We start from the raw sequence: 72,089 nt of genomic DNA, 5'->3' as shown, positions 1-72,089 counted from the left end.
TTTACATAACATCACCTCTCAGGTGCCCCTGCTCAGGGTTGAAAAACCTGTCATTGGATTTTAGGTTGTGGTCATTTTGGGGCAGTAATGGCTGCTTTTCCTGGCGGTCGCGCTACGGTGCGCTACGGAGTGCAAGAGGGTCAGCGTCCAGCAAAAATCGATGCGCTGTCAAAACCGGCGACGTTCCACGCCGGCTCGATGCTCCCGGGCGGTGCTGCTCGGTGCCCCGGTAAAACCGTCAACTAATTTCCCGGCGGGTTGTTGGGAGCTGGCCGCCCGCCCAGAAACCATTCCTGCCGCCATTACTGCCCCTCCAGGCCACGAACAGAGGCGGCAACATAGCAAAAATCCAGCCCCAAATCTCTTAGGTCGTTCAACCCTCGACACTGAGGCTCAGCCTCGTGGCTTTTCTCTGCACGGCATCCATAGGTTGAATGTCATCGTGTCTTGGTGACCAGAACGGTGACCCTGTGCTCAAGCTACGATCTGACTGGAGCACCATCCGGTTTTAACGTAACTTCCCCTGTGCTCGCTGACCTATATTGGCTCCCGGTTAAGCAACACCTCGATTTCAAAATTCACATCCTCATTTTCAAACCCCTCCATGGACTCGCCCCTCCCTATCTTTGTAATCTCCTTCAGTACCACAACCGCCCAAGATGTCTGCGCTACTCTAATTCTGCCCTCCTGAGCATCCCTGATTATAATCGCTCAACCATCGGTGGCCGTGCCTTCAGCTGCCTGGGCCCCAAGCTCTGGAACTCCCTCCCTAAACCTCTCCGCCTCTCTACCTCTCTTTCCTCCTTCAAGACGTTCCTTAAAACCTACCTCTTTAACCAGGCTTTTTGGTTATCTGCCGTAATCTCTTCTTACCTGGCTTAGCGTCAAATTTTTTTTTCTCTTGTAACACTCCTGCAGAGCACCTTGGGATATTTTACTGCGTTAAAGACGCCATATAAATGCAATTTGTTGTTGTTGTACTGCAATGTTCTGGCAATGTGGCTCAACATTCTATTGGCTGTCGGTGCTGTTCGGCATTGATTGGACTTGTTGAGTGTTGAGACCACTCAGACTCCGAGGGCTCCATCAACTTCATCCTTAGCTACTGACGTAATAAACCTACCTGGTTCACTAATGTCCTTTAGGGAAGGAAATCTGCCGCCCTTACCCAGTCTGGCCTATATGTGACTCCAGACCCACAGCAATGTGGTTGACTCTTAACTGCCCTCTGAAATAGCCCAGCGAGACACTCAGTTGTATCAAAAAACCACTACCAAAAATTATAATAAGTATAAAACCAGACAGGCCACCTGGCGTCAACCTAACAGCACTGTGGGAGCACCTTCACCACACGGACTGCAGCTGTTCAAGGCGGCGGCTCACCACCACCTTCTCGAGGGGCAATTAGGGATGGGCAATAAATGCTGGACTTGCCAGCGATGCCCACATCCCAGGAACGAATAAAACATTTTAAAATGGCAGCAGTGAGAGGTTATCCTCCAGTGTATTGGTACCAATATACCAACACATCTTTTTATTGATGTTTGGCTGCCAGGTCCTGTAGCCCAAGACTGCTGGAGCCGGCAGTCTTCATCCTTCTCTTCTTCGAAATAGTGCCATGGGATCTTTTACATCCACCTGAGAGAGCAGGCAGGGCCTCGGTTTAACGTCTCATCCGAAAGACGGCACCTCCAACAGTGCAGCACTGCACTGGGAGTGTCAACCTAGATTTTTGCGTTCATGTCTCTGGAGTGGGACTTGAACCCACAACCTGCTGACTCAGAGGTGAAAGTGCTACCCATCGAGCCACGGCGGACACTTGGATGTAGTCCTTTATGCAGTTTTTGCCTGACCCAGCCTTGATCTAGTGACTGCTTTTAGGGGACCGAATGCATTGGTTTTGTGTTGACAAGGTTCTTCTTCTGGAATTTTTCTCAACTGTTCTTTCCATCAGAGTCCTCCCATGCAATCTGACTTTCGTTCGTACACTGCTGCATCCTTGCCACTAACCACACCCTGGAAATGACTGTAGGTGATGTGATAAGTGTAATCTTGGCTTAGTCGGTAGTACTCTTACCCTCTGAGTCAGACAGTTGTAGCCTTCAACCCAATTCTGGATTTGAGCATATAATCTAGGCAGACGTTCCAATGCAGTACTGAGGTGGTGTTGCAGTATCATAGGTGCTGTCTTTTGGATGAGACATTAAACCAGAGTCCTTTATGCCTGCTCAGGTCAGTGTAAAAGGTCCCATGACACTGTTCAAGGAAGATCAGAAAGTGTTCATACCGACATGCCTTTCTCAACCAACACCAAAAACACATCAATTGGTTAATTATCTCAATTGCTGTTTGTGGGACCTTGTGTGCAAATTGTCGGCTGTTTTATTGTTTACATAACAACAGTGACTGTGCTCCAAACGTAATCCACTGATTGCAGAGAAAGAACACAACTTGCATTTATATAGCACCTTTCACAATGTCAGGCAGTCCCAAAGTGCTTCACTGCCAATGAATTGCTGTTTGAAGTGCAGTCAGTGTTGTAACGTGGTCATCTACACACAATGAGATAAATGACCATGTAATCTGTTCCAGTGATATTGGTTGAGGGTTAAATGTTGGTTAGGACGCTAGGGATAACTCCCCTGCTCTTCTTCGAAATAGCGCCATGGGATGTTTTACGTCCTCCTGAGAGGGCAGATGGGGCCTCGGTTTAACAAAAGACGACACCTCTGACAGTGCAGCACTCCCTCAGCACTGCACTGAAGTATCAGTAAAGCATTTTGGAATGCCCTGAGAATATGAAAGGTGTTAAATAAATGCAATTTCTTTCTTTCAATGTAATATAAATGCATGACCCACTCATATCACATTCTTCTCTCTGCTATTTTAACTGAGCGAATTCACTAATTTGTTTTAAATATGTTATTCTCTCCATTACATTGGTGGGCAGAGGAAGTTGTTCTGACAGCATTGAGCATTCGTGCAGTAACATCACTGAGAACCATCTCCCATCATCATCATAGGTGGTCCCTCAAACGAGGATGACTTGCTTCCATGAGTTGACAGATGTTTCAATGAAGGACCCGATGTTCCAGTCCTGAACTCGAAGGATGGAAGATGCCTGTGCGTGGATTTTTTTAATGTAAGGTGACCGTTGCACACCAGCCACCACACGACCTTGACAGAGCGAGGTCTTCATCCAGTGGCAAGGGTTAACCAAAATGACTGGAGACCAGCTCTGCTGCACGGACCTAGTGCGCGCACATATCGCAGTGTGGGCTGGGCCCGTGCTGCCCCTGGGCCCTTGGCTTTTCTGGGCCTCGTACCCTCATTCGCCGCACCTCCGCCACGATCTCTTGATCTCTAGTGAGTGGGTAGTTGCAGGTTCCGGTTTTGAACATGGGCACCAACGTTCTGTTTAAGCTGCGCAGCCGCACAGCGCTCCGCAGATCTCGCACAACCGGCAAATCGGCTTTTCAAGAGAAAAACCGCGCATTACTCTAACCTCAAAGGAAAGGAAGGGAAGGGAAGAGACAGAACATCACAGAGAACGCTGGAAGATAAACGGAGGGGAGAGTCGGAAGAGAAAGGAAACAGATTAAAAATATGCTCGTTTCATTTTGTTTAAGAAAGCGAGGTGAGCGCCCAAGGGCCACAGTGCCGCACACCACCAAGATCGAAAGAGTCGGCAAGAATGTGAGCTAAATGAAGTAGTGGTGGCAAGGTGACACCATGTTTGGGTTTCGATGCCTCTGGATTGTAGGAGGAAGTGAAGACTGAGAGAGGCAAGTTCTAATTCTGAGAAATCAAAAACTTGCATTTTGTATGACACCTAACCGCATCGAAAGCACCTCAAAGTGCAAACCACTGAGGTGCTGAGAAAGAATGAGCTTCAGATGGTGCGATGAGTTCTAATTTCAACACTCTGATTAATCGGCCCCCCATCCACCACCTTCAACACTCACTCCCTCCACCACCGGCGCACCGTGGCTGCAGTGTGTACCATCGACAAGATGCACTGCAGCAACTCGCCAAGGCTTCTTCGGCAGCACCTCCCAAACCCGCGACCTCTACCACCTAGAAGGACAAGGGCAGCAGGCGCATGGGAACACCACCACCTCCACGTTCCCCTCCAAGTCACACACCATCCTGACTTGGAAATATATCGGCCGTTCCTTCATCGTCGCTGGGGTCAAAATCCTGGAACTCCCTCCCTAACAGCACTGTGGGAGCACCTTCACCACACGGACTGCAGCGGTTCAAGAAGGCGGCTCACCACCACCTTCTCACCTTCCAGGAGTGTGCTTCCTGCATCTTGCATCCTCACTGTGCATTTTAAAAATGTGTTCCTGGCATGTGGGCATCGCTGGCAAGACCGGCATTTATTGCCCATCCCTAATTGCCCTCAAGAAGGTGCTGGTAAACTGCCGCCTTGAACCGCTGCAGTCCCTGTGGTGAAGGTGCTCCCACAGTGTTGACTTTGTTGTAGTGGTTTGGTACAACTGAGTGTCTCGCTGGGCCATTTCAGAGGACAGTTAAGAGTCAACTACATTTCTGTGGGTCTGGAGTCACATATAGGCCCAGACCGGGTAAGGACGGCAGATTTCCGTCCCTGAAGGACATTAGTGAACCAGTTGGGTTTTTCGGACAATCTGGTAGTTTCATGGTCACTATTACTGATACTAGCTTTTTATTAAATTCCAGATTTATTTAATTAACTGAATTTACATTTCCCCAGTTGCCGCGGTGGGTTTGAATGCGTGTCTCCGGATTATTAGTCCAGGCCTCTGCATTTCTTGTCCGGTAAGACAACCACTGTGCTATCAACTGCTCTTTCAGGAGGATGTAAAGGATCTCGTGGCACTAAAGGGCTATGGGGAGCGGGCAGGGAAGTGGAGCTGAGTCCATGTCAGATCAGCCATGATCGTATTAAATGGTGGAGCAGGCTCGAGGGGCCGTATGGCCCACTCCTGCTCCTATTTCTTATGTTCTTATCCTTACTTCGATGAAGAGCAGGGGAGTTATCCCCGGTGTCCTGGCCAATATTTATCCTTCAATCAACACAACAAAAACACATTATCTGATAAAATAAACTTTTATTTATATATCGCCTTTAATGCAGTAAAATGTCCCAAGGCGCTTCACAGCGGTGTTATAAGACAAAACAGACAAGTTTAACACCGAGCCACAAAAGAAGAAATTAAGGCAGATGACCAAAAGCTGGGTCAAAGAGGTAGGTTTAAGGAGCGTCTTGAAGGAGGAAAGAGAGTTAGAGAGGTGGAGAGGTTTAGGGAGGGAGTTCCAGAGCTTGGGGCCCAAATATTATCACATTGCTGTGTGTGGGAGCTTACTGTTCATAAATCGGTTGCCGCGTTTCCCACATTATAACAGTGACCACACTCCAACAAGTACTTCATTGGCTGTAAAGCGCTTGGAGACGTCCTGGTGGTCGTGAAAGGCGCTATATAAATCCATGTCTTTCTTTCATTACAAATCTTTTTGTAAATGCGCGTTAATATTAGAAGACAAGACAGATTAACTGGAATCCGTCTGGCTGTCAGCTCCTTTTTGGCCTTGGTAATCGCAGTGTCAAATAAAATTTCACAGAAGAAACGCTTCAAATAAACCTGACCCGCAGTTCAACCAAAGGCAATTGCGATGAAAATGCTTAATCTCGTGAGGATCAGATGCCCGCTCTGGCATGGAAAGTTATGGTTATTTGTGTCTGGTTTGGTTTCCAAACGACATTTCTGTCTGGGGCAGAGCAGTGATGTCCCACAAAGCTGTCTGGCACATCATTCAGAAACTGAAAGGACACGGCGGCAGGTGAGGCTGACCATATGGTTCCCCCCCATCGGAACTATTACCCAAATATTGCAGCTATGCAGCAGCCCGCGAACTTTGCTGTGAATTAATAATCCCTTTGATCGGCAGATTCTCTTGGTACTTTGCAGCACCCAAACCTGTTTCACATTAACAAACTTCCAAACAAAAAGCGCCTTTCAACAAACGAACATCAACTGTCTTCAACAAAGAATGTGACTATTCGTAATATTAATTAGAAAGACTTGCATTTCTCCAGTGCATGTCACGAACACCGGACATCCCAAAGCGCTTTACAGCCAATGAAGTACTTTTGGAGCGCAGTCACTGTTGTAATATGGGAAACGTGGCAGCCAATTTGCGCACAGCAAGCTCCCACAAACAGCAATGTGATAATGACCAGATAATCTGTGTTGTGTATGGAGAAAGAGTCAGACTGAACACTGTGAGCTCAAAGTAAAGTGTGACCTTAGTCTTTTGATTGCAAGTCTCCAGAATGTGTCTCCAACCTGTGAGGCCTCCTTAAATACCTATGCTCCCCAGGGATTATGGGATCCCTTGCGACTCCGGGGAATGAGCCATCTAGTGGCTGTAGAGAGTAAATACAAGTCCACATGTATAACAATCTGTTATGTTGATTGAGGGATAAATATTAGCTCCAGGACACCAGGGAGAACTCCCCTGCTCGTCTTCAAAATGGTGCCGTGGGATCTTTTACATCCACCTGAGAGAGCAGACGGGGCCTCAGTTTAAGGTCGCATCCAAAAGATGGCACCTCCGACAGTGCGGCGCTCCCTCAGCACTGCCCTGGGAGTGTTAGCCTAGATTTTTTGTGCTCAATTCCCTGGAAACATAGAAACATAGAAACATAGAAAATAGGTGCAGGAGTAGGCCATTCAGCCCTTCGAGCCTGGAGTGGGGCTTGAACCCACAACCTTCTGACTCAGAGGCAAGGATGCTGCTGACTGAGCCACAGCTGACACTAGAGGCCAAGGGCTCTGAAACATCTGTGGTGAAGTTGGCCAATTTTCAATTCGCTCCCTTTCTCAATGTGTGAAGTACCTCGCGCCGTGATTCGAGCTGGTGCTTTTTGCTCTTGAGCGACCCGACACACACCCTCAAGAGATATTGGCCAGTGTCATGGATTAACACAATATTCTTTTTTCTCCCTCACTCAGGTTTCTAAATTCAGACAGATGGAGATGAAGGAGTTGGCATTCCTCGCTGGCTCTGAGATCCCACACGGACTCAGCTCGCTCAGCTCCAGTGCTGTCGGTAGCCTAGCACCAAACTATGGGCATTTCTGCAGGAATCAATCGGTTGTCTTACTCTGAGAGGGGGAAAGAAAGTCAGGAGTAGGCCATTGAAAAATTCTCGCTGGTGTCGTCGTGTTGCCCTGCTGAGGCTGGAGATTTGTTGTGGGGGAAAAAAAAAACAGGAGCTTTATCCCCCATCGAACTTTTCAGGGATTGTTTGATTTTGACAATCGGGGGCAGGGGCAGTGCTGCAAGCAGCGAGGACTGATTTTCTGATTACAAGCTGCCAATGGGGAGGTCTGTCAGCCATGGCACCTCCAACAGTGCAGCACTCCACTGGGAGTGTCAGCTTAGATTTTTGTGCTCAAGTCCCTGGAGTGGGACTTGAACCAACAACCTTCTGACTCAGAAGGCAAGAGTGCTGCCCACTGAGCCACGGCTGACACTGTAGGCTGAGAGGCTACTGTAAGGCCACGGTGATGCAAGGTATTGTTGGCAAGCCTTGTACAACCTCCTTTTGTGGTGAAAGCTGACGGTGTCACTCGTTCATTGCGAGGCAGTGTCTGCAATAGGCAATTAGGGGGACCCATGTCCCTACTCGCTGTAAAACCATGCAGTCAGGTGGGTGTAAATAAGAGGAAATGGTGGACATAAATCAAGACATACATCACTAAAATTAGGCCACCCGTCTCTTGCTCTCAGCCTTAGAACATAAGAAATAGGAATAGGAGTCAGCCATTCGGCCCCTCGAGCCTGCTCCGCCATTCAATGAGATCATGGCTGATCATCGACCTCAACTCCACTTTCCCGCCTAATCTCCATATCCCTTGATTCTCCTGGAGTCCAAACATCTATCGATCTCAGCCTTGAATATATTCAGAGGCTCAGCATCCACAGCCCTCCGGGAATTCCAAAGATTCATAACTCTGAGTAAAGAAATTCCTCTTCATCTCAGTCTTAAATGACCGACCCGTTATCCTGAGACTATGACCCCTGGTTCTCGGCTCTCCTGTCAGGAGAAACAACCTCTCAGCACCTACCCTGTCAATCCCCTTCAGTATCTTGTGTTTCAATGAGATCACCTCATTCTTCTAAACTCCAGAGGGTATAGGCCCAATCTACTCAATCTCTCCTCATAGGACAATTTCTCATCCCAGGGGTCAATCTAGTGAACCTTCATTGCACTGCCTCTAAGGCAAGTATGTTCTTCCTCAGATAAAGAGACCAAAACTGTACACAGTAGTCCAGGTGTGATCTCACCAAAGCCCTGTACAACCCTGTCAATCCCCTTCAGAATCCTGCATGCTTCAATGAGATCACCTCTCATTCTTCTCAACTCCAGAGAGTACAGGCCCATTCTACACAATCTCTCATTATAAGACAGCTCTCTCATCCCTTCTTCCTCAGCCTCAAATATGCCAGCAGATACACTCTTCCATTCGACCTCCTGCTGTGTTGCCGCGGTATCTGACTCTAACGCGATCTTCTGCAGGACCTCATGGAACTAGTTGCCTTCCCTTTCTCTCACAACATACAAGTGTTTCACGCCCAATCTTATGGCCCAAGGACCTGGTAGCTAGGATTTTTTTTGCAAGCCACTGAGCTTAAATGTTACTTTTACAAGAACAACTTGCATTTATATTGAGCCTTTAACATTGGCTCCCGGTTAAGCAATGCCTCGATTTCAAAATGCTCATCCTGGTTTTCAAATCCCTCTGTGGCCCTCGCCCCTCCCTATCTCTGTAATCTCCTCCAGCCTCCCCACAACGCCCCAAGATGTCTGCACTCCTCTAATTCTGCCCTCTTGAGCATCCCTGATTATAATCGCTCAACCATCGGTGGCCGTGCCTTCTGCTGCCTGGGCTCCAAGCTCTGGAACGCCCTCCCTAAACCTCTCCGCCTCTCTTTCCTACTTCAAGAAGCTCCTTAAAATCTACCTCTTTGACCAAGCCTGCCCTAATTTCTCCTTATGCGGCTCGGTGTCAAATTTGTAAACTCCTGTGAAGCGCCTTGGGATATTCCACGATGTTAGACTCAAGAGGGGCCGAAATTGATGGCCTTACCGGCCACTGCCCTCGACAGTCCTCTGCTCAAACCGCCCAGTGCCACTTTCGTTGTGGTCTGGAGCGGGCGGAGAGAGCCGCCCGGAAGCACCCGCTGGTGTCAGCGGATGGCCGATGCGCACAAATGACCTCCTGTCCGCCGAGATGCCAGATTGGTGCAGGCGGGCGTTGGCGGTGGATCACTGAGTGCAGGCAGCTCTGTCCTCAATGGAAGTGTGAAGATGCTGTAAAAAAAAAAAGGTTTGTGAAGTTTATTTAAATTATTTCTGTACAGGTACTAACCTGGACGGAGTCCCCTGAAGGTCGTCAGATATTTTTTTTTTTGTTTTGTTTTTGATGCTTTTCATTTTCAGGCCTTCCACCCTCCGTGGGCCCGGCTCCATCCTCGGCAGCACTTGGGCGCCAAGCGCCTTTGCCGCCGAGAATGAGACCTCCCGCCCGCTGCTGCCCAGATTGGCGACGAACGTCATCCATTTGCCACCCGCCAACCTTCGAGGGACCCTGCTGGTGAAAACCCCGCCCAAAGAACCGTCAGGGACCTCGGTGGCCATCAGTGGTCCTTTGGACGGCACTTGGGCGGGCGGGGGCCTTCATCTAATTCGGGCCCTATATAAATACAAGTTGTTGTAGTAGAAAGAGCCCTCGGCGCTTCACAGGAGCGTTATCAAACACAATTTAACATCGAGCCACGTAAGGAGATATTAGGGCAGATGAAAGAGGTATGTTTTAAGGAGCATCTTAAAGGAGGAAAGAGAAGTAGAGAGGCGGAGAGGTTTAGGGAGGGAGTTCCAGAGCTTGGGGCCCAGGCAGCTGAAGGCACGGCCACCGATGGTTGAGCGATTATAATCAGGGATGCTCAAGGTGGCAGAATTGGAAGGGCACAGACATGTCGGGAGGGGGTGCGGGGAGGGGGATGGAGGAGGTTACAGAGATAGGGAGGGGGCGAGGGCCATGGAGAAATTTGAAAACAAGGATGAGAATTTTGAAATCGAGGCATTGCTTAACCGGGAGCCAATATAGGTCAGCGAGCACAGGGGTGATGGGTGGATGAATGGGATACAGGCAGCTGAGTTTCTGAAGAGCTCAAGTTTATGGAAGGTGGAAGAAGGGAGGCCGGCCAGGAGTACCTTGGAATAGTCAAGTCTAGAGGTAATAAAGGCACAGACGAGGGTTTCAGCAGCAGAGGAGCTGAGGCAGGGGCAGAATCAGGCAATGTTACAGAAGTGGAAATAGATGGTCTTAGCGATGGCACCGATATGTGGCCGGAAGCTCCTCTCAGGGTCAAATACGACACCAAAGTTTTAAGGAACGTCTGACAGGAGGAGAGAGAGGTTTAGGAAGGGAATTCCAGAGCTTAGGGCCTAGGCAGCTGAAAGTAAATACCAGACTACTCCAGGGGAAAAAAAATCATCATTAACGTCTTTTTCACTGCACAACCTGTGTAACGGTTTCAAATAATGGGGAAATTCTGCATTTCTGAAATCTGGTGCTAATATAGATGAACCACAGGAATTTCACACTTTGTTCGCTCTTCTTATTTTGCTTTCATTTTTTTTGTTCACTAATTCGACATGCAAATCTGCCAAATGGCAAAAAGACCGATGAATCAAGCTTGTAGAGTAACACGATTTAAACAGAATCAACAGGGCTCGGGATCAAACAACTGCACTGCCAACGCTGACTAGGCACAAGCAGATGCACGGTCTCGGTTGTCCTGCCAACAAAAGATTGTGGGCTAGATTTTCCACTAGGTGGCCATCACCCCCAAAAAATGGGCTTTGTTCCAGCGATGTACAACGTTTCAGCTTTACTGATCGCTGGAACATTGCCCATTTTTTTTTTTGAGCGAGTTTCCTCTCAGCGATAGGCCAGCAATGTGAAATGGGCGATCCGAAAGTTCGGCGACGTGACGTTCGCCCACCGAACGCCCAGCGATGCGGAAGGCAAAAGCTTCCCTAACAACGGGCTTCTGCGCATGTGTGGGGGGTTTTTCTTTTTGGCCGACTGGCTTTCCCGTGTTTCTGGACATGCGCAGAAGGCACAGGGAGGAGGATAGAGAGAGAGAGAGAGAGAGAGAGAGGAGAGATAGTAGAAAGTCAGTGGAGGAGCTGGGGAAAGCAATATCGATATAAATTGTGACGAAGAGAGCTATCAATCTAAATAATATCTGAATTGCATAAATTGCATGAATTTGAGGAGTTGGAGACAGACAGGAAAAGGGCAAAGCACTTCAGCGATGAGACGACGAGGCACTTGTCAATGAGGTGCATTCGCGGTGGGGGACTTAACTCGGGATGCGCATGGGAAGCCCCCACCGTGTGCCTATCGCAAAATTTGGGCCGAGATTGCTGCCGTGGTGACCTCAGCATCCCATGAGGCGAGGGGGTTGGACCAGTGCCGTAAACGTTGGAACAGTCTGGTAGCTGCAGCAAGAGTAAGTAGCATTTTATTTTACTTATGAAAATTTTAAGTATAACATTGAATCTCCTGGATGGAATTGAAGTTTATGATTCATACATGTATTACATAAACTTCATGTTAAGATCCGGACAGGGCTCTGAACCTGGGACTATGTAGAGGGAGCTTTACTCTGTAAATCACCCCATGCTGTAGCTATCCTGGGAGTGTTTGATGGGACATTGTAGAGGGGGAGTCAATCTGTATTGGACCCGTGTTGTAACTATCCTGGGTGTGTTTGATGGGATTGAAGTCTCTCTGGCTGCTGCAGCAAAGAGAGATGTATATGTGTCAAGCTGTAGCATGTAACGTTTTAACTGTTGTGACTCCATGATACTACCTAGTTAATTAGTTTATGCCATGCTCTTTTCTCGTTTGCAGAAGAAGATATCTAATAACCGGGCAGAGCAAAGGCATACCGGGGGGGTGGGGGGGGGTGGGCTCGACTCAGTTGACTCCACTGATGGACCTGGAGGAGCATGTGACCACGCTTGTAGGTTCGGAAACTCGTTCGGCCACCACACGCGGTCTGGCGGAGCCCAGCGATGCGTCTCGTGAGTAATGTGGCAAATAGTATTAAAAAGTAACGTACTGTGATGTCCTGTAAATATAATGCCACACGGAATATACAAATTATGTCGTGTCATGTCACGCATGTAACCTTTGTGCATAAGAAGCAGTCGCTGCAGGTTTCTGGGGAAGTGAAATGTATTGATATATAAAGTCTCTCGTTAATATGCATCGTTATGTTCTAAGCTCTTCAATAATCTCAAATTTGATTTTAAGGTCACTCTGAAACCATGGTCGAGGTGCAACCCACACATGCACCAGAGGATGACGGAGAGGAAGAGGAAGAGGAAGAGGAAGAGGAGGAAGAGGATGAGGATGAAGAGGAAGAGGATGAGGAAGAGGAAGAGGAAGAGGATGAGGAAGAGGAAGAGGACGAGGAAGAGGAAGAGGATGAGGAAGAGGATGAGGAAAAGGAAGAGGAGGAAGAGGAAGAGGATGAGGATGAAGAGGATGAGGATGAAGAGGATGAGGAAGAGGATGAGGAAGAGGATGAGGAAGATGAGGAAGAGGAAGCGGATGAGGAAGAGGATGAGGAAGAGGATGAGGAAGAGGATGGGATGCAAACTGAGCCTGAGGAAGAGGAGGACGACATTGTTGGGGGTGATGAACCTGCGGTCATCTCACTTGAGACAGAAGAGGCACCGGGACCAAGCGGCGTGCAGCCGGCAATGCCGAGGCGCACCATATTGCGCACGCCAACCCCACAGAGGCCAGGTCAGCGAGGTCAGCAATCGCCTCTGGAGGATCAGTTGGAGGGCTTGATCTCTCTGTGCTCGGAGACGGTCGCGATAGGCCAGGATCTTCTCCAGGGGTCCACGCAGTTCGCGCGTGACTTTTCACAGGTGTCTGCCGTGCTACCCGAGCTACTGGAGGTAGCATGACAGACCCTGGAAGGGGTATGCAAACTGATCACCACAACAAATGCTCTCCGGCTTGCGTTGCTGGCTGGACACGGCACTGCACCCCAAGGTGTCGTGTTACGTTCCAGTGACACCCCGAGCACTCAAGCAAGTACGGAGGATACAGTTCCTCTGGACTCAGAAGGCGAGCCACTACCTTAATCTTCCACTCCCACACCCTCCATCATGGCAGGAAGTCTTAGCTTTGCCCGTTGTAGGCCAGCAACGTCTCGGTCTGCGGGGACCAAAATGGGCTAAGATGTGGGGGGGAAAAGGATCTGGAGGGAAATGTGGCCGCAGGTAGTGGGGTGGGGGGCTGGGGGGGTGGTGTTGAATAAAAATCATTTTGTTACAATTACATTTTTATTGAATCTAACAATTGTTGTGCATTGTCTTACAATAACTTAACTTTAATGCAAATGTTGTACAACAATGGACAGGCAAGGCTAAAACGTAACTCAACGCAAATGCAACTTTTGTTTAACCGTAACTATATCTGTAAATTTCACTGTCCCCAATGTAAGTTCATGCAAAGCGTTAATTTATGAGCTGTTGAGGCAACAGCTTTGCAGCCGCGTAACTCCCACAGGGAGTTGGCATATCTCATCGATGACCTCCTTCTGGAAGCGCAGCCTCCTAAGACACACGTTTTCAGACAAGTTGAGGTAAGATTGCTTTTCCTTGTACCCTCGTTGGCTGTACGCTCACCTCCTCTGTTTCCGCATTACTCTGCCACCTCTTCGATTGACCCTTTCAGAAACCAGCGTGTCAGCAGTTACGAGTAATGGCATCGAAGCCATAGGCCGCATCACTAAATAAATTTCACTTGCTCTAAATGCACTTTTTAGTAGAAAAAAGCCTAATCTACTAAGCTAATATTATTATAATTAAATATAAGTATAAATGTGAGTGGATCTATCTGTAAAAGACCCTTAAATAACTCACAATATATAATCTCGAGTTGTTTTACCTGCCTCTTCCCTTCCTCCGAAACACAAAATGGCGTCCGTAGTGCCCAGTTCTGTGAGGAAGGCCTGGGAAAAGCAACTATTATCCAGCGATGCTCTCGGCGAGCGATCAACCCCGGCGATGTGCCGGCGATGTGCTGAAAGTTCCACCCAGCGATGTGTGGGCCGATCACCTCAGCGATCAACCCCGGCGATGTGAGCTGAAACTTGGGGGCTTAATTTTCCCGGTGATGTCGCAGCCCGAGTTTCCACATTTTGGTCAAAATAGGTGATTGCAAGCCATTTTGGGCAATATATGGGTGATGTGAAGTGGAAAGTCTATCCCACTAAGACTTGAACATTAACGCGAGAAGTATTTTCATTTTACCGCAGGTGATGAGTTCACAACTCGAGAGCGAACTTCCCAACAGCTTTGAGTAACACTTTGATTCCCTGACATGTACTACAACAACAACTTGTATTGATATAGTGCCTTTAACATAGTGAAGCGTTCCAAGGCGCTTCACGGGAGTGTTAGAAGGCAAAGAATTTGACACCGAGCCACATAAGGAGAAATTAGGGCAGATGACCAAAGCCTTGGTCAAAAAGATAGGTTTTAAGGAGCGTCTTGAAGGAGTAAAGAGAAGCAGAATGGCAGAGAGGTTTAGGCAGGGAATTCCAGAGCTTGGGGCCTAGGCAACTGAAGGCCACCGATGGTTGAGCGATTATAATCAGGGATGGTCAAGAGGGCAGAATTAGAGGAGCGCAGACATCGCGGGGGGTTGTGGGGCTGGAGGAGATTACAGAGATAGGGAGGGGCGAGGCCATGGAGGGATTTGAAAACAAGGATGAGAATTTTGAAATCGAGGTGTTGCTTAACCGGGACCAATGTAGGTCAGTGAGGACAGGGGGTGATGGGTGATGGGTGATGGGTGAGTGGGACTTGGTGTGAGAAAGGACATGAGCACCTGCTCCAGCCCTACAACCCTCGGAGATCTCTGCGCTCTTCCAATTCTGCCTCGTTACAGTGAACAGAATGGTGCTGGTGACTACACTAAGACCACTTATCATTTTCTTGCTTTCAAATCTCTCCATGGCCTCACCCCGCCCTATCTCTGTCGCCTCCTCCAGCCCTAAAACCAATGTTCCCTTTAAGCTGCAAGGCCCTCTTTAGCTCCCACGCAGCCATCTCACAGGCTTTGAAATAGAAAAACTGCGCAAGAGCGGAATTTTGAACAGGCCGCGCAGCCTTTTAAAGGGGCCGTGTGGCCCCCCCCCAAAATTGAAAGGAATATTGCCTACAACCCTTCAAGATTTCAGCGCGCCTCTAATTCTGGCTCCTGACATGGCTTTATGAAAGGAAAATCATGTTTGACAAATTTGCTAGAGTTCTTTGAGGATGTAACGAGCAGGGTGGATAAGGGGGAACCAGTAGATGTGATGTATTTGGATTTCCAGAAGGCATTTGATAAGGTGCCACATAAAAGGTTACTGCACAAGACAAAAGTTTACGGGGTTGGGGGTGAGATATTAACATGGATAGAGGATTGGCTAACTAACAGAAAACAGAGAGTCGAGATAAATGGGTCATTTTCCGGTTGGCAAATAGTAACTAGTGGGGTGCCGCAGGGATCGGTGTTGGGGCCTGAACTATTTACAATCTACATTAATGACTTGGATGAAGGGACCGAGTGTAATGTAGCCAAGTTTGCTGATGATACAAAGATGGGTGGGAAAGCAAATTGTGAGGAGGTCACAAAAAATCTGCAACGGGATATAGACAGACTAAGTGAGTGGGCAAAAAGTTGGCAGATGGAGTATAATGTTGGAAAGTGTGAGGTTATCTACTTTGGCAGAAAAAATAGAAAAGCAAATTATTTTTTAAATGGAGAAAAATTGCAAAGTGCTACAGTACAGAGGGACCTGGGGGCCCTTGTGCATGAAACACAAAAAGTTAGTATGCAGGTACAGCAAGTAATCAAGAAGGCAAATGGAATCTTGGCCTTTATTGCAAGGGGGCTAGAGTATAAAAGCAGAGAAGTCCTGCTACAATTGTTACAGGGTATTGGTGAAGCCACACCTGGAGTACTGCGTACAGTTTTAGTCTCCGTACTTAAGAAAGGATATACTTGCATTGGAGGCAGTTCAGAGAAGGTTCACTAGGTTGATTCCGGAGATGAGGGGCTTGACTTATGAAGATAGTTTGAGTAGGTTGGGCCTCTACTCATTGGAATTCAGAAGAATGAGAAGTGATCTTATTGAAACAAGTAAGATAATGAGGGGGCTCGACAAGGTGGATGCAGTGAGGATGCTTCCACTCATAGGGGAAACTAGAATTAGGGGGCATAGTCTCAAAATAAGGGGCCACCCATTTAAAATTGAGTTGAGGAGGAAATTCTTTTCTCAGGGGGTTGTAAGTTTGGAATTCTCTGCCCCAGAGAGCCTTGGAGGCTGGGTCATTGAATATATTTAAGGCGGAGGTAGACAGATTTTTAAGCGATAAGGGAGTCGAGGGTTATGGGGACCGGGCAGGGAAGTGGAGCTGAGTCCATGATCAGATCAGCCACGATCTTATTAAATGGCGGAGCAGGCTCGAGGGGCCAAATGGCCGACTCCCGCTCCTATTTCTTATGCTCTTACGTTCTCGCACATCCCAGATTTCCTTCACTCCACCATTGGTAGCCGTGCCTTCAGCTGCCAAGGCCCAAAGCTCTAGAATTCTCTCCCTATAACCTCTCCGCCTCTCTCTCTTCCTTTACATCGTTCCTTAAAACCTACCTCTTTCACCAAGCTTTTGGTCAGCTGTCCTAGGAAGACTTACCCCCCTTCTCCCCAGCATTAAATGAAGCAGGCGAATATAAAACATGTCATGGACTCCTCTACTTATCACGTTATAAATGTCAAATTCCTGGACCTAACCAAGCCTCCTTGCTCTCTCCAGTGCGGTTCAGGGTCATGTCTTCTGTCAGTCTGGTTTGATTCAGGGAGGTGGGGGTCTGGAACTTACTGCCTGAAAGGGTGGTAGAGGCAGAAACCCTCATCGCATTTAAAAAGTGCTTGGATGTGCACTTGAAGTGCCGTGACATAGAGGGCTACAGACCTGGAGCTGGAAAGTGGGATTAGGCTGGATAGCTCTGTCAGCCGGCGCGGACACGATGGGCCAAATGGCCTCCTTCCGTGCTGTAAACCTCTGATTCCATCAGGTTTTTGCACACCCTTCATCTCATTTCTCAGTAACGTTGAAATGTCTTATTGCAATGAACCATTTCACCAGCGATGTTTTAATTAGTATTGATTTTATGCTGTGATACATGGAAAGAAGTAATCATGAAGGAATATTCCTCCCTTGTGCTTATGGTCCTGAATTTCCTGGGGCCAGCTCCTGAGGAACATCTTAAATAGGCTGGAATAGGTTGGATAGGAATGATTGGACAGGCTGGGGTTGTTTTCTTTGGAACAGAGGAGGCTGAGGGGAGACCTTGTTGAGATGTATAAAATTAGGAGGGACCTAGTTAGAGTGGATAGGAAGGACCGATTTCCCTTAGCAGCGGGGTCAACAACCAGAGGGCATAGATTTAAAGTAATTGGTAGGAGATTTAGAGGGGATTTGAGGGGAAATGTCTTCACCCAGGAGGGCAGTGGGGGTCTGGAACTCACTGCCTGAAAGGGCGGTAGAGTCAGAAACCCTCGCCACATTTAAAAAATGCTTGGATGTGCACTTGAAGTGCCATAACCTACAGGGCTAAGGAACCAAGAGTTGGAAAGTGGGATTAAGCTGGATAGTTCTTGGTCGGCCAGCATGGGCACGATGGACCAAAATGGCCTCCTTCCGTGCTGTAAATTTCTATGGTTCTATGATTCTATTCCCCAGGCACAAAAGTCAGGAATGCAAATTAATGTGCATTAAATCAATGCCAGCAGTGACCTCTCCAGATTGATTGCCGGGGGAATTACCCAATCATCTCCACTCTGGCTGGGCCTTGTGGCATCACAATATGCAGCCATAAATCCCCAGGTCTATCACAGGGACAAATCTGTGTCCCATTAACACCAGCTGCTCTGCAGGTCACTTTTAAACTTTCATTATTAAATGACTTTTTATCAAACAAATAAACTTTTAAGCCTGAGACTTGTCAAGCTTCTGATGGTAATTTATTTTGTGTCGAGTGAAAGTACTTTAATACAAAATGCTTATCTTGCATCAGTCAATCCATTCGTGTGCACTGTGTCACGACCTGAATTAAATTTTCTACTAATGTGATCTCCTACACTGAATGATGGACTGCCTCTTATCCCTACAGGGCGAAAACAAGGAATGAGAATCATAGAACCATGTAGCGCAGGAGGAAGTTATTTGGCCCATCGTGCCTATGCCAGCTCTTTAGTAGAACTTATCCAATTAATTCCGCTACCCCACTCTTTCCTCACAATTTGTATTCTCTTCAAGTATTTATCCATCCCCTTTGGAAAGTCACTATTGAATCTGCTTTCACCGCCCTTTCAGGCAACGCGTTCCCGATCACAACAACTCGCTGCGTAAACAAATGTTTCCTCACATTGCCTCTGTTTCTTTTGCCAATCACCTTAAATCTCTGCCCTCTGGTTACCGGCTCTTTTTCCAACTGGAAACGTTTCCTCTTTATTTACGATGTGTCAAAAACATTCATGATTTTGAACAAATCTTCTCTCAATCTTCTCTGCTCCAAGGAGAACAGCCCCAGCTCCTCCAGTCTCTCCACATAACTGCTGCCAACGAGAAATATTTAAGGGCTAGAAATTCGGTGTCGCCCGCCTTGAGGCGGTGGCTGTGCCGGGGTGCTACAGTTAGTGCCAGGCGATGTTCACCGCCTCGAAGTGGGATATTCAGTTGTGTCGCCCACTCGGGCACTAACGGGGGGGGGCGTTCGAGCGGGAGGCTGACTCCATTTTTTGGCGCGGGGATGCCGGCATCCCAGCGGCAAAAGATGAAATAAAAAAATCAATCCTCTGGAAAAATTCAATAAACTTTCCCACGACTGCAACAAATAAATAAAACTTGAACAAGTGAAACTTCATCACTGACCTTGCACTCCGGACGATATCGCCCCGGGATCGTTGCTGGACCGACTGTTTGCTTTCCCCTCCCCCCCCCCCCCCCCCCCCGGCGGTCTCAGCGCCGGGCGTTACGGCAGGCCAAAGAGCGAATTTTTGCAAAAAGCGGCGCTAGTGGGGTTGTTGCATGTTCGGTGATGTCACCCAGTGGGCGGGACTAGCGAGCGCAGCGCAAACTGTCGGCGCCGCCGCTAAACCCTGACTGAAGTTCGCGGCAGGCACCAACAGCGTGGCGCTTGGGCGGGAGGGAGGGGCTTAGTGCCAGGTGGGACACTAACCAAATTTCTAGCCCGTAAGAATTTAGAGCACGGGTACAGTAGTGTAGTATATATACATGGTTAATCCTTGCCACTGGACCAAGACCTAGCTCTGTCAAGCCCGTGTGGTGTGGTGTGCAACGGTCACCCCACGTTAAAAAAATCCACGCACAGGCATCTTCCACCCTTCAACATGTAGTTTGGGATCTGGAATATTAGGTCCTTCATTGAAACACCTGCGAACTCATCCCTTTTTGGTGTGAAAGCAAATCATCCTCGATACAAGGGACCGCCTATAATGATGATGATGATGGACTATATAAGAACCTAAGAATTAGGAGCAGGAGTCGGCCATTCAGCCCCTTCAGCCTGCTCCGCCCTTCAATGAGATCATGGCTGATCTTTGACCCCAACTCCACTTTCCTGCACTGTCCCCATATCTGGTCATTTGTTTAATACACCAAAATCTATCGATCTCTGTCTTGAATATACTCAAAGACTGAGCCTCCACAGCCCTCTGGGGCAGAGAATTCAAAAGATTCACCACCCTCTGAGTGAAGAAATTTCTCCTCATCTCAGTCCTAAATGGCCGACCCCTTATTCTGAGACTGTGGCCCCTGGTTCTAACTTCCCAGCCCGGGGGGAAACATCCTCCCTGCATCGACCCTGGACGAATAATCAAGATAATGTGAGTTCAACTCTCATCGTGGCAGCTTGAGAATTTTAATTCAGTTTTTTTTTTACATCTGGAAATAAAATGAGCTGGTAAAAATGACCATGAAGCTGTCGGATTATGGTCAAAAGCCAACATTTCACAGATATCCTTAAGGTCAGGTCAGGTCTACATGCGACTCCTGTACAAAACCAAGATGGTTGAAACTTAACTCTCCTGTAAAGTGGTTTAGCAAAGTGCTTTCAAGAAGGCGGCCTGCCCACCACCTTCTATGGGCAACGAGGGATGAGCTTTGCCAGCAACACCCACACAAAAAATGAAATGAAACTAAAAATGAATGAAAGGAAGAAAGCTGACGCAAAATTTCCTCTATTCAGCACGAGTATCACCTTGGGGTAAACAGGCGGCTTGGTAAACAGGAGCCCTACTGCTGGCCAGGAGGATGTATTGGACAAGTCTGTGGTGGTAACTGTACAAACCTATTATCCAGCTGCACATCCAGCAAAATCTCATAGGATGGTACTTGAAATTACGATTTCTCCTCTGTGGGCAAAGACAAGGGCAGAAAATGGCACCGATGTGTTTTTTTGGGGTGTTTTTGGGGATGTGTGCGATGTTGGTAAGGCTACACGTATTGCCCGTCCATAGCTGCCGAGAAGGCACGATGCCTGCCTGTGTCGGTCGTGCTGTGAAGCAGGGCAATGCATCAACAGGCAACGCCCGGCTGTCATTCACAGAAAACACTTTGGAAATTCGCCACCTTAGCGCCTCCAGGGGGCGGTAACGGGGCGCTATCGGCTCTGCGAGCGGGCGCAGCGAGAGAACCGACGCCCGCCAACTTGCCTTGCAGGTAACGCCCAACGTCACGAACTCCTGCGCCCCGGGGAGATCGTGGCGTCATCTGGGCCTCAGTTCAACAACTCATCCGAAACACGGGACCTCCGACGGTGCAGGGATAAATATTGGCCAGGACACCGGGGATAACTCCCCTGTTCTCCTTCCAAATAGTGCCGTGGGACTACTTCAGCGGGCAGACGGGGCCTCGGTTTAACGTCTCATCCGAAAGCCGGCACCTCCGACAGTGCGGCGCTCCCTCAGCACGGCACTGGGAGTGTCAGCCTGGACTTATGTGCTCAAGTCCCAGACTTGAACCCACAACCTTCTGACTCCGAGGCAAGGGTACTACCCACTGAGCTAAGTAGGGTGGGGTGTCGGGGAGGGGGGGGGGTTGGGGTGCGTGGGGAGACTCATGGAGCATAAGTACTGACGTGGACCAGTTGAGGCAAATGGCCTGTTTCTGTGCTGTACATTCTATATAATTCTATGTAACCGGTATCTGACAGTATTTCCATTAGCAACAGGTTCCAGGCAGAACTGCTGAAGATGGCATTCTGTCAGCAGAGGATGAGTTGCTGTGTATAACGGTTTCATTTTATTCAATTTGGAATTACAAACAAGTGCAAAATAACAATATCACTTTTTGGAGCATGCTATTCCTCAGTAATGAAGGTGAAACATTTTGAATACATTCATGACCTTTGAGAGCAATGCATGCCCCTTCCTTAGCCTCATCTCCTGCAACTGGAAATTGGGGTTAGTTGGAACTGCACCATCCACAAAGCTCTGACTCCCATCTCCAACAACATTCAGTGATGTATCAATTGGAAATGTGTAACGTGACACTGCACTGAGTCAGAAGGCTGTGGGTTTGAGTCCCACTCCAGAGACTTGAGCACATCATCATAGTTAGCCCCTCGTATCGAGGATGACTTGCTTCCACGCCAAAAAGCAATGAGTTCACAGGTGTTTCAATGAAGGACCTAATATTACAGATCCCGAACGACATCGTGAAGGGTGGAAGATGCCTGTGCGTGGATTTTTTTTAACGTGGGGTGGCCGTTGCACACCAGCCACCACACGGGCTTGACAGAGCTAGGTCTTGGTCCAGTGGCAAGGGTTAACCAAGACAACTGGAGACCAGCTCTGCTGCACGGGCCTAGTGCGCACACATATCGCAGTGTGGGCTGACCCATGTTGCCCCTGGGCCCTCGCCTCTTCTGGGTCGCGAACTCGCGCCTCTCCTGGGCCTCGATCACGTCGTTCCATGGATCGCTCGCCGCTCCTTCGCCCCGACCTCGCCGCTCCTGCTGAATCTGCCCACGCTCCAATCAGCGACCTGGGTTATGGTGATATCCAATCCAGTCGCCTCTTTACAGCCGACGCTCTCCTGCACGTGCTGTACCCTGAAGTGATATGCTCCATGCTGCTCCTTTGAAGGCCCCGACCTGCTGATGGTCCTTGCAGATCGGGGCTGCTGCGCTGAAATATAAATCTAGGCCGACACGCCAGTGCAGTGCTGAGGGAGCGCTGCACTGTCGGAGGTTCCGTATTTCGGAGGGGATGTTAAACCGAGGCCCCCTCTACCCTCAGGTGAACATAAAAGATCCCGTGGCACTATATCGAAGAGCAGGGGAGTTATCCCCATGTGTCCTGGCCAATATTTATCCCTCAATCAACACAATAAAAGCATATTATCTGGTCATTATCACATTGCTGTTTGTGGGAGCTTGCTGTGCGCAAGCTGGCTGCTGCGTTTCCCGCGTTACAACAGAGACGACACTTTAAAAAGTACTTCAATGGCTGTAAAGCGTTCTGGGATGTCCGGTGCCCATGAAAGGCGCTATATAAATCAAAGTCTTTCTTTCTATCTACAGCCCACTCCAAACATTGATGGAAAGCTCCGGGGAAATGGAATAAGTTACCATTGATGCCATTTCCCTTTGGTTTCCTGCATGAGTGACAGTGCGGGACTGGGAGAACCCCCACAGAATGTCAGGGCGATAGCTTTTGAAAGAGAAGATGGTAAGCATTTGGTCTGTTGGCCACTCCACTGCCACCAACTCTTAGAACAGGAGGACAGATCAGTGTGAGTGAATAGTGAGGAAATTTGCTCCATGCCCACTGCTAACATTCGAGAAAAATATCCCCTGATGTCTCATGAAACTGAAACGTATCTGAAAACAGAAATCAACCAGTTTTCATTCCCACAGTTTTGGAATAAAAGGTGTTGGTGAGATGAATTAAATGACTATAGGGCTGAATCATCAGAAACTGACATTTCAGTAGGGTATTTTTCAGAAATCAAATACTATTACAGAGAACAGGTACAGTATATGGGAGTGTGCTTTCATCTACAACTAAAGTTCTCACAGCTCATGCGGTGTACCTGAATCCCAACACTGTTATGCCCTTGAGCACACTCTCAGATGACTGTGTTTCAAATAATAATAACATTTTTACATCGGATTACACAGGATAAACGGCACAGAAACAGGCCATTCGGCCCAACCAGTCCATGCCGGCATTTATGCTCCACTCAAGCCTCCTCCCGTCTTTCCTCATCTAACTCTATCAGTATAACTCTCTATTCCCTTCTCCCCCATATGCTTGTCTAGCCTCCCCTTAAATGCATCGATACTATTCGCTTCAACCACTCCCTGTGGCAGCGAGTTCCACATTCTCACCGCTCTCTGGGTAAAGTAGTATGTTCTGAATTCCCCATTGGATTTCTTGGTGACTATCTTATATCGATGGCCTCTAGTTATGCTCTTCCCCACAAGTGGAAACATTCTCTCTGTATCCACTCTATCAAAACCTTTCATAGTTTTAAAGATCTCTATTAGGTCACCCCTTTTTCTTTTTTCTTCCAAGAGAAAAGAGACCCAGCCTTTCCATTTTACAGTACAGGAGGAGGAGATTGGCTCCATGGGGCCTGTGCCTGCTCCCTGAAAGAGCTATCCACTTGGTCCTATACCCTTTATACTTTTCTTTTCCAAATATTTATCGTACTCCCTTTTAAAGGAGATTATGTATTCTGCGATCATCATTGTTTCTGATCGGGCAATCAATGCCCGAACAATCCTTTATGTGAGGGAAAAAGAAGAGTTTCTTAACTTTTTCTTCCATGTTTTTGATGATCTCAAGATTATGCCCTCTTGTTACCAACACACTGACCAGTGGAATGGGATTTATTTTTTTCAAAACCCTTCATCATTTTCAACCCCTCTATCAGATCTCCTGTTCTCGTGAAAGAGGCGCAGTTGCTATAGCTTGCCATCATGACATATGTGCTCGATATCAATGAGCAAGGCTGACAAGATCCAGTCCCCTTTTCCATTACACGAGACTGTGCCTTTATGACAACACAGGGCCCAGGAGAGGTGACAGGTGCAGCACGGGCCAGCCCACACTGCGATATGTGTGCGCACCAGGTCCATGCAGCAGAGCTTGGTCTCCAGTCATCCTGGGTAATCCTAGACCTAGCTCTGTCAAGGTTGTGTGGTGGCTGGTGTGCAACGGCCACCCCACGTTAAAAGAGTCCACACACAGGCATCTTCCACCATTCAGTATGTAGTTCGGGATCTGGAATGTCAGGTCCCTCATTGAAACACCTATGAACTCATCCCTTTTTGGTGTGGAAGCAAGTCATCCTCGATATGAGGGACTGCCTAATACTACACTACTATCTCATCCCTGGTATCTATGGGCTGAATTTTCGGTCTTCTGCCGCCCTGTTAGTGCTCCGGAGGCAAATGGTTCTCCAATGAAGGGAATCTGCCGCCCTTGCCGGGTCTGGCCTATATGTGACAGCAATGTGGTTGACTCTAACTGCTCCAGCGAGCCACTCAGTTTACCAAACCGCTACAACAAAGTCAGCACTGTGGGAGCACCTTCACCACACGGACTGCAGCGGTTCAAGGCAGCAGTTCACCACCACCTTCTCGAGGGCATATTAGGGATGGGCAATAAATGCCGGCCTTGCCAGCGACGCCCACATCCTGTGAACGAAAAAAAAAGAAAATCAGCCACGGTTCTTTCTCCCGATTACTATTGGAAGGTTGGTTGAGGAGAGCCTCAGCTGTGATTCCTCAGCCTCTGCCCAGTGATTAAATACTCCTGATGGCCCTCACTGTACTTGTTCACACATTGATAATGTCCACTTGGGTGTGGGTACAAGAGGTGGAACCTTTCATTAAATGTGAAGAAACACCGACATGAAAATCGCAATCTCTGGCGCGCATAAATTAAATTACCACAATTCATCAAAAGCTGGCTCAATAGAATCCTGCCACATAGCTCTCCTGGGGCTCCCACAGGGCTCTCATATTTGCCCTCCCCTCTAACATTGCCGCTCTCTCAAAGCACTTCCACCAATGTCCAAACTCTGCCCACTTTGGAGTTAGCTGTGACTCAGTGGGTAGCACCCTCACCTCTGAGTCAGAAGGTTGTGGGTTCAAGTCCCACTCCCGGGACTTGAGCACAAAATCCAGGCTGACACTCCCAGTGCAGTGCTGAGGGAGCGCTGCACTGTCGGAGGTGCCGTCTTTCGGAAGAGACGTTAAACCGAGGCCCCGTCTGCTCTCTCAAGTGGACGTAGCAGATCCTATGGCACTATTTCAAAGAAGAGCAGGGGAGTTATCCCCGCTGTCCTGGGCCAATATTCATCCCCCAATCAACATAACAAAAACAGATTATCTGGTCATTATCACAATGCTGTTGTGGGAGCTTGTTGTGTGCAAATTGCCTGCCTTGCAAGAGATTTAATTTAACATCTTTCTTTTGAATAATTCTACAACAGACAATCCTTCACCTGTTTCTCTTCTAATCCTCAAAATGGATGACAGCCATGATCTTATTGAATGGCGGAGCAGGCTCGAGGGGCCAAGGGGCCTATTCCTGCTCCTATTTCTTATGTTATGTTCCAGCGATGACGTCCATTTTAGTCTCATTTTCGTAACCACGTAGATGGCAGCAATTTCAACATGACATCATCACAAAGATGTTGGCACCTCTGTGGAGCTGGTGATCGCTCATCGCGTAGTCTGGTGACCAGCAAAGGCCATAATCGGAAAACTAAAATCACTCGGTGGCAGAGGATGAATAAACACAACGGGGCAGCAAATGACTTAATACTGCAATGGGCTGGAACATGAAAGTTCCTTGGCCACACAGAAGTTAAAGAAAACAAACAGGCGCATACCTGACTGAGTTCAACTGGCGTCGTTCAACGTATTAGTCAATCCTCACTGCAGGGTTATGCTGCGTAAACTGCCCAAGGACAGCGAAAGCTGTGTTGTAGTGGATCGTGGGTGAGCAAAATGCTCTCTCCTCCTTGTTCAGGTAATATCACCAGCTGAATTGTGTGTTGGCATCACATGGTTTCTATTGTTTTTGCAAGCACTCTTTAGTGATGACTCCATGAGGTAAGGTTGCAGTACTTGAACTGTAGTGACCTTAGTCCTTTATTGCAGCTCCTAGAGTGAGGACACCAAGAGGTGAGCTCCCTTTTATACTGGGTTACCTGCAGTGTACAGGTGACCCTTTGGTCTCCAGCAGCAGCACCCTCTGGTGTACAGGGTGAAGGTACATTCAGTGGTCTAGTGTTACAGTACAAATATTAACATGCGGACATAACAGTTTCCATCTGTGTTTCCTCCTCCCTGTCTCTGGCTCATCCTGTTGCTCCTAGTTGGCAAACACGATTCTGCAGCCAAGAGGGAAGCTGGGTGGTCTGGTCTCGGCCTCATCTGCTCTGAAAGAAATCGCCTTTTCACCAGGGTGCGAGTCTCAGACCCGACAGGTCTCAAGTCAGGAGAAAGAAATGTTTGTATTTCGACAGCATCTTATGGCACCATTGAAACGTTTCAAAGAATCACAATGAACTTCCCCCGGAGTACAGTGAGTTTCGTTATGTGGGCAAGCCCTCCATCAACGTCCCTCAAACAGAACAAGATTAATGACCAGCTCGTCTGTTTTGGTGGTATTTGTTGAGGGAGGAACATAAAAACATAAGAATTAGGAGCAGGAGTATGCCCCTTGAGCCTGCTGTAGTGTATGGAATGATACAATCCACTCCGTACTATGAGCCAGCGACCAAGTTTAACCTGGTCAGTCTTTGATGGCTTCCAGAAGTGAAGCTACAAAGGAGAAGTTCAGGTTATATACCGGGCCCAGCACCAGTGTATCTATGACCCTAGGACCTCCGAAGGTAGTGCCCCCTATTGGTGGGCAGACCTTATGTACATACATTACACCTGCTCAGCCATTCAATGAGATCATGGCTGATCTTCTATCTCAACTCCATTTCCTTGCACTGTCCCCATATCCCTTGATTCCCTTAATATCCAAAACTCTATTGATCTCAGTCTTGAATATACTCAAAGACTGAGCCTCCAAAGCCCTCTAGGGTAGAGAATTCCAAAGGTTCACCACTCATTAAAGGGTTGTTGAGTATATTTAAGGCTGAGATCGATAGGTCTTTGTACTCTAGGTTAATCAATGAAAATGGGGAATGGGCGGAAAAGTGGAGTTGAGGTAGAAGATCAGCCATGATCTTATTGAATGGCCGATCAGGCTTGAGGGGCCATATAGCCTCCTCCTGCTCCTAATTCTTATGCTCTTAAGAACCTCGGTCACCTGTCTTGGGCCTCCAAGTTCAGGCTGCAAGCCTGTGCGATATACGGCTGAGCCTTCGGACTAGAAAACACAGAATCATAGAAATTTACAGCACGGAAAAAGGCCATTTCAGCCCATCGTGTTTGCGCCAGCTGACAAAGAGCTATCCAGCCTCATCCCACTTTCCAGCTCTTGGTCCGTAGCCCTGTAGGTGCACATCCAAGTACTTTTTAAATGCGATGAGGGTTTCTGCCTCTACCACCCTTTCAGGCAGTGTGTTAAATGTCCCCATTTCCCCCGTTCCCAGCTTGGTCTGCTTCAAGCCAACTCTCCCATATCTTGAGTTCAACCCTCCTCCCCACCTCCAGCTCGCCAAGCCCAGCTCTGCCCCAGCCCTTCTGTCTGGTTGGACTTCTACAAGCAAGAGTTGTAGTAACTGGCGAACCAGTCTCTTGTGCTGAAGCTGTTAACACTCAACCCAAAGCTGTGGGACAGTTGCAGCAACAAGACTTTGAGGGAGTGACAACCCTGTTTTACCGGCAAACCGAGGAATTATTGTTTTTATTCCCTGCAGTTAACAATTTGTGGGAATGTGTGGCTAAGAACATGTGCTGCCTCTGAATGCAATCTCACCGCCTGGTTGTAAAATAGGGACGATAAAGAGGCGTTCGCTCACTTTGCATTAAAAGAGGGACTTAACCTCCACCCACCCCTCAGTCTTTCACGGAAGTATTTTTTTTGAGAAGACCCTCTCTTGTGTTCGATTATATCGTGTCTTCTGCAGACCCTGCAAGCTCCCAGTTCACTCCCTTCATAGAATCATAGAAATTTACAGCACGGAAGGAGGCCATTTCGGCCCATCGTGTCCGCACCGGCTGACCAAGAGCTATCCAGCCTAATCCCACTTTCCATCTCTTGGTCCGTAGCCCTGCAGGTTACAGCACTTCAAGTGCACATCCAAGTACTTTTTAAATGTGGTGAGGGTTTCTGCCTCTACCACCCTTTCAGGCAGTGAGTTCCAGACCCCCACCACCCTCTGGGTGAATAAATTTCCCCTCAAATCCCCTCTAAATCTCCCTCCAATTACTGTGCCCCTTTGTTGTGTAGTGCTGCAGTGCAGCATGACCTGGGGGGGGGGGGGGGGTCAGGTGCATGAAACACAAAAGGTTAGTATGCAGGCACAGCAAGTGATCAGGAAGGCCAATGGAATTTTGGCCTTTATTGCAAAGGGGATGGAGTATAAAAGCAGGGAAGTCTTGCTACAGCTGTTTAAGGTACTGGTGAGGCCACACCTGGAGTACTGCGTGCAGTTTTGGTTTCCATATTTATGAAAGGATATATTTGCTTTGGAGGCAGTTCAGAGAAGGTTCACTCAGTTGATTCCAGAGATGAGGGGGTTGACTTATGAAGATAGGTTGAGTAGCCTGGGCCTGTACTCATTGGAATTCAGAAGAATGAGAGGTGATCTTATCGAAACATATAAGATTATGAGGGAGCTTGACAAGGTGGATGCAGAGAGGATGTTTCCACTGATGGGGAAGACTAGAACGAGGGGGCATAATCTTAGAATAAGAGGCCGCCCATTTAAAACTGAGAGGAGGAGGAATTTCTTCTCTCAGAGGGTTGTAAATCTGTGGAATTCGCTGCATCAGAGAGCTGTGGAAGCTGGGTCACTGAATAAATTTAAGACAGATTTAAGTCAGAGATAGACAGTTTCTTAACTGATAAGGGAATAAGGGGTTTTGGGGAGCGGACGGGGAAGTGGACCTGAGTCCATGATCGGATCAGCCATGATCGTATTGAATGGCGGAGCAGGCTCGAGGGGCCGTATGGCCGACTCCTGCTCCTATTTCTTATGTTATGTTGTTGACCCCTCTGCTAAGGGAAACAGGTCTGACCTATCCACTCTATCCAGACCCCTCCTAATTTTACACACCTCCATCAGGTCTCCCCTCGCCTCCTCTGTTCCAAAGAAAACATGTCGCCCGTTATTACCAGTCCCGCTCTGCCAGAGCAAGCAGCTTCACCCCTCAATTTTACAATCGTAGATGAAAGACACACACTAAAGTACAACCATGGCCAGATCTTTCTTGTAAACGCTCCGATTTTCCGTTATAAGCTGTTGGACTTACATTACTGGCAGGAGCAATTGGCAATGTCAGCCCAATTAGCATTCAACAAAATGGATCACCACTGCACCGCTTTATTAGCCATTGCCGGGAAATGTTTTCTGTTACGAACTAGGAGTTGCGAATTCGATGTCAGGTTTTATAAGTAAACTGCAGCATGCAATAAAAACAATCAAAATGGCTTTAGACTTTCTTGTGGTGTCTGCGTCTGTCCTGTGATGTCTTGCCAAGAGGCCAACTAAACCACGATGACTGTGAATAATTTCTCTTCAGGAAACGGTGATGCGGACATGTGACCCATTTCTTTTGTTGCCGAGATCCCAGCCAAAGGATATTGTGGTTACTGTGCACAGCCAACCAGTTGTTAAACCCATTGCAGCTCCCCTCCTCCCTCCCCCCCCCCCCCCCCACCCCCCTGGTTCTTCAGTAGCATTGATTGCAAGGCAGGAACCTGGAGTCCCTTTCCCCAGACAGCTCAGTCTGGGTAACTGTAGTCCCCAGGGTCATGCAAAGTCAGGAAGGCACAAGGTTCAATCGCCTGGCTGTGCTCAGAGAGCTTAACCCAGCTGGTGTGCATCAAGTTGGGTGGGCATGTTACAATTCGTGTCAGCATCTTCTGGGTTTGGGTGGCGGAAAGATCAGCCAATTGATATGCAGTGATTAGCAAATTGTGGGGAATGCACGGCCAAGGAATATGTGGAGTCTGAGACAAAAGCAAAACACTGTATTCTGGAAATCTGAAATCTGCTTCTCAGTGGGTCAGCGGTTTACTTGCAATTCTTCCAGCTTGGTACACGATACGGTCTCCTCTACACTGAGGGGACCAAATGCAGATTGGGCGATCGCTTTGCTGAACACCTCCGTTCAGTCTGCAAGCGTGACCCCCAAGCTTCCGGTTGCGTGTTACTTTAATTCTCTTTCCCCACTCACACTTTAATCGCTCTGTCCTCGGCCTCCTACACGTTTCCAGTTGTCAGCTCCCATCATGGCGTGGGTGATGCGCACATCCTTGTGATCCCTGGCTCGGACGATGATATGATCGAGCAGGTGCCAGTGTTTGGAGCGAGGGTGTAGCCTTGTACTTGTCCCTCTGGCGGAACAAGGTATTGCCGATGACAAGGTCATGTTCTAGGCATTTTGTCAGGAGCAGGGTACCGCTGGAGTTGGTTTTCCTTACCCCCTCTCTGCCGATCACGCCTCCCCAGAGGAACTCCTACACGGCAAGCGAGCCCCAGGTGGGCAGAGGAAACACTTCAAGGACACCCTCAGAGCCTCCTTGATAAAATGCAACATCCCCACTGACACCTGGGAGTCCCTGGCCAAAGATTGCCCTAAGTGGAGGAAGAGCATCCGGGAGGGCGCTGAGCACCGAGAATCGTTGCCGAGAGCATGCAGAAAACAAATGCAAGCAGCGGAATGAGCGTGTGGCAAACCAGTCCCACCCACCCTTTCCTCCAACCTGTGACAGAGACTGTAATTCCCGTATTGGACTGTTCAGTCACCTAAGAACACATTTTGAGAGTGGAAGTGTCATGTATCTCACACTATTGTACATAACTGTATCTTACCATGCTATACATGACTGTAACTAGATATGACCTGAAACCACAAGCATACCTTACCACCAGGGGTGCACTTGCAGGAGACACTGCATGCCTGTTCCACACAGGTATACAAAGACAGGTCTCAGGCAAGTATGGCATTTGAGAGCTGTGTAATAAAGGTGCAGGTCCTGAGTGACCTTGACTTCAGCATGTGCCTCGTGTGAGTCTATACTGCAGGGTCAGGACTTTACAGGATTTCGAGGGACTGCCTATGATGATGACACTGTTCCAATGCAAGGTCGAGGAACAGCATCTCATCTTCTGATTGGACACTTCACAGCCTTTCGGCCTCAAGTTTAGATCATTACCACTGCTCACATTTTATCGGACAGCAAGTGCTGGTAATGGTTCTACTATAGCCATTTACACCCCCTCTAGACCCATCTTTTGTTTCTTAACTTGTCCCATTACCATCTCCTTTTGCCTCGCACCATCATCCCTTTTGTCTCTCTAATCTCTCCTGCCTTCCATCCTATCACAGACTTTCCCCTTTGTTCTTTCCTCCCTTCCTTCCCCTGCATCTGCACTTGCTTAAAAACAGTTAAATCTCGAACTTCTTCTGGTTCTGGCGAAGGGTCATCGACCTGAAACGTTAACTCTGTTTCTCTCTCCACAGATGCTGCCTCACCCGCTGAGTGTTTCCAGCATTTTCTGTTTTATATTTCAAATTTCCAGCATCCGCAGTATTTTACTTTTGTCTTTAATTGGCCAATGAAATTCAACGCAGATAAACGTGAGCTATTACATTTAGGTAAGAAAAATAGGGAGGTCACACATTGCTTGGAAATACAAATCTAAATGGGGTAGAGCAACAAAGGGACCTCGGAATACAAATACACAAATCACTAAACATTGCGACACAGGTTAGCAAGGCCATAAAAAAGCAAACCAAGCACTAGGGTTTATTTCTAGAGTTATAGAATTGAAAAGTAGTGAAGTTATGCTAAACCTGTATCGAACCTTGGTTAGACCACACTTGGAGCACTGCGTGCAGTTCTGGTTGCCATATTATAAAGCGGAAATAGATATACCTGGAGAGGGTGCAGAGAAGACTTACAAGGATGATACCAGAACTGCGAGGGTATACCTATCAGGAAAGGATGAACAGGCTGGGTCTCTTTTCTCCTGAAAAGAGAAGGCTGAGGGGTGACCTAATAGAGGTCTTTAAAATTATAAAAGGTTTTGATAGAGTGGATACAGAGAGAGTGTTTCCACTTGTGGGGAAGAGCATAACTAGAGGCCATCAATATAAGATAGTCACCAAGAAATCCAATAGGGAATACAGAATAAACCTCTTTACCCTGAGCGTGGTGAGAATGTGGAACTTGCTGCCACAGGGAGTGGTTGAAGCGAATAGTATCGATGCATTTAAGGGGAGGCTAGACAAGCATATGGGGGAGAAGAGAATAGAGGGTAATGCTAATAGATTTAGATGAGGAAAAACGGGAGGAGGCTCGAGTGGAGCATAAACGCCGGCATGGACTGGTTGGGCTGAATGACCTGTTTCTGTGCCATGTATCCTGCGTAATCTTGTGTAATGTAAAGGTTCTAATAATTACTATGCATTCATAGATGGTCTACTCAATGGAAATGTTTCATTTTTCCCGAAAGACATGTTACAAATTGAAAGAACAATCCTTAAATGAGCCAATGATGAGAGTCAGCAACTCACAGTTGCTCCATGGCTATTGCTAACGTTTGGAGCATTTGAACATTTACACTTACAAATGCAGCTGGCGAGTTCCAGTGCTCCTGCTGCCATTGCATGAATCAGATATTTAAAGAAGGTAACTCCACTATAGTCATAAACACAAAGCTGATCAAGTGTGGTCAGTGCTTCGGTGCTGGGGATGTTGGCCTGATCAAGGACGCTAACATTGGTGCGTCTGTCCTCCATGGGGATTTGCAGGATCTGGCGGAGACATCGTTGGTGGTATTTCTCCAGCGATTTGAGGTGTCTACTGTACATGGTCCATGTCTCTGAGCCATACAGGAGGACGGGTATCACTACAGCCCTGTAGACCATGAGCTTGGTGCCAGATTCGAGCTCTCTCTTCCTCAGGCGGCCGAAGGCTGCACTGGTGCACCTGGGGGTCCCTGGTCAAAGACCGCCCTAAGTGGAGGAAGTGCATCCGGGAGGGCGCTGAGCACCCCGAGTCTCATCGCCGAGAGCATGCAGAAAACAAGCGCAGGCAGCAGCAGGAGCGTGCGGCAAACCAGACTCCCCACCCACCCTTTCCTTCAACCACTGTTTGTCCCACCTGCGATAGAGACTGTAATTCCCGTATTGGACTGTTCAGTCACCTGAGAACTCACATTGAGTGGAAGCAAGTCTTCCTCGATTTCGATGGACTGCCTATGATGATGATGAAACACAAAGTAAAAGACTCCACCAAGGAGGCAGCGTAGCTGGAGATGGACGATTGGTGTGTGACAATACATCACTTACTGGACGGGACAAGCTCGTTGGGCCTGATGATCTTTTCTTGCCTTTCGTTTCATTGATATAGTGCCCCATCGTGTCTCGCAGAAACATTTCAAAGCATTTCACACACCATTTGAAGGGGACTGACTGTTGTACGTATAGGCAAAAGCAGCAGCCATTTTACACAAACCAAGATCCCACAAACAGCAATGAGATGAATAACCATTTAAGAACAGAAGAAATAGGAGCAGGAATCGGCCATTTGGCCCCTTGAGCCTGCTCCGCCATTCAGTAAGATCATGGCTGATCTGATTTTGGCCTCAACTCCACTTCCCCGCCCGCTGCCCATAACCCTGGACTCCCTTATCATTCAAAAATCTGTCTATCTCCACCTTAAATACATTCAATGACCCAGCCTCCACAGCTCTCTGGGGCAGAGAATTCCACAGATTCACGACCCTCAGAGAAGAAATTCCTCCTCACCTCCCTTTTAAATGGGTGACCCCTTATTCTGAAACTATGCCCCCTAGTTCTAGATTCCCCCACAAGGGGAAACATCCTCTCTGCATCTACCCTGTCAAGCCCCCTCATAATCTTATACATTTCAATAAGATCACCTCTCAGTCTTCTAAACTTCAATGAGTATAGGCCTAACCTTTCTTCATAAGACAACCCCTTCATCTCAGGAATCAACCTAGTGGCCCTTCTCTGAACTGCCTCCAATGCAAGTATATCCCTCCTTAAATAAGGAGACCAAAACTGTACGCAGTACTCCAGGTGTGGTCTCACCAACACCCTGTACAGTCACAGTAAGACTTCCCTACTTTTATACTCCATCTCCTTGCAATACAGGCCAACATTCCATTTGCCCTCCTAATTACTTACTGTACTTGCATGCTAACTTTTTGTACTTCATGTACAAGGGCCCCAGATCCCTCTGTGCTGCAGCATTTTGTAATCTCTCCCCATTTAAATAATAATTTGCTTTTTTATTTTTCCGACCAAAGTGGATAACCTCACATTATCCCACATTATACTCCATTTGCCAAATTTCAGCCCACTTTTCTTTTGGATGGGGCATGGTGGGGGTTGTTGGTTGAGCGAGGTATATTGGCCTGGACACTCGGAGAACTCCCTGCTCTTATTTATAATCATAAAATCTTTAACATTCACCTAAACCACTGAAGACGCAGTCAGGGTCTGTTTTCGTTTACTTTGTCGAACCACCTGCATTTATATAGTGCCTTTAACATAGTAAAATGTAGCTAGGCGCTTCAACGGAGCGTTATCAAACAAAATTTGACCCCGAGCCACATAAGGAGATGTTAGGGCAAGTGACTAAAAGCTTGGTCACAGAGGTGGGTTTTAAGGACCGTCTTAATGGAGGAGAGAGAGGTAGTGAGGCAGAGAGGTTCAGGAAGGGAATTCCAGAACTCAGGGCCTCGGCAGCTGAAGGCACGGCCACCAATGGTGGAGCGAAAGAAAACGGGCATGCACAAGAGGCCAGAATTGGAGGTGTACAGAGGAGAGTTGGAGGAGGTTACAGAAATGGGGAGGAGCGAGGCCAAGGAGTAATTGAAACCAAGAAAATGATTCTGGTCTTAGTGTTCCCACTGCACACCATTTTGACTCGCTACAGTTGTAATATATGCTCACAGGTTTGTGGAGCTGTTGAGTTGGGAGTGGCTTAGCCAGTCACGTGATGTTCACAAGACTCAATAAAACCCCAGCCAGTTGGGTTCAGGGGGATCCGCGATGGGGCAGGTGGTTGTGAGCCTGATGGATGAACTGGTAATGTGTAGTGTGATTGTTAAGCCTTTTGCTAATAAACCAACTAGTTCTTAACAACAATGTGTTGCTATGAATTCTTAAGCAAAGAATCCATGAAGCAAATACATTCAGAATGGCACTTATAGCTTGGTCAAAATCAAAGACCGTGGGCTCCCAAAATCCGAGAGAACTTTTTGCCAATAGCGAATGTGCCACAAAGTCACCAACTTCCATGTCACTTCCCAAGTATCGTTGTGTTGAAGTCCAGCACTGCTTTAGGGCTGTCGATAGCAGGAGCATCCAATCCTTCTGTGGGTCAAGTCTTTACAATTCTTCCCAATGTACCCACCTAATCTTGAACCGTTTAATCTGATTTTTAAGGCTTTGGGACTATTTATTTTCGAGCCGGGTCATTGGTGATTCATTGCCTTTTGACATGTTACTTGCTGCATCAGGATCTCATTATCAAAATATTTTGTTATCAAGAGGACCCATCTGAATAACCGCAGCAGCAATGGAACTCAAAACATTCCTTAATAACAGGGATCATTAGCAGCAGGAATTCCATTTTCTGGCTTAGACTGAAAGCCATTTTAAAAGTCATACCAGGATGAATGTTTTCAAACTGCTAGATGTGAAATAATCTCCAGGGAAATACAGATCATGTGTGTCGCTGGCAAGGCCGGCATTTATTGCCCATCCCTAATTGCCCTCGAGAAGGTGGCGGTGAGCCGCCTTCTTGAACCGCTGCAGTCCGTGTGGTGAAGGTACTCGGGCTGTTAGGGAGGGAGTTTCAGGATTTTGAGTATACTTCTTTGTAGTGGTTGGGTACGGAGTGGCTCGCTGGGCCATTTCAGAGGGCAGTTAAGAGTCAACCACATTGCTGTGGGTCTGGAGTCACATATCGACCAGACCGGGTAAGGACGGCAGATTTCCTTCCCCAAAGGACATTAGTGAACCAGATGGGTTTTTACGACAATCCGATAGTTCTACCATTACTGATACTAGCTTTTTAGTCCAGATTTATTTCATTAACTTAATTTAAATGCCCTAGCTGCTGTGGATTGCTGTTCCAATAACATAAGCACTATGCTGCTGTACCCAATAAGTGAAACAAGTGACGTTATTGGTTCAGTGTAAAACCTCGAAATGGTTCAGTAGGCAGTTCTATTGTCACAAATGAAGAGTTAGGATTATTTCAATATTTTAGATACAAACACTGCAACTGCACGTCATTTCAAACCCAAGGACAACACATGAATTGTGTTATTGATTGACGTATTAGGAATAATTTTTGGTTCAATATTCAGGGGAACTATTATTAAATATAATGTGGGAAAATGTGAAGTTATCCACTTTGGCAGAAATAATAGAAAAGCAAATTATAATTTAAATGGAGAAAAATTGCAAAGTGCTGCAGTACAGGGGGACCTGGGGGTCCTTGTGCATGAAACACAAAAAGTTAGTACGCATGTACTCAAGAAGGCAAATAGAATCTTGGCCTTTATTGCAGGGGGGGATAGAGTATAAAAGCAGAGAAGTCCTGCTACAACTGTACAGGGTATTGGTGAGGCCACACCTGGAGTACTGCGTGCAGTTATGGGGAGCGGGCAGGGAAGTGGAGCCGAGTCCATGATCAGATCAGCCATGATCTTATTGAATGGCGGAGCAGGCTCGAGGGGCCAAATGGCCTACTCCTGCTCCTATTTCTTATGTTCTTATTCCTAAAAAAAACAATTTAGTATCAGTGTCAGCTTGGCTCATGAGTAGCGTTCGTGCCTCAGATAGAAAGTTGTGGGTTTAGGCACCACATAATCTAAGCAAATACTTCAGAGAGAGTGTGGCATTGTTTGAGGTGCTGCCTGCTGATGAACTGAGCCTCTCGCCTGCTCATTCAGTTTTTTAAGGAAGAGCAGAGAGTTCTCCTGGTGCCAAAAGAACATTAGAAAGAGGAGCAGGTATAGACCACACGGCCCCTCGAGCCCGCTCCACCAATCAATAAGATCATGGCTGATCATCGACCTCAACTCCACTTTCCTGCCCGATCCCTATATCCCTCGATTCCCCTAGACTTGAAAAATCTATCAATCTCAGCCTTGAATACACTCAGAGACTCTGAATTCACAACCCTCTGGGGCAGAGAATTCCAGAGATTCATAACCCTCGGAGTGAAGAAATTCCTCCTCATCTCAGTCTTAAATGGCCGACCCCTTTTCCTGAAACTGTGACCCCTGGTTCTATACTCCGCAGCCAGGGGGAAACATCCTCTCAGCATCTACCCTGTCAATCCCCTTCAGAATCTTGTATGTTTCAATGAGATCACCTCTCATTCTTCTAAACTCCAGAGAGTATAGGCCCATTCTACACAATTTCTCATTATAAGACAGCCCTGTGATCCCTAGTGAACCTCTGTTGTACTGCCTCTAAGGCAAGTACATCCTTCCTTAGGTAAGGAGACTAAAACTGTGCTCAATACTCCAGGTGTGGTCTCAGCAAGGCCCTGTACAATTGTAGCAAGACTTCCTTACTCTTATACTGGCTATCATTCTTCCCTCAACCAACATCCTCAGATCACAGATAAGCTGGTCCGTCGCCTTGGTGACGTTTGTGGGACCTCGATGCATGCAAACTGACTGTTGCATTTGCCTGAGTGACAGCAATGACTTCAAAAAGGTAATTCATTGGCTGTGAAGTGCTTGGGACAACTTGAGGATGTATCAATGCAAGCGTTTTTTTAAATAAAAGGCGTAAATGTGACAAAACTTTCACTGAAGTGGAAATGTGAATGTGTGAAAATGTATAAGCAATAGAGACAGTGAAGTGAACAAAGAAATAATGGAAAATAACTAAAAGAATGTCAGACTGCAAATATTACAACATCAGCACCATTAACAGACTTTCTCATGGTCTTGGTTGCTAGTCACGCCATTAAAATTGTAACATTTACAAGCAATGTGTGAGAAAGCTCCTTGTGAAAAACAGTTGCTGTAACCACTTGCCCGTATTTAATTGGGCAAGGAAGGCCAGGTATCGGCTAATGAGTGGACAAAGGGAAGGAGGGATCACAAAGGATAGGGTGAATTGAATGTCTTTCAATTGTATTACGTACTGAAAGTGTATAACTGTTGCGCCTCTACATTGTAACGGGGCTTGTCCGTAGGAAGTGGGTGCGCTCTATAGGGAGAGCATTCTTTTTTTCTGATAAGTCCCGGCCGGTGAAACTAACAATAAAGACTGCTTTGTTATAAGCTTCTTTGGTGTTCGCCTCAGTGTATTCGCTGAAACAGATTGAAGGGAAAAGAATCCAGAATCGACAGAAGTAAAATAGAAGCAGGAGAACAGACACCAATTATAAATTGCTCTTGCTGTATAACCTGTACCTGATTGATGTGTTATGACAGTGAGCTGCAAGTTAACCACTATTTATCATCGAGGATTCACTTTGTCCATGACCTGTGCTGAAGGTTAATTGTAGCACTGCTTGGAATATTCCGGAATAAAATCGACAAGTGCCCCACAGTTGTCATCCACCAATAAAGGCAAAGGGATGTTTCTTGTGAATTTGAGCACCTCAGTCAGTGCTGGTATTCACTCTCGCTTTCCCCCAATATTAAAACAGGTGCAAGGTTAGGTAAACTTCCTTTACACAGAGTTACTAGAGCATGAAAGCTTTGTCACAGCGAGTAGCTGAGGCAGAGAAAGATAGAGAAAAAGACCAACTTGCATTTATATAGTACTTTTCACAATCTTCGGGCATCCCAAAGCCTTTTTACAGCCAATGAAGTACTTTTTGGAGTGTAGTCACTGTTGTAATGTAGAAAACACGGCAGCCCATTTGCGCACAGCAAGCTCCCACAACAAACCATGTAATAATGACCAGATAATCTGTTTTGGTGATGTTGATTGAGGGATAAATATTGGCCCAGGACACTGGGGATAAATCCCCTGCTCTTCTTTGAAATAGTGCCATGAGATCTTTCACGTTCACCTGAGAGAGCAGACGGGGCCTCGGTTTAACGGCTCATCCGAAAGAAGGCACCTCCGACAGAGCGGCACTCCCTCAGCACTGCACTGGAGTGTCAGCTTAGGTTTGTGCTCAAGTCTCTGGAGTGGGACTTGAACCCACGACCTTCTGACTCAGGCAAGAGTGTTGCCCATTGAGCCACGGCTGACACTAATAGGGGACAGAACAGGACAGTGGATTTCTCTAGCAAAGAGCCAGCACAGGAACAATGGGTTGAATGGCCTCCTTGCAAGCTCTAAACCTCTCAATGGTTCTACTTAGCTTTTGCTATAATCTACAACATACATCATTTTTCAGTCAGGAAAGGTCACACGCAGACACTTAATGTGCCTGTAATATATTCCTCTGTGCACTATTTTTAGGCATGAAACAAGGCTATTTTATACATTTGGGCTTCCAGCACAGAGCTTCCTCAGCGAGCAACATCAGTTGAGAATTTAGGCATGCATTCCTTAAGATATTCAGTTCATAATGGATGGAAGATCACTGGGGGGCATCCACCTGAATTTTTAATGAGAGATCCGGGCAATGTGGATCTGGAAAATGACCCCATTTAGTACGAGAGCATTAAAAGGAAAAAAAGAAATACTTACGTTTATATAGCGCCTTTCACGCCCACTGGACGTCTCAAAGCACTTTACAGCCAATGACGTACTTTTGGAGTGTAGTCACTGTTGTAATGTAGAAAAAGTAGCAGCCAATTTGTGCACAGCAAGCCCACACAAACAGCAATGTGATAATGCCCAGATCATGTTGATTGAGGGATAAATATTAAGCATTGATACATGAACTGTATCGATTGAAAAATATACCTGGATCCTGTTATTGCTATTTAAAATAGAAGCATCTGTATTAGCAATACGAGGCATGCCAGTATTTGTAGCTTGTTTGTGGGACATTAACACATCACTCCATTGAGCCATCTTGACAGGGGTTGGCTATTTTGGTCGAAGCAACTTGGGGACCAAAAAAATGAGAAGAACAATAATATTGGAATGGAACAAGCTGACCCTGGGTGAAAAAATTCACATGTTTAGGGAAATATTCTGCTGTCATTTTACTCTCTCTTTTTCGATATTTTATCATTTTTATTCCGTCTAGACAACATTCTTGGCCTCGTTGTCTCCTCTGATCTGAAATGGAACTCCCACAACTCCCCCATTGCTAATGCAGCCTTCAAAACATTTAGTGCCAAACATTTTGTTTTCCTCAGCAAGTATTAAATCCGGATGAAGCACAAATGCAACTTTGATGCAGCGCGACCCTTTACCTCCCTTTGTCTCTCCTTCCTCCTCTAACAATCTTGAACCTTCTAAAAGCTAACTTTAAGAAACTGTTGAATCCAAGAGAGAGAGAGCAAGGAGGAAATGTGAGAAAAAAAATGTAAACTGGTGAGAAACGATTAAACGATGGTGTTCAGAGAGATTTAGGTGTAATCATGCAGAAAGTTAGCATGAAGGTACAGCAAGCAATTAGGAATGCAAATGGAATGTTCGCTTTTATTGCAAGGGGGATTGGAGTACAAGAGTAGGGAAATTTTATTACAATTGTACAGGGCTTTGGTGAGACCTGGAGTACTGTGCACAGCTTTGATCTCCTTGTCTGAGGAAGGCTGTACTTGCCTTGGAGGTGAAGAAATTAAGATTCACTAGATTGATTCCTGGGATGAGAGGATTATCCTATGAGGAGAGATTGAGTAGATTGGACCTCTACTCTCTGGAGTTTAGAAGAATGAGAGGTGATCTCAGTGAAACATAAGATACTGAGGGGGATTGACAGGGTAGATGCTGAGAGGTTGTTTCCCCCGGGCTGGTGAGTCGAGAACCAGGGGTCACAGTCTCAGGATAAGGGGTCGGCCATTTAAGACTGAGTTAAGGAGGAATTTCTTCACTCAGAGGGTGGTGAATCTTTGGAACTCTCTGCCCCAGAAGGATGTGGGTGCTGAGTCTCCGAATATATTCGAGGCTGAGATCGATAGATTTTTGGACTCTCGTGGAATCAAAGGAAATGGAGATCGGGCAGGAAAGTGGAGTTGAGGTCGAAGATCAGCCATGATCGTCTTAAATGGCGGAGCAGGCTCAAGGGGCCATACGGCCGACTCCTGCTCCTAATTCTTATGTTCTTAAAAAGCACTCTACAGTAGCTAGATACTTATAGAGTATATTCACGCCAGAGCAGTAATGGTCTATGTTTCCACTTGGGATCTTTTAGAAAGAGCTAAACTTGTGTCCTAGGTGGCTAGTGCGATCGAGTGGGAAGTTTCACACTTCTTACAGTGGACACCTAAATCCAGGAGTGAAGGAGTGTTTCATTGTTGTAGGTGCTGCTCTCAGATGAGATATTACACGGTTATTCTGATGCTCATGAAAGATTCCATGTTAACAAAAAACATTTGAAAAGCAGCAGGTTCTCCTCGTGTCCTGGCCAACAATGTTGATCAATCAACACTACCAAAAGATTTAACTGGTCATTCATCTGTCTTTGTTTGCAAATTGGCTGCATGTTTGCCTAATAAAACAACAATGACAACAACAACAGCTTGCATTTTGTTTTAATTCAAGGGATGTGGGCGTCGCTGGCAAGGCCGGCATTTATTGCCCATCCCTAATTGCCCCTTGAGAAGGTGGTGGTGAGCCGCCTTCTTGAACCGCTGCAGTCCGTGTGGTGAAGGTGCTCCCACAGTGCTGTTAGGGAGGGAGTTCCAGGATTTTGAACCAGCGACGATGAAGGAACGGCCGATATATTCCCAAGTCAGGATGGTGTGTGTGACGTGGAGGTGGTGGTGTTCCCATGCGCCTGCTGCCCTATGTGGTAGAGGTCGCAGGTTTGGGAGATGCTTCAGTGCATCTTGTAGAGGGAGGGAGTTCCAGGATTTTGACCCAGCGACGATGAAGGAACGGCGATTTGTACAGCGTCTTTGAGATAGTAAAATGACCCAAGGTGCTTCAGAGAAGTGGTATGACAAGATTTGATAGGGAGCCACATAAAGAGGTATTAAGACAGGTGACCAAAAGTTTGGTCAAAGTGGTCAGTTTTAATATGCGACTTAAAGGAGGAAAGAGAGAGACGGAGACAATTTGGGAGAGAATTCCAGAGCTTAGGGCCCAGGCAGCTGAAGAAATGACTACACTCCAATGGTGATTAATTGGCTGTGTCGTGTTTTGGAACAACCTGAAGTTGAGTAAGAGGAGATATGAAAGCAAATTATTTTTTTCTTAATTAAAGAGATTGGACATTGCAGAGAAACAACATGTGAATGTAACTGTGGAAGGAGTAGACTGTCGAGGGATTGTCCTGAGGGCTGAAGCCTTTGAAAGCTTGCCACGAAAGGTATTATTAGAAGTAACTTTCATGAGATTTTAGGGATTACAAATAAACTCTGGGATTTTTTTCTCGCTTTTTGCTAATCCGTTTTAATTCTTTTTTGGAGAGCTAGGAATCTTTACGATTATGCTAAACATAGATGCCTAGCCCATTAACACTTTCTACCAGCATTATACCATTATTGTTTTACTATCATCTACTAAAATGAATGTAGATGGAGATGTTGGGCCCAATACTTATTTGGCATCCTCTCCATATGAGCCGCCATTTAAATTTATATTTTTGTTCAATGAGAGAACATTTTTTTGTCTTTTCTGATGGCCATGATCAAACCTGACTCATTGTATCCTTGGGCATTAACAACTTGTATTTATATAGCGCCTTTAACAATCCCAAGGCGTTTCACAAGAGTATTATATGTTAAAATTTGACACTGAGCCGCATAAGGAGAAATTAGCGCAGGTGACCAAAAGTTTGGTCAAAGAGGCAGGTTTTAAGGAGCGTGTTGAAGGAGGAAAGAGGCAGAGAGAGGTGGAGCGGTTTAGGGAGGGAGTTCCAGAGCTTGGGGCCTAGGCAACAGAAGGCATGGCCACCAACAATTGGGCGATTATAATCAGGGGTACTCAGGAGGACAGATTTAGAAGAGTGCAGACATCTCGGGGGGCGGGGGGGGGGGGGGGTGGCTGGAGGAGATTACAGAGATAGGGAGGGGTGAGGCCATGGAGGGATTTGAACATAAGGATGAGAATTTTGAAATCGAAGCATCGCTTAACCAGAGCAGAGTGCAGAGCAAAGAGTAAAGGCCCAGCCATCCTTTCCTGCATCTCACGGAAGGATGAAAAAAAGACATGCCAAGGACAGGCGTGCACTGAGCATGATTTGCAGAGTTACAGTTCTCATGCCCTGTGTTGCATTAACAGCAGGAAATCTATATGGTTCAGTACTGAGGACACTTGTCTAAGTTAATAACGTAAGCCGCTCCACTCGCATTTGAATCCAGCCAGACTTCAGAACTGGAAGGCAGTGACTAGAGACATGTGTCAGAGTGCAGATGTAACCATGCTATGAGAGTGCTGGAATCCAGCACCCATCCCAACAAGACAATATTTTCATTGTAATTAACTCCACTGGCTCATTAGCTTTACCCAGTTTCCAAGGTTAGGGGATCGAGGACAAATACAGGCCACTATTTTTACTCAATAATAACAGTAACGTTCATTCTCCCAAACTAAGATAAAAACATAGATCTGGGCGGGATTTTCAGCTCCGCTCCGCTCCGTTTTTCCGCTCCGGAGCAGCGGCAATGGCGGCGGTGAAGTGTTCTGGGCGGGCGTTCAGCCTCCAGCGCCGCGCGGCGATCCTCGGGTCCGGTTTAGCAGCGGCGCGGAGCAGCACCGCCCGGAAGAGCTGCGCCCGGTGTGTGCAACACCCCCTGGTTGTGACTCCAGCGCGAGTTTTGACTCCCGCCCGACCCATAAGCCCCACGGCGACCGCCTGGAAAATCAGGCTGTCCAACCATACCGACAGCGGAGAGATAAGTAATGGACTCCTGAGGTAAGTGTGACTGTTTTTTCTTTAAATTTTTTTTAGCGATTTGTGTTGTGGTGGCGTGGGCTATGTTTTGGGAATGTTTTTGTGGGTTTTTTTTTTAAGTTCCTTCCCTCTCCCCCCCCCCACCCCCCGCCCCAACCAGGCGTGTCTCGGAGCGCTCCCGGTCCGGCTCTTTAGCTCGGGGGTTTCCCACGTTAACGCCCCAAGAGAGGTGTACAACACCTCCCTTAACGCTGCACCCCCGGACTCGGGACCAAGTTGCCCAAACTTACCTGCTGAGGCGCAAACTGTTCCCGGGCGCTAACTTTCCTGCCCCACCGCCATTACCGCCCCGAAAACATCAAAGGGTGAAAATCCTGCCCACAAAGTTCTGAGACATGGAGCAGTGTGTCTCCGCTACTGCCAAAACAACCTGAATAGCAGGGAGGCACTGAGTGAAGTGGAACCAGGCACAGGAGTTTATATCTGACACAAAGGAACTCATTTTAAAGTAAACACCACTGCGAGAATAGAAATATTATGTAACAATACCATACAGATAAGAAAGTTAATATTAGCCACCAGAATACAGAATTAAGATGTAAATAGTCGACAAACAAAATTGCTAATCAACGTCGGAACCAGGATCACCTCAGAGTGCACATTAACGCCTACTAACTATATGAAATATACATTGCTATATTTCCACACATTTATAGTTGTTATTTGTTTGAGGTATGCTGCACCTTTTCTATAAAACCCGAAGACAATAGAGGCTGTTATTCTTACTTGCTCCAGAGGTGGCACTGCAAGTTCGCTCAGCCGGCTACAACAAACACATTCAGGGAAGTTACCTGTCGGCCTCCAGTGGTCCAATAGTCCTGGACTCTAGCTGGACGTTGTGCCGATTTCCAATCAAGTGCCATAATTAGCAGTACATCAGGGAGCTTGGCCGTTGTAATGTACGCTCCTGTGAGTATGCTCAGAGGTTTGTGGAGCTATTGCTGAAGAGACTGCTCCTCGATTTTTGGCTGCCCTTCAATCCCACGCTCCTGATCTTTGGACACCTGGTGTAAGAGTTTTAAAACATATAAAAATTAAACTTAATCATACATTTTTATGTTTAAAAACCCTGTCCATTAAGGTGCATTTATTTTAAACCCTATTAAAACACATTAAAAAAATTCCCCAAAATATATATTTTTTTCTTAATTAACTTTAATTTCAATTAATTTTAAATGTGAAATGTTTTTAAAATTTTTTTTTATGTTGTTTGAGGAGGGTTTTCTCATTGATAGTAATGGGAACTCGTAAAAACGATGAGAATACGAGACAGTGATTGGTGGTCCAGGGCCACGTGACTCCAGCATTTCCGTACGTATGGGGAATTCATTTCCCGTACGCTGCGCATCGAATGAAGGTCTCCGACCGGAATCGAAGGCACCTCCGGAACCACCAGGTATCTTTGCAAAAATGTTTCGTGTCGGAGGCGTTCGTCCAAAGGAAGCGTCCGGCCGGAATTTCCGCCCCGTTAAGTAGCGTATCCACCCGCCATTGGTTTGCAACCTCCCATTAACCAGGATCACCGTGCCAAGTTTTCTAAGGACGCTAGTCCTGTCAGATTGTTCACCAAATTCTTTAAGTCAAAATATTAGATTTTCAAGGTTTTAATAATTACTCTCCCCCTATAAAGTCTAATCTTAGAAACTATTTCCAGAAAGCAGCATCATGAATTTAGCCTGGAACTTTCCTAGAGAATTCTTTTGAAAAGAATACACAAAGAATCACATGATAGGCAATAAGTCTGGGTCGTTAAAAATATATATTGTTGCATTCAATAGGAATGCTTCCAGAAAGTCGAGAAGAATTAGTAAAGCATTCTTTAGTTCCTGATTCCAACTTAAAGAATGTCCGTCCTCCCATAAATCATCCACTGCTCTAATTCCTTTCATGCAAACCATATATGTCTCCTCTCCCAGTACATCCTCTCCATGTCTCCAAGGTGCTAACTAGTGCTGCCAGTTGCCAGTTACTCACACTCTTATCGCGACACACCTTTGATGAGCTTTCACCAAGTCATGTGCCACCCATTCATATCATTCAACAAATATTTCTCAAAACTAATGATCACTAGACAGTTAAGGTGGGGCAGGCAATGTTCAACACAAGTTCTATTCTGCAAGAGACACGCCACTGGAGCAGATATAAAAAGTGGTCAGCACTCTCTCTCTCGCCTCTAAGTCAGAAGGTTGTGGGTTCAAGTTCCACTCCAGGGACTTGAGCACATAAATCTAGGCTGACACTCCCAGTGCAATTGTGAGGGAGTGCTGCACTGTCAGAGGTGCCGTCTTTCGGATGAGACGTTAAACCGAGGTCCCGTCTGCTCTCTCAGGTGGACGCAAAAGATCCCATGGCACTATTTCAAAGAAGAACAGGGGAGTTATCCCCGGTGTCCCGGCCAATATTTATCGCTCAATCAACATCACTAAAAAACAGATGATCTGGTCCTTATTGCTGTGTGTGGGAGCTTGCTGTGCGCAAGTTGGCTGCCGTGTTTCCCACATTACAACAGTGACTACACTCCAAAAAGTATTTCATTGGCTGTAAAGTGCTTTGAGACGTCCGGTGGTCGTGAAAGGCGCTATATAAATGCAAGTCTTTCTTTTCTTTATTTTTTTAAGCAGAGGATTGATATAAAAAGGGAATATAACCAAAGCAAAGGGAGCGATGATCACAGTCCTCCTAACTGCCGGCCTTAAATTTGATTTTTGAATGTAATTCTGGTGCCTTCTGTCCTCTCGGACTATGTTAAGGTACGTACGTTCACTCTAGCTCAGGCCTTGGATTTATTAAGCCAAGACTTGCTGCTGGTATCGCAAGAGAAATTCTCCGGGCATCGACTCATCAACCACCAGAGCAACTGGATCAAACAGCGTTCGCTTTCAGTCATTTCCTGCAACCGCACTTGTTCGATTTACAGATATTAACCCTTGGTGTGCCACTGAAGTGTTTACTTCTCCTCGAGGCCATTGACTAATATTTCAGCCCATTAATAGCCCCTTCCTGTTAGGTACCGAAAAATGATCGAACATGGTCACAGTCATAGCAATCTTGACATCCGATTGGCTGAAAGCCATTTGTTTAAGCCGTATAAAAGGTATTCTTTCAACGTGGTACTTGCCTCAAAAGTAGAAGGGGGGAGCAGATTAATAAAAAGGTAATTAAAGATTATAAACCCCCCAAAAAGTTGAGCCTAGATGGAACTGAGTACATAGTTCGAAAAAGAAGAAAATTAAAGTTAAAACAAAACAGGTCGACTAGGCCTGTATTCACTAGAGTTTAGAAGAATGAGAGGGGATCTCATTGAAATGTATAAAATTCTGACTGGGTTGGACAGACTGGATGCGGGGAGGATGTTTCCCCGGGCTGGGAAGTCTAGAACAAGGGGTCACAATCTCAGGATACGGGGTAGGAAATTTAGGACCGAGATGAGGCGAAATGTTTTCACTCGGAGAGTGGTGAACCTGTGGAATTCTCTACCACAGAAGGCTGTGGAGGCCAAGTCACTGAATATATTTAAGAGGGAGATAGGTAGATTTCTAGACACAAGGGGCATGAAGGGATATGGGGGAAAAAGCGGGAATATGGTGTTGAGATAGAGGATCAACCATGATCATATTGAATGGCGGTGCAGGCTCGAAGGGCCGAATGGCCTACTACTGCTCCTATTTTCTATGTTTCTATGTTTCTAAAACAGGTGGATGAAGGAAGAACAAATAAGAGGCAAAGGCGACGACAGTGCAAACACAGGTAAAGTGTTTAAATGATAGAATCAGGGGAATTCACAGCACAAGAGGCCATTCGGCCCATCGTGCCTGTGGTGGCTCTTTGAAAGAGCTCTCCGATTAGTCCCACATCCCCGTAACCCTGTAAGTTCCTCACCCTCGAGTACCTGTCCAACTCGCTTTTAAAATTATTTATGGACCTAGCTTTGATCACCTTTTTCAGGGAGAGCGCTCCAGATACCAACAACTCTGAGTGAAAACATTTCTCCTCATCTCCCCTCTTAAGATCTTTTCTCGATGATTTTGAATCTATAAATGTTTTATTTTGCTTAAAAATTCAAGTTTCAACATTCTTAAGCAAAGATGCAAATGGTTATAGATCAGCTTTGTGACTTGTATCGAATGCCTTGTGATAAATACCATAGGCAGCAGAGTGGCCAGATGTAACAGAGAGGCAGATATACAAGAGATAAGGACTGCACGGGTACGTATCGATTGGGACAGGCTTGACGGACTAACTGGTCTTTTCCCGTCCGTCAATGTTGTATGTACGTTGGCTCCCGGCTAAGCAATGCCTCGATTTCAAAATTCTCATCCTTGTTCACAAATCCCTTCATGGCTTCGCCCCTCCCTATCTCTGTAATCTCCTCCAGTCCCACAACGCCCCCACCCGCCCCCCTCCCATCCCCCGATATATCTAGGCTGCTCAGATTCTGCACTCTTGAGCATCCCTGATTGTAATCGCTCAACCATCGGTGGCCGTGCCTTCCGCTGCCTGGGCCCCAAGCTCTGGAACTCCCTCCCTAAACCTCTCCTCCTCGCTACCTCTCTTTCCTCCTTCAAGACACTCCTTAAAACCTACCGCTTTGACCCAGCTTTTGGTCACCTGCCCTAATATCTTCCTTAAGCGGCTCGATGTCAAATTTATTTGTTTTGTCTTATAATGGTCCTGTGAAGCACCTTGGGATGTTTTACTATGTTAAAGGCGCTATATAAATACAAAGTGTTGTTGCTTGTATGTTATCATCGCAGAGAATCGGGATTGTAGCGTACTGGCGCCCATGACTGACAACTAGCCCACCTGAAGAAGGTACCATGTGGAGGTTCAAAGAGACGTCAGGGGCCCATGGTCATAGATCATTAAAATGTCATGAACAGGTACAGAAACTAATCAAAAAGGTTAACAGAATTCTGGCCTTTATATCTAGAGGACTGGAGCACAAGGGGGTAGAGGTTATGCTGCAGCTGTACAAAACCCTGGTTAGACCACACCTGGAGCACTGAGCAGTTCTGGGCCCCACATCTTAGGAAGAATATATTGGCCTTGGAGAGAGTGCAGCGTGGGTTTACCAGAATCATACCCGGACACCAAGGGTTAAGTTACGAGGAGAGATTACACAAACTGGGGTTGTATTCCCAGGAAGTTAGAAGGTTAAGGGGTGATCTGATCGAAGTTTTCAGGATAGTAAGGGGAACAGAGAGGGTAGATAGACTATTCCCGCTGGTTGGGGAGTCTCGGACTAGGGGGCACAGTCTAAAAATTAGAGCCCGACCTTTCAGGAGTGAAATTAGGAAGTACTTCTACACACAAAGGGTTGGGAGAAGTTTGGAACTCTCTTCCGCAAACGGCAATTGATGGTAGATCAGTTGTTAATTTCAAATCTGAGATTGATAGATTTTTGTTTACCAAAGAAATTAAAGGATTATGAGGCAAAGGAGTTAGGTCGCAGATCCGCCGTGATCTCATTGAATGGTGGAACAGGCTCGAGGGGCTGAATGGCCTACTCCACTGCCTATGTTCCTACCCACCTGGTTTTGTCCAACGCTCGCAAACTGGCAAATGTCTTCAGAATATAAGAAACATCAAATATACTTTCACTTCACTTACGCGGTAAAACAACCAGGGAAATTTGACGTTTTGACTATGCCAGCTGCAAGAGGCAGATATCAAACGAGGCGGCTCATTGGGAAAGGCAGCATATCGGTTGCCGTGATTTGTTATTGCTCAGATCCGCGGAGGGTTCTCATCACGCGAGGCAAGTTATGATGCAAAGTTGCGGTCATCATCAGCATAGGCAGTCCCTCGGAATCGAGGAAGACTTGCTTCCACTCTAAAAATGAGACCGTAGATGGCTGAACAGTCCAATATGGGAACCACAGTCCCTGTCACAGGTGAGACATGGACCATGTACAGTAGACACCTCAAGTCGCTGGAGAAATACCAATAAGATCTTACTAATCCCCTGGGAGGACAGACATACCAACGTTGGCGTCCTCGAGCAGGCCAACATCCCCCGCATTGAAGCACTGATCACACTCGATCAGCTCCGCTGGGCAGGCCACATTGTTCACATGCCAGACACGAGACTCCCAAAGCAAGCGCTCTACTCGAAACTCCTTCTCGGCAAACGAGCCAAAGGTGGGCAGAGGAAACGTTACAAGGACACCCTCAAAGCCTCCCTGATAAAGTGCACCATCCCCACCGACACCTGAGAGTCCCTGGCCAAAGACCGCCCTAAGTGGAGGAAGTGCATCCGGGAGGGCGCTGAGCACCTCGAGTCTCATCGGCGAGAGCATGCAGAAAGCAAGCGCAGGCAGCGGAAGGAGCGTGCGGCAAAATTGTGTGGTACTCCAGCTGCCAATGATGCTATGTCAGTCTAGCAATGTGTGGGGCTGGTTGTGGTACACCAAGTAACATGCCCGACTCATCAATGCAGAGCAGCTGATCGGGGAGTGAGGTTCAGCAGTTTTTACCACAAGGAAATGAATCCTTTAGAAAAATACAGCGACGATCCCATTCAGAGTGGATTGAAACCATACTGGTTTCTTCCTCAGGCAACCCATCTTGAATGCAATACAACGATGAGGTGACATCTTATTCCACCTGTGGGCAGGACAATGGTGTACCAGCATCGACATATTCCACTCTTCCATCATTTAATCTCCTTTTTATGTCCAATCCTCTACTACACAACACACAGCTCTTTGGGTTTAGCTCATAATCCCAGTTGACCCTTCAGAGCTGCACTGTCGGAGGTGCCGTCTTTCGGATGAGACGTTAAACCGAGGCCCCGTCTGCCCTCAGGTGGATGTAAAAGATCCCATGGCGCTGTTTCGAAGAAGAGCAGGGGAGTTCTCCCCGGTGTCCTGGGGCCAATATTTATCCCTCAGAGAACACCACTAAAACAAATTATCTGGCCATATTATTTGTGGGACCTTGCTGTGTGCAAATTCATTTCCTATATTGTAGCAGTGACTACACTTCGAAAGTACTTCATTGGCTGTAAAGCGCTTTGGGGTGTCTTGAGGTCGTGAACGGCGCTATACAAACGCAGGTTTCTTTCTTTCTAATACCTGTCTGCTTGTGCTGCTCACTAACTCGGCGACCAAACTTGTACAAGAGCATTCCAAGGTAACACGTCCGACAACTCTGCTGCTCGTCTCAGCTGGGCATCCCCCGAGTCATTTGTCCGAGATCGGGAATCGCTGTGTGGAATATCAAATGCAGGCCCTTGCCCAGTGCTTGTGTAGAGTATTTGCTGCTGGGTACAGCCTGCTCTGGTAAACCAATGTCACCTTTTGTGCTCAAAAAAAAGTCATTATCCAGGAATAATTGTGCAATTTAAAAAAACACAGCAAAGTGAGAAGTTAAAATGATCAAGTGACTTGGATTAAGCGATATAAGAACAGAAAGTGCTGGAAATCTCAGCGGGTCCAGGCAGATCTGTGGAGAGAGAAACAGAGTTAATGTTTCGGGTCTGTGACCCTTCGTCAGAACTGGAAAAGATCGCGACGCCGCAGGTTCTTGAGGAAGGGCAGGGGCAGGGAAAGGGGGGGGAGGTGGGGGGAGGGGAGAGAAGAACAAAAGGGAAGGTCTGTGATAGGGTGGAAGGCGGGTGAGATTAGAGAGACAAAAGGGATGACGGGCAAAAATGAGATGGTAATGGCAGGAGTTAGAAAACAAACGATGAGTCTCGATGGGTGTGAATGGTGGAATTATCACCAGCTGCCGTGGGATAGAGAAAAAAGTGCGGAGGGGGGGGGTGCGTGGGGAAAAAAATATGGTCAGAGGTTATGGTCTGAAATTGTTGAACTCGATGTTGAGTCCAGAAGGCTGTAAAGTGCCTAAACAAAGGCTGAGGTGCTGTTCCTCAAGCTTGCGTCGAGCTTCATTGGAACAGTGTAGGAGGCCGAGAACGGAGAGGTCAGAGTGGGATTAAGCGATATTGGATTAAGAGGAGGAGGTTGTATAATAAGGAGTTAAAGGGGAGGGCGCTGTGACCTTGGTGAGGCCGGTCTTTCTGCACCCAGCGCTCATGTCCCGCCCCGGAAGCGAAATTGGGGTCACCGACCCTGCCAGGATGTGGAACGCAATGTCGGGCACTCCACTTCCTGTTGGGGCCGGCTCGGGGGAGGGGGTGGGGGAGGTTCTACCCGGGCGCAGGTTGGAGCGCGACACGGCCTCTCCTTGTCATGCTGACGCTATCCAAGGGCCCTCCCGTTAAAGGGAAGGGCGCGCCGCGAGCTCGGCAGGGTTTTTCGGGACCGACACTCTGCCACCGGGGAAGCGGGGTGCCGTGGTCGCAACCCGGCACTGAAACTGCACCATCGCGGCATGGACCCCGAGACAATCGGCACGTCGGCCAGACCGGTAAGTCAGAAGGCAGTGCAAAATGGTGCCGCGCACCTCCCCTTTAAATTTCACCCCGGGAGCGGCCCGATTTTTGACGCGGGGTGAAAACAGGTCGCTGCGCATGGTGATGACATCATCTCCGCAGGCCTAGTGGTGTTACCGGCGGGGTGTGGCGCTACTGGTTCTGCACCTCTGCTAACTCTCGTGAAATTTTGCGGGACCCAGTAGCACCCCCCACTGGGCGAGAAAGGGTTCGCGCCCTGTTAGCGCCCCCCCCCCGGAGGCACTAACTGCAATCGCAAATCATGCAAATTTATCCTCCAAAATGTTGGAGACAAAATTTACTTGTTCCTGGCATTTGTGTCGGAGCAAGTAACATCAGATGAAGGTTGGTCTCAGGACAGAGCAACCTCTTCAAAGGGGGAAAGAACACAGATGGTTTCTGTGGTGTTTGCAGACACTCGAGTAATGACTCCATGAGGTAAGGTATTGCACTTGAACTGTTGTGACCTTACCCATTTATTGCAGCTCCTGAATGAGGTTACAGTACGGTGGGGTCCCTTTTATACCTGGTTACCTGCGGTGTGCAGGTGACCCCTAGGTCTCCACCAGTTGCACCCTCTGGTGGTACAGGCATAGTGTATACAGTGTAGAGATACATTCATTGGTCTTCTGTAACTGTACATTGAGTGTACAGGGTATATACATACGCAACAGTTTCAGGCTCCACCTTCCTGTTATTTCCAGAACGGAAGCATCTCAGACACATACCCTTAAATGTTCTTCCTCACCCAGAGCAGCAAACTGACCCTGGAGAGATGTTAAACGGGCTTCTAGTTTTGCAATCACCTGCTTTCCCACAAAGTCGAGATCTACCCCAATAGGTTTCGGCTCCCTCCGGATTATCATCGTTTTCCTCGTTTCAGAATAGATTAGTCTCCGAAGGTTTTCCGATCGCCCTCATACAACCAATTGGTTAGGTCCCAGTTCTGTCAAAAGGTCATCGACCTGAAATGTTAACTCTGTCTCTCTCTCTCTCTCTCCACAGATGCTGCCTGACCTGTTGAGTATTCCCAGCATTTTCTGGGTTCTTTTCAGATTCCAGCATCCGCAGTATTCTGCTTTTGAATTGGCTCGGCCTGTTCATTTGTCTTCCACAAATCACTGGGGCCAATAAGGTGACTATCAATGTCAAATCCTCCTCAATCTATTTTACAACATTTGTTACTTCGCCCGTAAGATGACACTAAGCTCATTGGCATCAGGCCTGAAATTGTGATTTGGCATCACGGATGTCTAAAATAGAAACAGTGGATTATTGTGCGACATGTCGTTACTTTTCAGTTAATCACTGACGGCGCTGGTTAAATCAACATTATGCTGAAGTACAGAGGGCGGATAAACTAACAAGGCAGCTTATGTAACCTCGTCTTAGAAGTATTTATAAATCAGGACTAGCGGTGCAATGCCCATTTCTCTGTGGCCCTTCCTTACACTGCCTGATGCTACTGTTGTGCCTCCTGTCCTGCCTTGTCTGTCCAAGAGTTATTGCTTTACAAAGTTGCTTGGAGATCACATGACATCTACAATGTCACCATCTCACTATGCATTGTGTGACTTGCAAGCCCATCTCACTTTTCACTCATATTTTCCCCTCATCATTTACAAACCCTCTTCTTCTTAGGCAGTCCCTCGAGGCCGAGGGTAACTTGCTTCCATGCTCACACGAGTTCTAAGGTGAGTGATGAGACCAATGTGGGACCTACAGTCTCTGTCACAGGTGGGGCAGACGGTGGTTGAAGGAAAGGAGGGGGGGGGGGCGCTGCAGGAGGGTAAATATAAGAGCAGGAGCAGTCCTTCTCCTCCCAGCCCCATATACAGCGAGCTTACTTACTGGCTTTGTTGCAGGCGATCTCTGGGGCTGAATTCCCCGAGCACAGGCACCAGCGACGATGAAGGAACGGACGATATATTTCCAAGTCAGGATGGTGTGTGACTTGGAGGGGAACGTGGAGATGGTGGTGTTCCCATGCGCCTGCTGCCCTTGTCCTTCTAGGTGGTAGAGGTCGTGGGTTTGGGAGGTGCTGCCTGTTATGTATGTAACTATGTAATACTTGCCACCAGACTGTTGGGAGTCCTAACGGTCACCTGCACACACATGCAGGGCCAGTATAAAAGGTTGGCTGCCATGTTGTTTAGGCACTCTGGAGTTGTAATATAAAGAAGACTAAGGTCACACTAAGCTTAGCTCACAGTACTCAGCCTCGTGGAGTTCTTCTATACATAACACTGCCGAAGAAGCCTTGACGAGTTGCTGCAGTGCATCTTGTAGATGGCACACACTGCAGCCACAGTGCACCGGTGGTGGAGGGAGTGATTGTGGAGGGAGAGAATGTTGAAGGTGGTGGATGGGATGCCAATCAAGCGGGCTGCTTTGTCCTTTGCACATGAAAATATTCAAAGAAAAAGGGGCATGTTTCCTGCCTTATAACAGCGACTACACTTCAAAAGTACTACATTGGCTGTGAAGCACCTTGGGACATCTCAAGGTCATGAAAGGTGTTGTTTAAATGTTTGCCTTTCTTTCTTTCAAAAAGGGACACACTGCCTGCTTCAGGCGAGCGTAAAGGACGCCTTTTGTCTGTCCTTACCCAATATGGGACGCGTGATCTCTCCATGGCCTCGACCCTCCCTATCTCTAATCACCTTCGGCCTCACAACCCACCCCGAGATATCTGTGCTCCTCAAATTCTGCCCTTTTGAGAATTCCCGATTATAAATCCAGGCAATTCTGTGGGAGCCGGTAACCCTGCTCCTCCCCTCTCCATCCCCTCCCACCCAAACCCCCAGGCAAAAACAGGCTCCTGCCCCATTAGCGCCCCCCCCGGAGGCGCTTACAGTAGGTGCAGAACAGGGCAATTTGCCCCACCCACCCCTCAGCTTTATTAAGGGATCCTGTGGGAAGGGTCCCTTTTCTCAGATGGGCAGTATGAGCAGAGTGCGGCAGGAGTGGAGACTTGGGGTGAGGGGAGGGGGTCCAGTAACATGTGCAAGCAACATTACTAACCAGGCAGTCCCCAAATTCAGCCTTGCTCATGTCTGGCAGAGTGCCCTGCAAAGCCTGCCAAAGGTTGCGTCTTTCAAAATGAAATTCCTGCCACAGTCGCCACAAACCAGGTGCGGAGACATCTGCTTCTGCCTGGTGATGCTGAGCAGGACCAAACTGGGCTGCTTTGTGAGGAGTCAGCGCATTGTAAGGGACACTGACAAATTATTTAGAAGGCAAGTCAATTAATTAAATCCGCTTCGTTTGGCTTGAAAGTTGATGTTTTCAGCTCCTTGGCTTTGTTTTAACCCGTCTATCCAGAACACTTTTTAATTGGTCAAGCTTGCACTGTGTTGGCCCTGAGCCTCTCTCGGGGCGATTGACGATACTATAAACAGATTAGAATATCCCTTTATATGTGTTCAAGCTGGACCATGAACTGAGAGCTGCTGTGGACAAGATTTGATGGAGTAACACAGTGCTCGGAAGAGAAATTTGTTTTCCCCGCACAGTTTCGGACTATAAACTCCAAAGTTACCCAGGTTCTTACAGGTGATCAGAGAATCATAGAAATTTACAGCACGGAAGGAGGCCATTTTGGCCCACCTTGTCCGTGCCAGCCTAATCCCACTTTCCAGCTCTTGGCCCGTAGCCCTGCAGGTTACGGCACTTCAAGGTGCACATCCAAGTACTTTTCAAATGTGGTGAGGGTTTCTGCCTCTACTACCCTTTCAGGCAGTGAGTTCCTCACCACCACCCTCTGGGTGAATAAATTCCCTCTCATATCTCCTCCAAACTTCCCCCAAATTACTTTAAATCTATGCCCTATGATTGTTGAGCCCTCTGCCAAGGGAAACAGGTCCTTCCTATCCACTCTATGCAGGCCCCTCATAATTTTACACACCTCACTCAGGTCTCCCCTCAGCCTCCTCTGTTCCAAAGAAAACAGACCCAGCATCTCCAATCTTTCCTCATAGCCAAAATTCTCCAGTCCAGGCAACATTCTTGTAAATGCCTTCTGCACCCTTTCCAGTGCAATCACATCCTTCCTGTAACATTAGCACTTGACTATAAAAGTAAACTTTGGAATGGGTCACCTTCAGCAATTTAAAATGCACTATCAAATCTTACCTTGACATTCACATCCCTCCAGAGCATCGCCCCTCCCTACCTCTGTAAACTCCTCTAGCCCTACAGCCCTCCGAGATCTGTCTTCCTCCAACTCTGACCTCTTGTGCATCCCTCACTTCCTTCACCCCACCATTGGCAGCCGTGCTTCAACCATCTAGACCTTAAGCTCCAGAATTCCCTCCCCAAACCTCTCCACCTCTCTCTCCTCCTTTAAGATGTTCCTTAAAACCTACCCCCCCGAACCAAATTTCAGTCACCCGTTCACCCATCACCCCTGTGCTCGCTGACCTACATTGACTCCCGGTTAAGCAACACCTCGATTTACAAATTCTCATCCTTGTTTTCCAATCGCTCTATGGCTTTGTCTCTCCCTAACCTCCTCCAACCCTCCAAGATATCAGCACTCCTCCAATTCTAGCCTCTTGTGCGTCCCCAATTTTAATCGTTCCACCTTTGGTGGCCATACCTTCAGCTGCCTGGGCCCCAAGCTCTGAAATTCCCTCCCTAAACCTCGCTGCCTCTCTTTCCTCCTTTAAGACGCTCCTTAAAACCTACCTCTTTGACCAAGCTTTTGGTCACCTGCCCATATATCTTCTTATAAGGCTTGGTGTCCAATTTTTTTTGATAAATCTCCTGTGAAGCGCCTTGGGACTGTTGTGTCCTTACACTCTACTGCAAATCAACACGAGGCACATACTGCAGACAAGGTCACTCTGTGACCTGTACCTTTATTGACAGGACCAAGGAGTGCTGACCCTGCGTGGGACCTCCCTTTATATACCTGGATGGCCAGGTGAGGAGTGTCTCCCACAAGTTCACCCCCTGTGGTCAAGGTGTGCATTTCTTAGGTGTATACAGTGTACAGTATTGTTACATGAAGGTTACAGTTACATGAAGGTTACATACATGACAGGGAAATTTTGCAGCGTTATATAAATGCAAGTTGTCATTGTTGCTGGTGCTCAGGGTTCTCTAGTCTTGTCAATAGTCTGCCAAAGCTGCCAGCTGCAAGACATTCAGAACCCAAAAGGGATTACTATAACTAAACTGTCTTCAGTTCATGTTCACACAAACGAACATAAGTGGAGACCATTAACAATGGAGAAGGAAGTGCTTTGCGTTTAACCTTCAATTATGACCTAAATGAAACGCCTTGCCTTCCTGGGCCTACCCCAGAACAGCTGGTGAGTAACATCACAACATACCCAACACCTTCAGAGAAGGAGTTAGCAGACAGAAAATATAACTAACCTTCAAAGGCTTTCCTTCCCGAAAAGATTTATTCTGCAACACAAGACGCTCGGTATTTTCCTTTCCTGGTTGCTCAATTGTTGGTGTATGCTGGTAATCGCACAGATCGCCCTCCCCCGTCCCCCAAACCCTGCCCTCACCCACCCCTGCCTCACCCCCCACTGCCCCACCCCCCCCATACCTTCCCTCAGAACAGCTCAGTTCAGTATTTGATCATAGTGTCAGCTGTGTCTCAGTGGGCAGTACCCTGGCCTCTGAGTCAGAAGAGGGTTCAAGTCCCACTCCAGGGACTTAACCCCCCAAAAATATCTAGGCTGTAAGCAAACAGTAATTAGTGGGGTGTTGCAGGGATCGGTGCTGGGGCCCCAGCTATTTACAAACTATATTAATGACTTGGATGATGGGACTGAGTGTAATGTAGCCAAGTTTGCTGATGATACAAAGATGGGTGGGAAAGTAAATTGTGAGGAGGACACAACAAATCTGCAAAAAGACAGAGAGAGATTGGTTAAGTGAGTGGGAAAAAATTTGGCAGATGGAGTATAATTTGAGAAAATGTGAAGTTATCCACTTTGGCAGAAAAAAAATAGAAATGCAAATTATAATTTAAATGGAGAAAAATTGCAAGGTACAGAGTGACCTTGGGCTCCTTATGCCTGAAACACAAAACGTTAGTATGCAGGTACAGCAAGTAATCAGGAAGGCAAATGGAATGTTGGTCTTTATTGCAAGGGGAATAGAGTATAAAAGCAGGGAAGTCCTGCTACAACTGTACAGGGTATTGGTGAGGCCACACCTGGAGTACTGCGTGCAGTTTTGGTCTCCATATTTAAGGAAGGATATACTTGCATTGGAGGCTGTTCAGACAAGGTTCACTAGGTTGATTCCAGAGATGAGGGGGTTGATTTATGAAGATAGGTTGAGTAGGTTGGGACTATACTCATTGGAATTCAGAAGAATGAGAGGCGATCTTATCAAAACATATTAAGATAATGAGGGGGCTCAACAGGGTGGATGCAGAGAGGATATTCCCACTCATGGGGAAAACTAAAACTAGGGGACATAGTCTTAGAATAAGGGGCCGCCCATTTAAAACTGAGATGAGGAGAAATTTATTCTCTGAGGGTTGCAAATCTGTGGAATTCTCTGCCCCAGAGAGCTGTGGAGGCTGGGTCATTGAATATATTTAAGGTGGAGATAGACAGATTTTCGAGCAATAAGGGGATAAGGGGTTATGGGGAGCGGGCAGCGAAGTGGTCCTGAGTCCATGATCAGATCAGCCATGATCTTATTAAATGGCGGAGCAGGCTCGAGGGGCCGTATAGCCGACTCCTGCTCCTATTTCTTATGTTCTTATGAGACAGGTTATGCAGAGAATTGTTGGAGTATGGAATGCTTTGCCAAAGGGAATAGTTCAGGCAGAGACCATTTTATCTTTTAAAGGCAAGTTGGGTAAGTATTTGAAGCAGAGGAAGTTACAGGGCTGTGGGGAGAGAGTGCGACAGTGGGAATGGTTCTGAATTGCTCTCACAAATAGCTGGCACGGACACAATGGGCTGACTGGCCACCTTCTGTGCTGTAAACCTCTAAGACGCTACCAACTATGGATCATGATGTAAACAACACACAATTCAACTGATACTTGCACCTTTCAAAAACAAAATGCAGATTTGGTGTGTTATGTATGCATGCTTGTATTGTTAGATGATGTCTGCAACACTGAATGTACCTTACCTGTACACCAGAGGGTGCTGCTGCTGGAGACCGAAAGGTTACCTGCACACTGCAGGTAACCCAGTATAAAAGGGAGCTCACAGCTTGGTGTCCTCATTTCAGGAGCTGCAAATAAAGGACTACAGTCTACACAGTTTAAGTACCATTCCTCTGCCTCGTGGAATCATTACCAAGGTGCCTACATACATCATTTGTCGTATCCCCAAGGAACTAGACTTCTTCGCAAATATTTTTGATGAAGCACTTTGTTTTAAGTCTCATTATGTACGATATTTGTTTCATTTTCATTTCTCAGCGACATAAAGCAAGCAGTGAACCAGTTTCTGGGCCTCCGTCAACGCCATTGTTCAGTTGCATGCTCGGAAGCATGCAAGACTCGCTGCCTGGCGTTCAGATTTTCCCTCCTGCCCTCCAGGCAAACACCAGGTGCAAAGGGGAGCACATTTGTGTACACTGAGGAACACCAACAAGCCGAGCAGATGTGGGAAGCAAATGCCACCATGATTCCAGCCAATGAAGCCCCTGTTCCGCACCCCTCCTTGCTTACGGGCAGCTGTACTTTTGGGAGTCAAAGATATGAAGTTGTCGAAAGACCCAGAGGTAGAAACTTACCTCCGCCCGAAACAGGGCGCACCAATTTTTCTCCACCGCATGGGTTGCGGCGGACATAAGAAATAGGAGCGGGAGCAGGCCATACGGCTCCTCGAGCCTGCTCCGCCATTTAATACGATCATGGCTGATCTGATCATGCACTCAGCTCCACTTCCCTGCCCACTCCCCATAACCCCTTATTCCCTTATTGGTTAAGAAATTGTCCATCTCGGTCTTAAATTTATTCAATGTCCCAGCTTCCTCAGCTCTCTGCGGCAGCGAATTCCACAGATCCACAACCCTCAGAAGAAATTCCTCCTCATCTCAGTTTTAAATGGACGGCCCCTTATTCTAAGATTATGCCCCCTAGTTCCAGTTGTTATGTCTTTAATACTCTTCTGAATACTAGACCTCGTGGAGTCATTGTAATTGAGCTGTTGTGACCTTAGTCCCATTTATTGTAACTCCAGAGTGAGGCACAACCATGGTGGGCAGCCTTTTATACTGGGCCCTGCACACCTATGCAGGTGACCCTCAGGTCTCCCACCGCAGTGCCCTCTGGTGGCACACCTTATGTGACTATACAGTTAGTATACATGGTCTACGTACATGACATCACTCCCCCCCTCCCCCCCCCCCCCCCCCAAGTCTTTAATACAAATTGACTTGTACATTGACGGTGACCTGGGCTTTGCTTTTCCTGATTGACCATTGGAGGGTTGCTTCTAGCTTGGTGGGTTGGTAGTGAGATTTGTTGCCAGTGGAGGTCCCCGTAGTTTCTGGTTGTGAGTCCATGACTACTCCATTCTCCCCACCCCCCCACACAGAGATCTTGCTAATGGCCCGTTAGATGCACGTTGCATTCAAGTTCATCACATGGATTTTACATTTACATCTTGGTACATTTGTTGGGTGGATTACAGTTGCGTTTCTTTTTGTGTGGTACATTTACATGATCAGTACAGATATATCGGTACAGGTACACAAGGACAGTCTTGTTCCAGCATGGCCGGATGAGACCCAGGTCGTCTGTAGGCAGGACAGCGCCCCATGCTAGTGGGTCTGTGGGTGAGGTGAGCTCATTTTGCTCGAATTGCCATTACTCCAAGTGTCGGGCAGGCCCAAAGACAGCTGATGTGTCTGTGACCTCCCTGTCCTTTTTGTTTGCAGTGTCGCTGCTGCTCCCTGGGAAGCGGTCTGAGCGAATGAGCGTTTTGTCTAAGCGACAGTGGGTCTGCCTTGTCTTGTCTAGCAGTTCGCAGGGGGCCGCTGACTCGCTTTCCTTGAGGGCACCTTTGTAGTTTAGGATCCTGGCTGGTCCAGGTCGCATTCGGAGAAGCTGTTGCGGGTGACCCTTCACTCTTGGGCATTGCCATGATGGTGAGTGGGCTTGTGGGCTGCGCCTTTTCCACCCGGGTGATGGGCGACGGTAGCCGACTGTGAGTATAGGCGCAGTTTACTGTTTCTGGCCCGTGGCGGTTCATGCCATCGGGTGCCTGCAATGTTAAACCGATCTGAGGCAGGGTATCGCTACCGGTGCCTCTGCTCTCCGGGGATCGTTTACTCTGCGGCTTGTCTACTTCCGTCAGCTGTGGGGACACTTTATGATACATTGTTCTGGTCCCGGGGACGCAGGCTACAGCATTGGGTAGCCCGCTGGACCTGTATACGACCGATAGGTGTTCGCCCGCTACATTGGCTGATTGCAATTTTCACCCGACATCGCTCAACAACATTTTGCTCGTCACAGCTGGACTTTTACATTGGTTACCAATTTCAAGCAGTTCATTCAAAAATGGCAGATTGCTGGCCTCCTTTAAAATGGCCTTACTACTTTTACTCCAATCGTCTTCCTTGCGTGGAACCACGTGTCGTTGCTCCATTAGCGCTGCAGCTCGTGGTTTGGACGCCATCTTTTCCCTGTCCATGATGTCGACTGCCGCGATCTTCTTTCCCAGGGATTCTGCCACTGAAGCTGGGAAGGCGCCCTCGGGTCCAATCTTCCTCCCCAGGAGTCCTGCTACTGAAACCGGGAAGGTGAGTTCGGTTCGTCTCGGCTGGATCATCGCCCCGCAGTCGTGATGAGCGGTCTGTGCCTCGGGGGCTGTGCGGATCTGCTCTCCGGTGCCTGGTCCAACCGAAGGTGGGGGCCTTGCTCTGCCTCTGAGCACGGGGGACGTCAGTCGCTGGAGGGATGAAGTCTTCCCAGTTCCAATGAATCTTCCCCATCCATCTTCTTCCAAGTAGCGTTGGTCCATCACCTGAAACAATCCACAATGGTAAATTGTGCACCCCGCCATCATGGGATACACTTACATCCGCATTACCAACAACTGATATCAGTTCCTTAGTGTAGGTGCGCAGCTTTGCCTGAACTGGGACCAGCTTAAGTTGTTCAGCTTGATCGTTCCATAGCCTCTCAAAGGCTTCCTGGCTCATTACTGACTGACTCGCCCCCGTGTCCACTTCCATGAAGAGTGGAACGCCATTTATCTCGACTTCCATTATCACTGGAGGGCAATCTGTGGTGCAGGTACATACTCCATACACTTCGTCCTGGGACTGAGCTGCCTCTCTAGCCAGCGCCTCGTAATCCGCGCTGGATTCACAGCCATCTGCTGACTCCTCTTCCACGTGGTGAGTCACTGCTCTTTTGCACATTCGCAGGAGGTGGCCCTTTGTGCTGCAGCCTTTGCACACATAGTCTCTGAACCAACACAGATGAGCCCTGTGATTACCTCCGTAACGCCAGCATGGTGCTACTCGACTTACGTTTGGCAGAGCCCTTGGCAGACTCTGAGTTTAAGGACTCGAAGGCCTCTACCCTCTGCCCTGGGCAGATTCACGTTCAACAGTTCTGCCTGTGAAAGGCACCATTCTATTTACATAAGTTGTCGCGTTTTGAGTTCTGAGAGTGAGTCATCATCTGCTTGGAGCTGCAGCTTGAGGTCATGAACGCCTGGGTGATGCTGATGGCCTTCTGCAGAGTGACGGTGGTTTCGACAGACAGTAGCCTGTGAAGAAGGACCTCATGCCCGATGCCAATTACGAAGACGTCCCGCAACGCATCGGCCAGGGATACGCACGGTCCTGCCAGCCTCCTGAGGTCGGCAGCGTACTTCGCGATTTCCTGGCCCTCGGGACGGCGGTGGTGTGAATAAAATCGATGCCTGGCCGTGAGGATGCTCTCCTTCGGTTTGAGTTGGTCCCAATTTAGCACTTTCAGCTCCTCGTATGACTTGGTCGTTGTTTTCTCTGGTGCAAGCAAGTCCCTGACAAGGCCGTAGACCGCGGGCCCACAACTGGTCAACAGGATAGCTCTGCGTTTATCTGCCAGCATGGCCGGATCAGCGCCTACCAGGTCATTTGCTACGAAATATTGGTCGAGCCGCTCCGTAAAGGCTTCCCAATCTTCACCCTCTGAGAACTTTTCTAATGCACCAATGTTAATGATTTTTGCGGGAAATTTTGTAATCTCGTCGCCAGTTGTTATGTCTTTATTACTCTTATGAATGACTCCACGAGGTCCAGTATTGTACTTGAGCTATTGTGACCTTAGTCCCACTTATTGTAACTCCAGAGTGAGGCACAAGTATGGTGGGCAGCCTTTTATACTGGGCCCTGCACACCTATGCAGGTGACCCTCAGGTCTCCCACCGCAGTGCCCTCTGGCGGCACACCTTATGTGACTATACAGTTAGTATACATGGTCTACATACATGACACTAGTCTCCCCTTTCAGTGGAAACATCCTCTCTGCATCCACCTTATCAAGCTCCCTCATAATTTTATAAGATCACCTCTCATTCTTCTGAATGCAAATGAGTAGAGGCCCAACCTCCTCAACCTTTCCTCATAAGTCAACCCCCTCATCTCCGGAATCAACCGAGTGAACCTTCTCTGAACTGCCTCCAAAGCAGGTATACCCTTTCGTAAATATGGAAACCAAAACTGCACGCAGTACTCCAGGTGTGGCCTCTATAGCTGTAGCAAGACTTCCCTGCCATTGATATTCGGCACTCGGACGGTTTGTTTTGCTCGGGACGGATGTAGTCGCGACTGAGCGGTGGAAGGGCCCTTGCCGCTGGTCGGCCGCCCTGCTCACTCATCAGCGCCGCACTAATGATGTCATCACGCTGACGCGTCACAACGTCTCTTCCCTCCAGTTAAAGGGGCGGGCCGCTGCGAGCTCTGCGATTATTTTAGTTAGGCCCACTGGGCCACCAGGGAGGGTTTTGGCCGGGCCAGTGGCCTGGCACCCAAGAAAGGGGGGGTGCCAGGCTGCCTGTCGGTGGCTCGGCCGAACCAGGCGGGCATAATTGTCCGTCCGACCTGGTAATTGGCAGACAATAAAAAATAAAATGGCGTCGCCGGCAGCGTTACCTCCCCTTTAAGGGCGGCCCCGCCCCCCGACCAACGAGGAGCGCACCCACACAAAGAGCTGTCGGGGGCACCGTGGGAGTGGGCTGGTGGCCGAGCCACTCCCGCGGGGCAATTCCACAAAAGGGATATTTCCCGCGGGGCAATCTCGGGAAGCAGTCACCGCCGGTCGATAAGGGCTCGGCGCGTGCACACCGTGGGTGGGGGGGGGGGGAAATGGGCGCAGCGATCCCCTACACCGCTCCGCCCCCGATGAAGGGCAATTTGCAAAATGGCGGCCCCTCCGCGGAGAGTCGGCGGCCATTCCGCGCCGCCCCACGGACGTCACTTTTAGACGGCCAGGGGCTTTATCGGTAGGGGCAATTCCGGCCCCTGGATTTGCGTTTGGGGATGACTATACAACAACTTGCATTTATATAGCATCTTTAACGTAGTAAAACATCCCAAGGCGCTTCACAGCAGCGTTATCAAACAAAATCTGACACCAAGCCACATAAGGAGATATTAGGGCAGATGACCAAAAGCTTGGTCAAAGCGGTAGGTTTTAAGGAGCGTCTTAAAAGGAGGAAAGAGAGGTAGAGAGGCGGAGAGGTTTAGGGAGGGAGCTCCAGAGCTTAGGGCCCAGGCAACAGAAGGCACGGCCTCCGATGGTTGAGCGATTAAAATCAAGGAGGCTTAAGAGGGCAGAAATGGAACAGCGCAGAGATCCCGTGGGGTTGTGGGGCTGGAGGAGGTTACAGCGATAGGGAGAGGCGAGACCATGGAGGGATTTGAAAACAAGCACGAGAATTTTAAAAGCGAAGCATTGGAACATTTGGCCCATCCAAACAATTCCTAGGAAATTCCATCAAGAAAAATGCTCTGAAGTGAAATGACTCTGATCCGGATATCAGCCTTTCAGCTTTTCCTAATATATCCAACACTTGGCAGATCGGACACATTTCATTGAAGCCGCCTGCTTTTAAGTAGGAAAATCTCTGTAATACAGTACAAAAAATGTTTAAATAAACAGCATACATTTCATTTGATGGCTGACAGACACCTCAAGGGAAATTGTCGGCCTGAGATAAAAGGTTTGCAAGATGAAATAATCTAATTCTGGTCTTTTAAAGGCAGATTAAATACATTGAGAACTTCATTGTGCAACTAGGGGGGCATCAGACGACAGAAATAAGGGGGTACAAGGTCACGGCGAGATGGTAATGGCAAGCCGCAACCACGATACGGATTCTGTACAAGCCGACAATTTTCCGCATAAACTACCAGGTTCAATAATGACCCGAAACAGAAAAATTCCGTCCACAAATGAAATATTCATAAGACCACTTTGTACAAGGCTGATGTATTTTTTCAATTCAGCAAATTCCCAGTGGGGACTTGCCACAGTGACACATACACAGCTGGAGCTCATGTGTAATGTATCCGATGTGGGTGTCCGGGGCTGCTCTCCACACAGCGGTGGACACAGACCCGATGCTGTGACATTCACCTCAAGACAGTTTTTGCAAATCCAATGGAATTCACACATACATTTATATCAATCTCTCCATCATCATAGGCAGCCCCTCGAAATCAAGGAAGACTTGCTTCCACTCCAAAAGTGAGTTCTCGGGTGGCCGTACAGTGCAATACAGGAATGACAGTCTCTGTCACAGATGGGACAGACAGTGGTTGCAGGAAAGAGTGGGTGGGACAGGTTTGCCGCACGCTCCTTCCGCTGCCTGCGTTTGGTTTCTGCATGCTCTCGGCAATGAGACTCGAGGTGCTCAGCGCCCTCCCGGATGCACTTCCTCCACTTAGGGCAGTCTTTGGCCAGGGACTCCGAGGTCGGTGGGGATGTTGCATTTTATCAAGGAGGCTTTGAGGACGCTGAACAATGCAAAGCAAATCATCGTACGGTGGCTGTTCCCACCTGCAGCCTGAAGCTGACAAGCACATTTCAAATCTGTGGACCTCCCTGACTAAATGACAATTACATTCTGATTGACCCGAACCTCTGTTTGCTCAACAACAATTTCGATATTTTGGCCTGAAGGGAATGCAGGCCACTTAGCAGAATACTACGTAATGGAATTGAAGGGCAGGGGAGCTCTCCCTGGGTGTCCTGGGGCCAATATTTATCCCTCAATCAACATCACGACAACAGATTATCTGGGTCATTTTCGCATTGCTCTTTGTGGGATCTTGCTGTGCACAAATTGGCTGTCTCGTTTCCTACATGGCAACAGTGACTACACTTCAAAAAGTATTTAATTGGCTGTAAAGTGCTTTGGGACATCCAATGGTCGTGAAAGGCGCTATATAAATGCAGGTTCTTTCTTTTCATGGTGTAACTTCCCCAACCTCAAAATAGCCTGCCATCTGCCTTACCATGAGGAACAGAAATGGGCCGTTCAGCCCTTCGAGCCTGCTCCGCCATTCAATTAAATCATGGCTGATCTGTACCTCAACTGAGCCCACAATCAGATCAGGCACAATCTTACTGAATGACGGAGCAGGCTCGCGGGGCCGAATGGCCTACTCCTGCTCCTATTTCTTATGATCTTACATGGAATCATAGAATAGTGCAGCACAGAAGTAGGCCGTTCAGTCCATCGAGGAGCGCAGACATCTCGAGGGGTGGCGGGAGTGGGGGGGTGGGGGGGGGGGTTGTGGGGCTGGAGGAGATTACAGAGATAGGGAGACACAAAACAGTTTAAAACTGAGGAAAAAAAACAATTGAATGGCAGACTGATATTGCCAATCATCCTTCCATTCTGAGGTTAATCCTGATTAACCGCATTATGTGGCCAACAACAATTAGACACAGTGGTCTTAAAACAACGCAGCCCAGAATTAATAGCACGATAATACTTGGCGCATTATACAGTTTAGCACTCTCAACCTTTATAAAACAGCGGATCATCTCCCCAACACTAGCAAAGCCATGGGAGCTCCCTCGGTACACAGGACTAGGTGAATGAAAAGACTTCGGGCGAGAAATTGCGTCGCGTCCCGTTTGGGGCATTTACTTTTTGCGCTCCCTGAAAAGTTTCGGCGGGCGAGAAAGATTTGCTGCTCCTGGGAACTTCCGCTTTAGCGCTAAATCAAGTGCTGCCACTTTCCTTAGAGCGTGAAAGGGCGTGAGAGGGGTGGTAATGGATGAGCACTGAGCTACATGTTCCGTGCAACGCTGTGGGCTTTATAGCCTCCATCCCTCGCTGAAAGGGAAGGGCCAATGCTGGGGTGAATGAGTTTTCCTGCTGTCTTTGGGCCACGGCACCTGTGCACCATGCAAAGCAGCCCCGGGCTCTCTGAGTGCAGGGCTGAGCAATTGCAGGGGCGCAGGAAATCAGGAGGCACCAAAATGGGGAGATAAATGAATTTTGCCCGACCTGGCCGCCGCTGCCTTTAAATATCACGCCCCGAGCGTCCAGCCGAGGGGACAACGCCTCTTTGTAGCTGCCGTTGTTGACGCCCGGCGATGCCGCAGGAGGCGGTGACGGATAGCACATCCGATAACGGGGCGCTGCGCACCGGTTGACCTCCCGATCTGCGGGGTGCAAGAGAGCGAGGCGGTGAGTGTTAGCGCCAGCGCAAAACTGCCGGGGAAGTTCGCCGGGCATCGGTGTTTTTCGTCGCACCCAGTCGGTGATCCCTTAAGCGCCCCGTTACTGCCCCCTCCCCCCCCCCCCCCCCCCCCCGTCAGCGCTAACGGGAGGCGCAAACCAGACCAATTACTCCCCCCTGGACACATATGTTCTTCTTTCATTATTCGTTTGCTCTTAATTAAAGGAATATTTGTTATGGAAAAAGAAATGACGTAATCATCAGGAGCTGACTGTTAGCTCGTAAACTCATTCACGTTTTACAATATTCGATGCAAAACGTGGGGTGACCGGGGTTTGCAGCTGTTCACCGTCTATTCCGTTGGTGAGTAGCTTAGTTTTGGTGGTGAGGTTTTTTTTTTGCAAACTAAAGTTTTATCTTATAATCTTTCATGTGGGCGGGAGTGAAAAAATGTGAATAAACCCCACTTCCATCAACTGCCCTTCCGCGTAATTCTGCCGTCTGGTTTGGAATTCCAGCTCTCAGGAAGTGGGACAGTCTAGACAGACACGGTTAACACTTTGCTTCAGATCTCAGAGTATTACCTCCAGCCTTACTTTGCAGGAACTAGTTTTGATGTTCACGGATACTGAATTAAAAAAAAAATAAGAGTGCTTGTGTTACCAGATGTCTCTTGCCTTTCCCGGCTTTGCATGATTTAGTGTAACAGTTGCACGGCCGATGTATAAACAAAATGTGACAGGAGGCACTCATTTTACAAGGAGCACAAAGGGGGCTATTAAGCAACATGGGGCCAACAGGGGAGGAGTTAAGTGGCCTCACTCCTGGTACTTGGCTCAGTTTGATCAAGTCCAACTCAAGCCCACCAAACTCAGCGCTCAGTCTTGCCTGGTGAAACGAAACATTCTTCAACAAGAACTGTAGCTCAGCGTCAAGTTTACAACAAAAAAAAATTGCACACATTCTGTCGCAACACACGGCAGTGGTGCGCAGATAGAAACACACCCTGGACAATCCCTGTCGGCAAATCAAGTAGATACTGATCCCTATACATCGGTTGAATGTCCTCGTTTCATTGACAGTCTTGTTTTCAACCAGTGATGCTCACCACCACCTTCTCAAGGGTCAACTAGGGATGGGCAATAAATGCTGATCTTGCCGGCGATGCCCACATCCCGTGAATGAATTTTTAAAAAAGCAACCCAAGTTATGGATTAACAGTGAAAGAGAGCATTCACTCACTTGCAGACCTTGCTTACCTCCTGGGTATACTGGAACACTGGCTATTTCCCAAAGCAATAACCTTACATGCAGTAACCTTACAGCCTGACATCAGTAGTAGGGAAATTGCTCGAATCTACTATTAATGACGTGGTAAAAGGCCACTTAGAAAATAATGCAGTAAGAGGATTGGGCAGAGTCAACATGGATTTACGAAAGGGAAATCATGTTTGACAAATCTGTTAAGAGTTTTTTGAGGTTGTAACTAACAGAATTGATAAGGGGGGGGGGGAACCAGTGGATGTGATGTATTTGGATTTTCAGAAGGCATTCGATAAGATGCCACACATGAGGTTATTAAACAAAATTAGCCCTCATGGGATTGTAGGTAGTATACTAGCATGGACTGAAAATTGGTCAATGGACAGAAAACAGAGTAGGAATAAATGGGTCATTTTCGGGCTGGCAGGCTGTAACTAGTGGGGTACCGCAAGGATCGGTGCTTGGGCCCCAGCTATTCACAACCTATATCAATGATTTGGATGAGGAAATCAAATGTAATATATCCAAGTTTGCTTATGATACAAAGCTAGGTGGGAATGTAAGTTATGAGGCTTCAAGTGGATATAGACAGGCTAAGTGAGTGGGCAAGAACATGGCAAATGGAATATAATGTGGAGAAATATGAAGTTATCCACTTTGGTAGGAAAAATAGAAAAGCAGAGTATTTTTTAAATGGTGAGCGATTGGGAAATGTTGGTGTTCAGAGGGACCTGGGTGTCCTTGTACACCAATCATTGAAAGTTAACCTGCAGGTACAGCAAGCAATTAAGAAAGCAAATGGTATGTTGGCCTTTATTACAAGAGGATTTGAGTATAAGAGTAAAGACGTCTTACTGCAATTATATAGGGCCCTGGGGAGACCGCACCTGGAGTATTGTGTACAGTTTTGGCCTCCTTACCTAAGGAAGGATATACTTGCCATTGAGGGAGTGCAACAAAGGTTCACCAGACTGATTCCTGGGATGGGGGGGGGATTGTCCTATGAGGAGAGATGGAGTAGACTCGGTCTATATTCTCTAGAGTTTAGAAGAATGAGAGGTGATCACATTGAAACATACAAAACTCTTACAGGGCTTGACAGGGTAGATGCAGGGAGTATGTTTCCCCTGGGCTGGGGAGTCTAGAACCAGGGGTCACAGTCTCAGAATAAGGGTTGGCCATAGAGGACTGAGATGAGGAGAGATTTCTTCACTCAGAGGGTGGTGAATCTTTGAAATTATCTACCCCAGAGGGATGTGGCTGCTCAATCGTTGAGTATATTCAAGACAGAGATCGATACATTTTCGGATATTAAGGGAATCAAGGGATATGGGGATAGTGCAGGAAAGTGGAGTTGAGGTCAAAGATCAGCTATGATCTTATTGAATGGCGGAGCAGGTTTGAGGGGCCGAATGGCCAACTCCTGCTTCTAATTCTTAGGTTCTTACATAGAATCATAGAATATTACAGCACAAAAGGAGGCTATTTGGCCCATCGAGTCTGTGCTAGCTCTTTTGAAGAGTGATCCAGTTAGTCCCACTTCACCCGATCTTTCCCCATATCCCTGCAATTTATTCTCCTTCAAGTATTTATCCAATTCCCTTCTGAAGGCTACTATTTAATCTGCCTCCACCACCCTTTCAGGCAGCACATTCCAGACCCGAACCATTCGGTGCGTAAAAAGCTTTGCCTCCTGTCACCTCTAGTTCTCCTACAATCACCTTAAATCTCTACCTTCTGGTTATAGACCCTTGAGCCACTGGAAAGTGTAGTGTATTTATTCATGGGTTAAGAATTCACAGCTACACATTTGCTGTCAAGAACTAGCTGGTTTATTAGCAAAGGTTTAACAATCAAACTGAACCCTACCAGTTTATCCACCAGGCTCACAACTGCACACCTCATCGTGGAGAACCTGAACTCAATTAACTGGGGTTTTATTGAGTCTTGTGAACATCACATGACTGGCTAAGCCCACTCACAGTGCAACAGCTCTACAACTAATTTAAAGCAACTTTAAATCAAGTGTCCCCTTTTGTAAGGGCACAAAAATCCACAAATTAACCAACAAATCGAATTAAATTAAAACTTTGTTCCCTATTGAACTGATGCACTCCAGTCCCTCCGGTGCCCAGCTCTCACGGAAGGCCGCGAGCGTACTGGTGGACACCGCGTGCTCCATCTCCAGGGATACCCTGGCTCGGATATAACTGTGGAAGAGAGGCAGGAAGTTAGGCTGAACGACCCGCTCGACCGCCCGCTGCCTGGACCGGTTGATGGCCCCCTTGGCCATGCCCAGGAGCAGTCCTACGAGGAGGCCCTCGGACCTACCCGCTCCCCTCCGCACCGGGTGCCCAAAGATCAGGAGGGTGGGACTGAAGTGCAACCAGAAATCGAGAAGCAGCCCCTTCAAATAGTGGAAGAATGGC

The sequence above is a fragment of the Pristiophorus japonicus genome, chromosome 18 (genome assembly GCF_044704955.1).
Source record: "Pristiophorus japonicus isolate sPriJap1 chromosome 18, sPriJap1.hap1, whole genome shotgun sequence".
NCBI lineage: Eukaryota > Metazoa > Chordata > Chondrichthyes > Pristiophoridae > Pristiophorus > Pristiophorus japonicus.
The sequence above is the reverse complement of the archived record's forward strand: the minus strand, read 5'-3'. Positions refer to the sequence as shown.